The 72,089-nt window shown below is 44.4% G+C and overlaps 1 protein-coding gene across 10 annotated transcripts; it reads right to left on the minus strand.

Annotated features, from left to right (window-relative positions):
* Positions 1-10,085: 10,085 nt before the first annotated feature.
* On the minus strand, positions 10,086-52,699 carry RGS8 (regulator of G protein signaling 8). 10 transcript variants are annotated; one of them, XM_074029401.1, is made up of 9 exons: positions 52,466-52,699; positions 45,760-45,882; positions 40,920-41,033; positions 39,759-39,832; positions 37,718-37,846; positions 34,973-35,074; positions 34,057-34,121; positions 16,399-16,565; positions 10,086-15,167 (listed from the first exon to the last, which is right to left on the minus strand). In XM_074029401.1, exons 5-9 carry the CDS (start codon positions 37,741-37,743, stop codon positions 14,985-14,987), a joined length of 543 nt encoding a protein of 180 aa, XP_073885502.1. In that variant the 5' UTR covers positions 37,744-37,846; positions 39,759-39,832; positions 40,920-41,033; positions 45,760-45,882; positions 52,466-52,699; the 3' UTR covers positions 10,086-14,984. The 10 variants fall into 10 exon arrangements, with proteins under 10 accessions (XP_073885502.1, XP_015302106.1, XP_005540232.1 ...); XM_015446620.4 differs by lacking the exon at positions 45,760-45,882; XM_005540175.5 differs by lacking the exon at positions 37,718-37,846.
* Positions 52,700-72,089: the final 19,390 nt, after the last annotated feature.

Here is a 72,089-nt window from a genome sequence, read left to right on the forward strand (position 1 = left end):
CAAGATTTTACAAGATTTTGCAGCTCCAAGTTCAAGTCCAAGGTACTTTCCATTAAGCCCACAGGTGTCATTTCAGGTGCCACCTCAGGCCACCTTTTCCAGTATCCTCCTAGAATATTACAGATCACAGAGTCTCTCTCCCCTCTGAACACCAAGAGCATGGCCATGTGTCCTTTCCATCTGTGAGTGAGCCTCACAAAGGACTGGAGCCATCTAGGCTCAAGAGTTGTATCTTCTTCTTTCATCCACTGATGGAATACAGGGCACACAGGAAAACAAGAGTGTATTGGGGGCACTGAATAGTCTCAAAGCCTTCTCATATATCCTGTTCCCACAACTCTTAACATAGGACAGAGAAGATTTATTTGCTCTGGGGTGGAGCAGGAGGGTAGAGGAAGGGAGGGAAGAAATGGAAGGAAATTAGTGGGCGATTTAGGATTCAGCCCTAAAGGATCAAAGCACTAAGAATCCTGAGTTATAAGAAGCATGATAAGGTCCCTGCTTGGCTAGGAGAGTAGAGAGATTAACTTTATTTTTGAACACCTACTGGATGACAGCCAGTGCATTAGTAGGTCATGATGTACATTATCTCATTTAATGCGATCTCACAATCCCTGCAATCATATTTGTTAATAGACTTTAGTGCACAAAATTGAATTAATCTTTATAATCCTTGGTTCATTTCATGCTGTACTTATTGGTGCATGCTTGGATCTTAAATATTTATTTGTTCTCTCTTTCAATAATTTATTTTAGTGATTTGGTGAATAGCTTTGAACCTATACCCAACCCAGGAATTACGCTGATGGTAACTTACATGTATTCATCTGCTTCTTTCCCTCCCTTCCCTTACCCAAGCCAACCCCATCCCCAATCACTTCCTTGCTCTCTTTTAGATTTATTCCATGTATATGGAAACCTTAAAATATATTGCTTATTTTGATTATATTTAAATTGTAATAAAATAACTTGCCTTTTTCCAATATTATTTTGCTAAGGTTCATCTATATGGTTACTATAGTGTCCCTAGAGTTCATTCATTTTCACAGCTTAATGATATTCCACTGTGCACATGTACCACACTTTATCCTTCTCATTCTTCTCATGAGAGCTCTTTGTGTGGTCTCCAGTCTTTTGCTATTGCTAACAGTGCTGCTAAGAGCATTCTTGTACATGTTTTCTAGTGTTCACATAAAAAAGGTTTCTGAGATTTACATATTTAGGAGTGGAGTTGCTGGGTCCATTTTACAGATGAGGAAACTGAGGCTAAGAGAAGTTAATGAGACTGTTCAAAATAATACGGCTAGTAAATAACCAGAATCAGGATTTGAATCCAGGGTTGCTCTGAAGAACAGAAGTTGAGGAAAACATTGGAGATGGGGGATATAGGGGGAAATCAGAGTGATGATTTACAAACTATACAAGCTTGAGACAAGATTTTCTATTTACTGAAGGTTCTGGGCACTTGTATACCTGTTTTCATGTGCCTCTGCCTATGCTGGGAAGCCCCAGAGGTTAGGAAACCTCTGGCCTTGGTTCTGAACAAGAACCCTTTAATCTCCAGGACTGAGGGCTTTGTTACAGAAGTGGCAAATCTTTCCGGGCTTCAGGATGAGCCTGTTCCCAAGACACTTACTCCCTCTCATCAAATAAGGTATTCCCAGGCTCTGCCCCAGCCGGGCCCACCCTCCCCCACAGTACACTAACACAAAGCCTGAGGCTCCCTTGTTGGAGACCTCTGGCCCTCTAGCCTGGGCTGTCCCCAACCCCAACCCATACATCCACTAACCAGGGTGAGGCCACCCACAGAGCCATTTAATTATCCCTGAGTGCAAGGCCATGCCGCAGGCGCATGAAACAGGAAGGAAAAACAAGACCTGCAGCTGCACTATGATGTCAGTGATGGGGCTGATGGGGCAGATGGGCATTCAAATAAAAATTAAAATTACCAGGCAAATATGCCCTTGGCACACCAGCTGTCCGCTGCCCTCAGGCTTACAGGGTTCACCGATCTGTGTCTATTTACGTCATGGCAGGGCCTATAAAACCCCTCTTTGGAGTCCCTTCAGGCTCAGGGACAGGAGTATCACTCTTTCCCAAGGCCACAGATCTTCCCTCAGCCTGGCCTTCTTCTTCTGGTGGAATTTACTGAAGATTTTAAGGGAGATAAGGAGAGAGTGTGGATCATAGCTGGAAAAATGACCTAATATTGAAGCCCTACATGTAGAGGGTCAGGATATCATCTTCGCACAGAAGGACAGCCCCGTGTTACCTTGATGCATCGCAGAGCATGTAGGTGTTAATCATGCATCCTGTAAGTGTCCTGGCCAGGAGGTATCAGATTTGAGTCTTGTCCTCTGAGAGTTTATAGTCTGGGTAAAAAGGGAGAGAATAAACATTAGAGAGGCAGTGTGGCAACTGTTGGCTCTGATCAGGCCTGCAGGGTAGGCTACATGTGTCCTTGTGGAGGAGAAAGAAGAGTAGGTTGAAACCCCGGAATTCCTCCAAAGTGGCCTGGCCTCACTAACCTCTGCCCAGCCTCCCGCTAGCTGGCCTAGCTCTGCAACAGTTGCTGCCTCTGGTGCAAGGAAGTGGGAGCAGGTCTAGGTGTTACTGAGACAAAAAGGTCAACAAGCAAGGACAGCTAAGGGGTCCCTATGCATGGAACCTCAGCATGCTGAGGGTTCCCTGTGTATGGGACCTTAGGTGGGGCGGGCACCCGGGCCACCTTGGGAAACTAATGGCCCAGGCTAGCAAAAACACACCATGCTCTCTCAACACTGTACCTCCAGCCCTGTATTCTAGGGATCAGGCTCCTATACTCCTGCTCAGAAAAGGGCTTAGCCTGGGCTGGTGAGCAGGTGGCCAGCAGCTGCTCCCTCGACAGAGCAACTTTGTCTCCATGACTGCAGAGCAGGCCCAGAGGCTGCCCCTCTGCATGAGGATGTGTCCTCCAGGCTGAAACAAGTCTCTCCACAGAGTCACCTGCAAAGGGCCATTGGCCAGCAGGATGAGCGAGGGTGCCATAGCTCCCCTCCTCTTCTGCAAGTCACTTTATCACAGCAGCTGCAGCCCCGGAGTCCAGAATGCAAGCCTATTTTCCCTCTGGTCTTGGATCAATCCTCACTGGGCCTGACTCATTTCAACCAGGCCATGGCCAAAATGAGGGCCAAGACTACTTATGAGCACTTGCTCTATATTCATCCCATGTTGCAGGGAGACGGGAGAGGAAGCTTGCCCTGACCCAGCATGCCACTGTCTCCTAGGCTGCTGTGATTTGGATGTGATTATGATACACATGGTCCCACAACCCCTTCCCAGCTCCTCACCCTCTCCTCACCATTTCCTGGGAGATGCTGCCGATCTAGGCTCTGAGGAGTTGCACGTTTCAATCAACCTTGTTTATTGGTAAAAACTGACCTAATAAAGCACCTACTGGAAAATCCTGACCATTTCATTTTTAGAACATATGATTAAAACCATTTCCCTTAATATCCAGCAAATCGGCTGGGCATGTTGGCTCACTCCTGTAATCCCAGCACTTTGGAAGGCCGAGGCAGGTGGATCACAAGGTCAGGAGTTTGAGATGTGGTGGCGCATGCCTGTAATCCCAGCTACTCAGGAGGCTGAGGCAGGAGAATTGCTTGAACCCAAGAGGCGGAGGTTGCAGTGAGCCGAGATCGTGCCACTGCACTCTAGCCTGGGTGACAAAGCAAGACTTTGTCTCAAAAAAATAAAAAAATAAATAAATAAATACAAAACCCCCCCAACAAACCTACACACAGCTATTCTGTTATCAAGGTGGGTTCCATTTTAACCTATTCCAGAGCCGCTTACAAACTCTGCACCTTGAATGAGAACATCCACATCAGTTATGTTTCCCGTGTTTCCCAAAAGTCAAGGCAAAAGTACAATTCCGGTCCTCCCAGGATAAATGAAATATAACAGCATGTCGAAAGTACGTGATCAGTTGATTTGGCTCAGGGATTTTATGGGTTTTTTTTTAATTCTGCCAACTCAAATATCCAGTTAATCTGCTTGCATTTTGGGGGTTGCAGGGAAAAGCCTGTGTGAGCAGTCCATCATCCCTGTTATATTTAGCTCATAGGGCACCTAAGGAGGGCTGCTAATACCCTAGTTGGGGCAGAGCACAATTCTGAATGAAAGGCATTTTGTTTTGTTTCTATCTGACAGAGGGCCTCCTTTTCTGCAAGTACACTTATATTCAACCCAACTCCATTGACTGTCTGCTGCTAACTGCTCTACAACATGCTCTGTCCCCTAGACAAGATCTAGAGACCAGCTGGGTGTGGTGGCTCACACCTGTAATCCCAGCACTTTGGAAGGGAGAGGCAGGCGGATCACGAGGTCAAGAGATTGAGACCATCCTGGCCAACATGGTGAAACCCTGTCTCTACTAAAAATACAAAAATTAGCTGGGCGTGGTGGTGCGAATCTGTAGTCCCAGCTCCTCAGGGGGGCAGAGGCAGGAGAATAGCTTGAACCTGGGAGGCAGAGGTTGCAGTGAGCCGAGATCGTGCTGCTGTACTCCAGCCTGGCGACAGAGCGAGACTCCGTCTCCTAAAAAATAAATAAATAAAATAAAGATTTACAGACCCAGTGCCAAGATGTCTACAAGCCAGGATATCTCCAATACTCACAGCTTCTAATTTTTGAGCACCTACTCAATACCAGGTCCTGCTCCAGATGCTTTGCACATCATCTCTTATCCTTGCAGCAACCTGCCTGGAAATGTGGGTTTTGTGATCCCCCTTTTTCTAGTAAGAAAACTGAGATGATGAGCGGCCAAGTACCATCCCCAGCATCTCACACACACCGAGTAAGCAACAGCATCAGGATTCGAACTCAGGCCTGTCTGCATCCAAATCTCACCTCTATTCCTACATCACATGAATCTGGGGAGAGCCCCCTGCCACTCATGGTGCCTGTGAGCTGGTATTAGTGTGAGAGGAGATGGGGGCTACTTCTCTCTCCTTGAGAAGGGCATGCCTGCAGCCTGCACCCCACTGGTGTGCTCTCCTTTTTGCAGATTCAGGGGATGGAGCAACACTTGTCTTCGGAGTTGTGGGCATGGCCAGGACTCTGCCTCCCCAGGAAGAATGACATGCTCCGAGGATGTGGGACAAACTCGCATGGCTGCGCCTGTACCCACTGCCTGGAAACGGACATCTTGGGCGGATAATTGGCTAGTCCAATTTCCAGCGGGCTTTGCAGCATGTTTGGAAGAAATGGAAGGAAGTTAGCCACCAGCATTTCCCACCAGGCCTCCAGCTTCTCTGGGAGCTCACATTTCTGAGCGAGCAAAAGACAGAGAGAACTGACCCTCCCATTTCTCCTTCTACCTTCATCTCTAGCCGACCAGCATTGGTGTGGACTCATCCATGACATCCTATGAGCAGTTTATCTCCAGCATCCCTGACAACACCCCGCCACCCCCATTTCCTTGCCCCCTGGCACCTAGGCACCTGCCCCACTCCCACCCCTTCCCCATATTTATATCTAGTCTGCAGCACAGTAGAGGTTCAGAGCACCAGCTCTGGACTTCTATATCGAGGGTTTTAAATCCCAATTCTGCCACGTACACACTGTACAGACTTGGGTAGATCACTGAAGTACTTCTCTGTGCTTCGGTTTCCTCACCTGTATGTGGGGATTAATAATAGTGTCTATCTGTGATGGGCTTAACTGAGTCCCCCAAATTCCTATGATGAAGCCTAACCCTAGCACCTCAAAATATGACTCTATTTGGGGAGAGGGCTTGTACAAGGTGATTAAGTTAAATGAGGCCATTAGGATGGGACTTTAATATGACTGGTGTTCTTACAAGAAGCGGAAGGGACACCAAGGGTTAGGGTACAGAGGAAAGACTGCGAGGACACAGCAAGAAGGCAGCCATCTACAAGCCAAAAGGAGAGACCTTGAAAGAAACCAACCCTGTCAGCACCTTAATCTTGCACTTCTGGCTTCCAGAACTGTGAGACAATAAAACTCTTGTTTAAGCCACTCTGTGTGTGATACTTTGTTTTGGTAGCCCGAGCAAACCCTTACATTGCCTCATATAATTGTTGCAGGAGCTGGGGTTGGTGGCTCATCCCTGTAATTCCAGCTACTCAGGTGGCTGAGGTGGAAGGAGTGCTTGAGCCCAGTTCAAGACCAGCCTGGGCAACATAGGGAGAAACTGTCTCTACAAAACAATTTTTTAAATTAGCTGGGTGTAGTGATGCACACCTGCAATCCCAGCTACTTAGGAGGCAGAGGTGGAAGGATTATTGAGCTCAGGGGTTTGAGGCTGCAGTGAGCTATGATAGCACCACTGTACTCCAGCCTAGGTGATAGATGAGACCCGTCTCTGAAATAATAATAATAGTAATAATAAACTGTTGCAGGGATCCAACTAGATGAACCATCTAAATTGCTGGTAAAGTACCTGGCCCCTAAGTGTCTCCTATTAGTATAGCAGCTTCTCATTATACAGCCATTTACTTTCTATACCACTCATTTGGTAAGTGCCAAAGCTTATAAAGCATTAAGTCTTTCTAAGAATCAAGTAACTTCTGGCCGGGCGCGGTGGCTCAAGCCTGTAATCCCAGCACTTTGGGAGGCCGAGACGGGTGGATCACGAGGTCAGGAGATCGAGACCATCCTGGCTAACACGGTGAAACCCCGTCTCTACTAAAAAATACAAAAAACTAGCCGGGCGAGGTGGCGGGCGCCTGTAGTCCCAGCTACTCGGGAGGCTGAGGCAGGAGAATGGCGTAAACCCGGGAGGCAGAGCTTGCAGTGAGCTGAGATCCGGCCACTGCACTCCAGCCTGGGTGACAGAGCGAGACCCTGTCTCAAAAAAAAAAAAAAAAAAAAAAAGAATCAAGTAACTTCTATGAGGGTCCAGGTTTTAGATTTCTTGCCTCCACCCCCAATCTACCCAAGTGACTATAAGAGGTGGGGCTGGGCGCGGTGGTTCACGACTGCAATCCCAGCTCTTTGGGAGGCCGAGGTGGGCGGATCACAAGGTCAGGAGATTGAGACTATTCTGGCTAACACGGTGAAACCCCATCTCTACTAAAAATACAAAAAATTAGCCAGGCGTGGTGGTGGGCACCTGTAGTCCCAGCCACTCGAGAGGCTGAGGCAGGAGAATGGCGTGAACCTGGAAGGCAGAGCTTGCAGTGAGCTGAGATGGCGCCACTGCACTCCAGTCTGGGGGACAGAGCGAGACTCCATCTCAAAAAAAAAAAAAAGGTGCTCAAAAAATATTTGTAGATGTAATGTTCTTCCAATAAATATTTAGGAACTAAGGCAGTAAACAAAAGAGACCCAGGGAGTCTGGGTCTGGAATTACAGTCTCTCTACCTTCAGGGATTTTAGAATTTAGTAGGGAAGGGATGTGATGTTGATTCTGTAATATCATTTGCTTTGAGTGTTTTTCTTTTGCGTTTATCTGAGAAGCAAATGAGCTATGAATGAGGTGCTGGCTTGACTCCCTAGTGATTCCAATATGAGAGAACGATGCCACTTAGCACACACTGTGTGCCTACTAGGTGCCTTGTTCTTCCTTGCTTAATGTTCATAATGACCCCAACCAGTTGACTCTGTTATTATTTTAGTTTTACAGATAGGAAAACTGAGGCACAGGGAAGTAAATTCCCTCGGATCACACAATGTGTAAGAGTTAAAGCTGAGATTCAACCCAATTTGGCATCACAGCCCAAATTATCAGGAACAGTGTGCTCACATAACCCTAGTCAAAGGCTCTCAGGCTTATGGTTTTTCTGTTTCCATGGCTGGGCATCCAGCCAGTGACCTGGGGTGTGGACTGGGATGTCCCTCTGTTCTGTGGAATGAGGCAAGAACAGGGGAGGCATGTCCCCACCCTTTCCCTCCAGCTTTATTCTCCTTTCTGGATAGGGGACCAGGATAGACTCTAAAATGGACTGAATATTTGTGCCCAGACCCCAAAACTTATATACTGAAACCATGAACCCAATGGGATGGTATTTAAAAGTGGAGCCTCTGGGAGGTGATTAGGCCATGAGGGTGGAACCCTTGTGAATGGGATTAGTGACTTTTATAAGAAACCAGAGAGCTAGGTAGCATTCTTTCCACCATGTGGGGATACAACAAGAAATCGACAGTCCACAACCCGGAAGAGAGCCCTCCCCAGAGCACAACCATGCTGGCACTCTGATCTCAGACTTCTGGGCTCCAGAACTGTGAGGAACAATGTCTGCTGTTTATAAACCACCAGTCTATGGCACTTTGTTATAGCAGTCCAAACAGACTAAGACAGGCCCAGACTAAGAAGCACATCCTCCAGAGGGAGTTATCTCAGTGACCTCTTCTGTCTCTCTCTCTCCATGGCTTTGTTTGTAGATCCTAGGATCAGAAGGGACTTGGCTTGTGTTTCTCTACATGTGCTGCATGTTAGCGAGATGCCAGGCATAGTGCTAAGTGTTTTACATGTGTAAGACCCTCTGTCAAGGTCTAGGAGAGTGATCTCAGATACCAAAGTAGGTTCCAGACCAAGCCTACACTGCAGGGAGGGAGTGGAGAGCCAGTGAGTGGCACTGAGAACCTGTCCCTCAGCAAAAGATCAGGGGCTGGAGAGAACTTGTGAAGGTTTTCGGAGAAAGCTGTTTGTGTGCTGTGAGTCCCAGCCCCCTGGAAGGACGGGCAGGGTGCCTACTTCTCACCTCATTCCAAGGGAGTGTGGGCTCTGTGGGTCCTTGGAGCCTGACATGTGCCCCCCTGATGCTTGAGGACCCAGGAGACTGGTGTCTATTCCAGCCTGGAAAATAAAAAATGTGAGCAGTGGGCTGGCTGGTGGCTCAGGCTGCAGAGCAAGAAGAGCAGCTGCTTTCTTCTAATTCTAGGGAAAAATAAGATCCAAGTGGTGCCAATGGGCCCGCTATGGGCCTCTGGAGAGGAGACTACCATGAGTTCAACCTAGGACCTGTCCAAGTGGGCAAGTGGACAGCAGCAGAGAGAAGCTGGGGCACTGTCAGGAAGGACCAGTCCACCTGCCAGAGGAAATCATTCACCCTCACCAGGAGACTTGCAGGGAACAGATTCCCAAGACACAGGGTCTCCAATGAACCAGAAAGGACTCCCCTTTCCCCTCCATAGAGTCCTCCAAGGCTGGAGAGCCCACAGCCTATCTCAGATGGCATCTACATCAGGCCTGACCCCCCGCCCACACCCCTCATCCCTGGCCTCTTATCTTTCCCCTTCCACTCTCTCCTGCAGGGGTCAGGAGCCCCAGGTGGGAAGAGGGGTAGAAGGAGTAGAAGAGCAAAGCCAGAAAGACAGAAACCAGCCACACCCCGTCCCCAGTGGTGGACTCCTGTCTGCAGCAGCCCAACCTGCCACTACTCCTTGCCCAATTGGAATTGAGGGTGATCATTTGCTTTACAAAAGGACTTTTCTTTTAACCCAAAGGATTCACCTTTGAAGAAGCATCAGCTTTCCTTTAAAGACAGACCTTTTCCAGAACATTTTCAATTATTTGGATGGTTAAGGTTTTGCATATCTCTGTCTTATCACCCCACTTGAAGAATGAGCTTTTGTGAGCAGATACAGTGCCTTATTCTCCTTCCTCCCCTCCACAGGACCTGATCACCAGAGGCACTTAAAGATCTGATGACTAATACACACTTTTCGGGGACACGTTGATTGTATAAAGTGAGGTACAGCCCTAAGCAAGATCAACCGACTGCATTTCCAGATTGCTCCAGCTGAACAAATACACAAACCATCCTCACCCTTTTTTTGCTCTCTGCATTTTCAAGCAGTAGGTGGTAGTAATAAAAACACCACCTTGAATTGGGACAGCACTTTACAGTTTCAAAGCAACTTTCATAACCCAAAGTCACTCTCCACCCCACGCTCATCCCCAAGCCAGGCCCATCCATTTCCACCCACACCCCTGCTTCTCCTGATGGCCAGCCCCGTGCCAGCTGCTGCCAGATGGGGCCACGTGCCCTCCCTCCAGCAAGTCCATGTGTGATGTGGAGAGTTTCCTCATAAAGAGTCAGCTGGGCAGAAATGTGGGCAGAGACCAGAGGGCAGCTTGTTCAGGTTCTGTTTATTATGTTCTCACAGCCTTGTTTATAGTAAAGGTGAAAGACATGATTCCACTTTACATGGTAATGAAACAACTCAATGAGGACACCATCAGCCAAGCGGTTTATATGGCAGATGAGCTGCTACAAATCTGTTGTGTGCTCGCCGCGTGACTCAGCTAATGCTACCGGGGTTGGAGCGCACACCCAGCCCAGCCACCTTTTCCATACCTGGCAGAGGGAAGGGAGCGGAAGGACCAAAAGGGAGTAAGAACCAGGAAAGGAACAGTTTATTAAAAGGACCCAGAGCCCAACCTAGGAAGGCCAGTGGCCCCATCCTGAGATCTCCCGTCTTGGTCCACAGCATCTTGTGGAGTCCTGAGAGGCCGCGGGAACAGGAAGGCATCTCTGCTCTTGGCTTCTTCCTCCACCATCTCATGCCGAGTGGCACGTTGGAACAGGCTCTCAGTGCCAGGGAGGCTTTGCCACCTCTCTTGCTTCTAACCCAGAGGGATGCAGATTTAAAGAGGCCTGACACTTGGCAGGGTGGCCTGGGGTGGAAAACCGTGATGCCTCTGCCTTCCGTGGAACTGGGCACAGACAGGGTCAGGAGAACTCTGGACACTCTTGTTGCTGGGAGACCATCCTGCCTCTGCATTTTCTACTCATCCCTTCTCCTCTGGTCCATGGAGAAGCAGACACCATGTTAGCGGCTGGTCTCTCCCACCCGCTCCTTCCTCTTCAGTCTTCCCCATTCTACCCTCCCCAGCTTTCAGCACAGTTAAGTTCACAGCTTGCCCTCACAGCAGAGCCAGCTGAGCTGCCCAGCTCAAGCGCCCAGGGCCTGCACCCAGAGGCTGGGCCCACAGCCTGCGCAGAACGCTCTTTCACAGCTTTGGTTTATTCAGAGCAGCAGTTCTGGGGAGAGCACCGGCGATTAAAATCAACTAGGACCTTCCCAGCTGCCCACCCAACCTGGGACCAAAGAGGGAATGGTGAGGGCTTGAAAAGGCCTCACAGATCTTGATATCCTCAGGATGTGACACTCTCCATTGATAAATTTGGAAGTTGTGTTACTACTATTATTATTACCACGACGCTCTTCACTCACCACGTGAGTGGGGGTTCCAACTACCTTGTCGTGTGGCCTTGGGTACAGAGACACACCCTAATGCAAAAATGGCCAAACACAAGGGCGCAGGAAAACAGACAGGGGAAACAGCCTAGGAGACAAGCTTGGAGGAGACAGGACTCGGAAAGCACGGCAGAGCGTCTTTCAATCAAGGATCCCTTCAGCTACCACCTTCGGCATGGCCGCTGCCCAGCAATGCACGCAGCTTGGGCCAAATCACCTTTATCTCAAAAGAGCAAGTCAGACCCTGAGGGCATCAAGGCAGCATCCCAAGTCAGGTTCCAGGACTGGCCAGGTTCCTCAGTATCTACGTGCTTGCATCTGGAAATGCGCCAGCCCCCTTGGTCCACACAGCTGTGTTCCCCCCTTTCCCCTCCCCCACACCGCGTTCCTCCTCACTCCTTAGACCAATGCTTCCTAAGTTCAGCTGCACATTGGAGTCACCTGTGGAGCTTTAAAGTGACTGATGCCTGGGTCTCTACCAAAAGCTTCTGATTTGGCTGTTCTGGGGTGGGACCTGGACATCTGGGTTTTAAAAACTCCCTAGGTGATTCTAAGGAGCAGCCAAGGTCATGAGCCACTGTCTAAGACCATCCTTTTTCCAAATCCACAGGCCACTAGCCACCTAGGAACTTATTAAATATATTGATTTCTGGGCCCCATCTCAGGTCTATCAGATCAGCATCTCTGGGTATGCACCTGGGAATTAGCACTTGTCACAGGCTTTCCAGGTGATTCCTGTGCGTGCTCAAGTTTAATGAGAAGGACTGCCTCAGAGGATTCTTCCTCACCCCAGAGGTGCCCAAGGCCATGAATGGTTGATACTGACAGTATTCTATTTAGTTTGCCAAGGGCAATGATGAATCTCACACCAGCCCCCAAACAAGTTAGCCCTCCAGTGGGGCAAGGTCACTCAGGGATGGAGAGCAATTCTGGAAGTCACAGCTCTGCCTGGACTCCTGCCCTGGCTTGCCTGGAGCCTGCACAGGCCCAGGACCCAGCAAGCCTTGAGTCCAGAGAGCAAGTCCACAGCACAGGCCCGGCTTGAGGAGCAAAGGAAGACAGGAAATAAATGGAAGTGATACCCAAGGACATGAGCTTGTGGAAGAGGCAATGGGAGGGAGGGCAGGACTGGGAAACATGGAAGCTCAGGGATGAGGTATGCTTGGATATTGCTCTAGATGTTGTAAACATTTCTCTTTGTTTTATCACAGACCAAAATCTGGGTTGGCACAACCAGAGTGCCTAAAACTAGGCATCAGAGTCAAGAGCTCTGCGCCTCTTGTGGGAAGCAGGGCATACAGGGTATGAGGAAAGCTCCACCCCATGGGAAGATCATGTCTGCCATGTACTAGTCTAATGCTCACAATTGTCACACACACACAAACACACAGAGACGCTCCACAGGAGTACCATAAATTTAGCTATCACGTTCCTCTATACACGGACACACACCCACATACCCTTGCTTAGCTGCAAAATTCAGGATCCCCAAGCTGGGGTCTTTCACACCTCCCCATTGTGGGAGGAAGTCACCAGGGCGCCGTGATACCATCACCTGCAGCCTTTGTTTCCTCAATAGTTGGCAAGAACTCTAGGTCCCTCTATGAGGCCATAGCACGACACTCTCGTTCAGGCTTTTCTCCTTGGGATAGTGGAAGTGGTGAAAAAGGCCCCTTTTAGAATGTTTCACATTTCTATAACTCTGTGCAATTCCAATTTATATGCACCTCATATTTGACAGTAGAGTTGGCAGCAGATGCACATTTCATATGTAAACAATGTTTAAAATACCCTGTTAGAGAATTTAATCATTAAATTAATTCTGGCAGCTTTATCTAAAAAAGAATGATTTGTTTTTTTAACCACGGTTGGGAGGATACTACCTGATCTAACTAGGATCACCCATTTGAGGCTTTGGAGTTCTCGAACACGAAATTCCACAGGTCTCTTCGGTGTGAGACCGAAGAGGGCTAGGAGACGTGTGTTCTTCTCTCCCCCTGAGGTTCACACAGTCACACCCACCCTCACTCACAGATAACAATGTGCCGTGGCAGTGCAGTGGGCCCTAGCACTAGTGGGACTCAAGGGCCTTCTTGGCCTGGTCTAGCTATAGCTAAAAAAGGAAGAGATTCTCAAAGTTAACGGAGAGGAACACAAGCACTGGAACACCACCAGCATAACCTTAAAAGGCCCCTCACCCCTTAAAACGAGAATGGTTCAGCTCAGTTTGCAATCGCCTGCACAGAGCTTATGCTTAATCATGTGCTGTTCCACTTAGTCAAGCTGAAAGTTTTGTAGATCTGCAGTGAATCCAAATCCATTGGTCGTGAATTATTCCAACAGTAACTCCACTCTGTTAGCCTCTCCACCTGGAAACCAGCCTCTTGCATGCCCCACTTTCACTTTCTGGTCTCTCTGCTAAAGGTTCATCTCCTTGGCACTACTCTTGTGCCAAAGTCAGCTTTTTCCTGGGTAGCTAGAGTAGGTTCCAGGCTGCTCACTCATCCTCCAAGGAAGAGTTGCCTGACACACTTCCAAGAGCAGCTGTAGGATACCATGAAAGCATTTTAGGAAGGTTCTCCACATCCAGATGCTCACAGTGATCTTCTCAGCCACACCTCCTATTTCATGCTCAATTCCAAAAGATCAAAGATCAAGAAAGAAGCTGCTTCATGGTATCCAAGAGAGAGATCTTTCTAAGTAAGCATGTTCCCAGGAAGTATGCTGGAAAGAGTTTCAGCCTAAATTCCCGTTCTCCCCCATCATAATTACATGACCGGCATGGAAGGGGGGAGGTGGAGATACAGGGAAAGTACTAGGCACCGTGGGAGCACTCCATGCTACAGGAATTCACCTCCCTTTGCCAAGTTGTCATCCTAAGAGATCAGTGATGTATGATGCTGCAGAGAGGTGAGGGCAGAGAAGACACAGAGCAACAGACAGGTTATATGGTACCCCTTTGAATAGAAGTCTACTGGTGCTACATTCCCTCGTCTCCTGACTTCTGGAAAAGTTCTTCGTAGAATTGAGGAAGATTTGTAAGCTGTATCTTTCTTCATGGCAATTCCACTTCAGAAGTCATGAAGGACATGTCCCAAGACTCTTTCTGGAAATGTAAGGGTAGGGTAGTCTTGTGAATTTCCTAGGCCAAGATGGAAAGTAATCACAGTTTTTCACACTGGTCCAATGGAAATGGAAGAAACAAACAACTCCATGGATTTCACTCCTTCTCCAAGAGGTCACCTGTCAATGACAGCACTAGAAACTTGGAATTCCACAGAAACCTCTCTCCTAAGCTGTGAGGTCCCAGTGAGCAGAGCTGGCCACTACAAATCACAGAGTGGAGCCCAAGTCTTTCAGCTACTCCTCCCAGGGATTTACAACAAGTGGAGTCAGGAATCCTAACTGAGGAGGGTGTGGAGGTGGTGGGAATTGCATTTGCATTATTTACAGATTAGCCTAGCACAGCAAATCTGCCCTCTCAGCAGAGGTGACCCAAGGCATTATGAAGGGCAAGTTGCTGACCCAGAAAAGGGTGACAGCGGCAAGGCGCTACCACTAACCAAAACACAAACATGGGTAAATGGAATAGAGTCCAAGCTCCAGCAGCTGGGTCATACTTTGGAATGGCCCTTCATTCCCTCCTCACCCCCAGCCTCTCACCCCCAATGCCACCACTTTTGAACACCTATGACATTTCACATTAGAATATGATCTTGGCAGCAAGAGGAGGGGAAAGCCGGTGATTTCCGGGAGTCCACTTCTGAGGTCTAACTGAGCCTCCTCTGGCTTTGGGACAGCAGATCTAAGTACATTTTGGACCTCAGGAACCTGGGGTAAGAGTCTTTCTCCATGAGGCTGTGTACTTTTCCTTGGGCTTGGTCAAAGCAAGTCAGGGACGGCTCCTGCATGTTCTTCCTCGTGGCTTCTCGGGTCTGGAAGTCAATGTTTACCTAGAGATACAAACAGAGAGCAAGGTCACAGGCCCTCAACGGCCAAGGTTTCTGGCAGCTGGCCCTAACTATGCAATAATTATTAATGACAGCATCTACATGTTTAAGGCGATTTTGGCTTTTCAAATTGCTTCCATGGAGGTCATCCCTTTTGATCACAGCAAGAATCCTGCGGGGTCTGCAAACCAGATATTCTCAGTCCCAATTTATAGACAACAGTACTGAAAATAAGAGACTACAAAGCTTGTTTAAAGTAGTATGGAAAGTTAGCAACAGAGCCAAGGCAAAATCCCAAATTACTTGAATCCCTAATCCAGGGACCTTCACCCTGGCAGGCAAAGGGATAGATCCAAGCCAGTTGTTAATGCAAGTCCCCTGAAGTAAGCTTTTTCTCCTGTCTTTTCTTGTCTACTAAGGAAACAAATGCCTTGTGGAGGGAGGCCCTGGTTAGAATGTACATCTCTGTTCCAACCAGCATTATAAAGGGCCTGTAGCATCCTAGACAACTGGTAAAGACTTCTTGTATCCCAAGTCAAAGCATAGTTGAAGGAATCTAAAAATGCACTGCACCTAAACTGGTAGCAGACATTTTTCTTCATGTAAACCCTCCTCTCCCAAGTAAAATTCTGTATTATAACTCAGAACAGCAATAAAATAGAAATTCATCCTATTACTATAAATCATTATAATTAAATAATATAAATAATTATAATTACTCATTAATGAGCAGTGGCAAATACTGAACAGGTGCTTCATCTCTCATCCTCTGAAAGGTAGGTACCCTTTTACATTGGGGAAATTGAGACCCAGAGAGGTTTAGTAACTTGACCAAGAGCTCCTAGCTAGTAAGTGGTGGAGCTAAAATTGAAACAAGATTTCAAAGCAGATCCACATTTCATTAAGCTATGCTGCCTTCCACCAGGAAAACGAACATAGACTCGGTAGCATTTATTCTTGCAGAATCTCTGTAGCAGCACAGTTCCTGCTAGCGCATGCTTAACTGACAGACAACTAAAACACTCCTAATGGAGCTCCTCTGATGGAAGCCCTGGGTTTCTGTTTCTTAAAAATGATCCTTTTTTTTTTTTTTTTTTCCATCAAGGGCCACCAGAGCGATGAGGTTCAGTTTTGTATAAGAAAGTCCTCATCAAGCCTGGCTCAGATCCTCTCTGAGAGAGAAATGCAGGCCAGAAGCCATGGACAGACAGGATGGTCGCTGCTGCCAACACACCTCCCGTGGAGCCTGCACATCCACAAACTCCTCAAAGATCCTATGGGCCTTAGAGACCAGTTTTGCTGTTGACCTGGTCTTCTTGAACTCCTCACAGGCCAACCAGAACTCCAGGTTCTCCTCACTGAACTCCGTCTTCAAGAAGGCACGGAATGCAGCCACCCCATCTGTGGATGTGGGAGGAAGAAAAGAAGAGAGATAGGAAGCAGCTTAAGTTTAAGAACTGTAGAAGAAAGAAAGGAAGTAATAGTGTGAAGGTTCCCCTAATTGTCCAAGCTCACTGCTCCTCCACACCCTCTTGAAGACCCCATTCTCATCTGGGTGCAGTGGTTCACGTCTGTAATCCCAGCGCTTTGGGAGGCCGAGACAGGTGGATCACCTGAGGTCAGGAGTTCGAGACCAGCCTGGCCAACATGGCGAAACCCCATCTCTACTAAAAATACAAAAAAAATTAGCTGGGCATGGTGGCACATTTCTGTAATTCCAGGTACTTGGCAGAGAGGCAGGAGAATCACTTAAACTTGGGAGGCAGAGGTTGCAGTGAGCTGAGATCGTGCCACTGTACTCCAGCCTGGGCGACAGAGTGAGACTCCATCTCAAAAAAAAAAAAAAAAGACTTCATTATCCTAGACACACGAGTGTCCTCAGAGGCAAGTCATGCTTCTTATTCAAGTCATGGGGCCAGGCACGGTGTCTCACACCTGTAATCCCAGCACCTGGGAAGGCAAAAGCAGGTGGACCATCTGAGGTCAGGAGTTCGAGACCAGCCTGGCCAACATGATACAACCTCATCTCTACTAAATACAAAATATTAGTTGGGTGTGGTGGTGCATGCTTGTAATTCCAGCTACTTGGGAGGCTGAGGTGGGAGAATCGCTTGAACCCAGGAGTCAGAGGTTGCAGTGAGCCGAGATCACACTATTACACTCCAGCCTGGGCGACAAGAGCAAAAATATGTCTCATTAAAAATAATAATAATAAAAATAAAATAAAATAAAGAGTCATAATGATATTACAAAGCCACATTTAGGAAGGTGTAGTAATATGTTTGGGGCACAGGTGTCTGTTCCCTAGGTCTATTGGTAGCTATGTTGCTATTTAATAATTAGGTCAAATTATTTGTTCTCTAACCTAATCCAAGTCAACCATCCTGAGGAAACACAAAACTTGTTACAAGATGAGCTAGAGGGAATGTGAATGTCTCATTCTTTGCTACTACCAAAAAAATCTGAAAGTAAACTACCTACTGAAATGTAGTCAGCAGTGTCATTCTGTTACCTAGATGGGGTTGCAAGCCTCTTTTTAAAAAAACATTTGAGGTGCTGTATTTTGACGTTTTTCTTCCATATATACTTTATTTTAAAAGACATTGCCTATCAAATTATGTTTTAGTTAAGATTGATCATAATTTTTCTGCCAAGTGATTTAACAAATTAATATACCTTTTCATTTTTGTTAATCAATATCATACATATTGTCAAGCAGTGCTTCCAACCAACACAAGATGAGCAGGGTTACCATGTCGAGTTAGAAAGGGAAATCACATTTATTGATAGCTTATGCATCCAGTTAATGTTTTTATTTAAAAATATTTTTTATAAGTTATTTCAACCTCAACACACTCCCCACTAATCAAATAACAGCTATAGTTTTCTATAAACTGTCCTCAGGCGAAGGGCACATACAACCTAGAATAAAGAAGTGTTCTGCTGGTTATAAAAGATGCTGGCAATAATCTTTTATTTCTTTTCTAAAATTTCCTAGAAGAACAAAATGTTAACAACTCTTAATCCTAGATGACAGGATGACCTGGGCCTCTGACGTCCACCACTATCCACCAGGACTGTGCACTGGCCAGGGTCATTCGATGGATTGCTGGTGCTAGGCTGTTGATACATTCAAATGCTTACTTTTACTTTCTTGAAATGTTTTCATTTCTCTGAATAAAAAAGTCATTGTATATCTTTGTCTTTCAAAATAGATATTTTAATGTCTATACTAGAACAGTATCATAAAAGCCAAGACCTTTACTTGCAAGAGCCAGGAACTTAAGAGAAAGGTTTTTGGGTGGCTCCCAACACTGAGCTTTAAGTCACAAGGAGATTTAAGTTTGGAAGCCTGAGCTTAAACTCATTTTGAAAAGTAGGAATGGTCGGGCACAGTTGCTCACACCTGTAGTCTCAACATTTGGGAGGCTGAGGTGAACAGCCTGCTTGAGCCCAGGAGTTTGAGACCAGCCTGGGCAACATGGCAAAACCCTCTCTCTCCAAAAATACAAAAATTAGCCAGGTGTGGTGGCGTGTGCCCAGCTATTCGGGAAGTTGAGGTGGGAGGATCACCTGAACCCCAGAGGTTGAGATTTTAGCGAGCTGTGATCACACCACTGCACTCCAGCCCAGGTGACAGAGTGATACCCTATCTTTAAAAAAAGAAAAAGAAAAGAAAGATGACCATGTAATTTACTATCCAAACCAGGTCATTTTGAGAGTGAAGCCTGCATTACTGTTAATTACATGCAGACAATAGTTATAAACCATGACCACCACAGGCAAAACCCGAACACATGATCACCTTAACTCTAAACCATAAAGTATAGAGAAAGTAGAATATAATGTAAAGTTACTTCCTGTCAGGCAGGTGGAAAATAAAATTGTTCCGTACTGAAAAAGAAGAGGAGAGTAACGTAGTTTAGACTCATATGAGAGGTCTGCTCAGGGCACCTCCTGCTCCCATTACTACACTGGATTCAAAACTCTGGAAGAAGGGATTAGAAACCTGAGATAAACTGAAAATCAAAATGAAACAATGACACAGCAATGTTTAGGCAGAGATGGACTGAGAATCATTCATTCAATTCAGTAATGTCTTTTAAAGCATCTACTAATGTAACAAAGCACAGATGCTTCTCAACTTATGATGGGGGTATGTCCTGAAAAATCCATCACAGATTGAAAATACCAAGAGTCAAAAATGCACTTAATAAACCTAACCTACTGAACATCACAGCTCAGCTGAGCCTACCCTAAATGTGCTCAGAACACTTTTGGTACAGTATTTAGTAAATTACATGAGCTATTCAGCACTTTATTATAAAACAGACATTGTGTTAGATTATTTGGCCCAGCATTGCAAGAGAGTATCACATCACATATTGCTAGCCTGGGAAAAGATCCAAATGCAAAATTTGAAGTATGGTTTCCACTGAATATGTATCACTTTCACACCATCATAAAGCTGAAAAATCGTAAGTCGAACCATAGTAAGTCGGGGACCATTGGTACTGTAAGAGAACAAAATCTTAAAATCCTTGCCCATGAAATCTCTCAAGGAAACTCTCTTTGTCACCCCTCCCTCACTCTGTCCCCTCCATGGAGAAGATCCAGAAGTCTCCACAGGCTCTAGAGGCAACTTGGATTAAAGAACCAGCCTTCCTGCCAGGAGATCCCCACTGCTTGCAGGAGGGGCCCCTGAGGCAGAGGCTATTGGCAGAGGTCGAAGGGAAAAATAGCTGGAGCTGTAGAAGCCTCAGTGCTCTTGGAGGAGGTTTTCTCCTTGCAGAAGACCCAGTGCCCTTGAGAACTCAGTGAAGGGCTGGTTTAGCAAGGGGGGACTCTGAGCAGTGACCAGTCCACGATTTCACTATCAATGGACACAGTGAGGACCCGAGGGACCGTAGGCCAGAGGTTCCCTCTCCGCCTCCATCTTAACACACTTTCCACTGTATTCAGTGAATGAGGAGGGGAATGAGGGAGCCCTAAAAGACTGTGTGTTTATCTAAAAGAGTAACTGGAAAGTGACTTGGAAAAGCAACTCAGAAGAGCCTGTGGTTGGTTTTAAACCAGAAGAGACTACATTCTTCGAATGGGAGAGTTTAAGGTTGTTTGTGTCAGATTTTAATTTCTAACCGAACAGAAACAGGTGCTTATGAGCAAGGTGAATGTAGTTATAGACAAGGAAAGAATATTACCTTTCTGCCTTCTTTCATGGTACTGGTAAAGATAGCCTTGCTAAGGAAACTGTCTGGCCCTGTGCTAGATGAGGTACAGGCATCACCTCCTTAAATCCAGGTTTCAACTCTGTTGGGTCTTTGTGTGGATGAGTAGAGATAACTTCTGCAAAGTGCTCTCAGGGGGCTTGCTTTACATCTCATCTTACAGATGAGGAAACCGATGCTAAGAAAAGGGACTTGCCCAGTTTTAACAGGTAACAATATGTAGCATTGAAAACTTCATATAAGGTACACTCACTTTCAATCCAACATAGCAATAATGAATGAATCTTCATTCATTCATTCACTTGTTATGTGACTCAGGCTACGCTATGCGCTAAAAGCAGATATAATCGTGGCTTCACAGAATTTGCCATCAAGGGCAAGCTTGAGCCAAGAAAACATAATTATGATGATTATGCTGTAGTGTGATAAGTTACAGGATAGAGAAAGCAGAGGGGTCATGAAGGACCCAGAAGGGGTGCCTTTGCCAGCCCTGAGGAGCGAAGAGAAGACCTGTGGGAGGAAGAGGCTTCTAAGCTGACATGGGAAGTAGAGGGAAGCTAAGCAAGGCAAGGAAGGAGAGGAAGGAGAAGAGAATTTCAGCGAGAGGGAACCACAGGAATGAAGGCCTAGAATTAAGAAAGTTTACTTGGGTAACTGGAAGTAGTTCACTAAGACTAGCATTTAATAATAATACAGCTGAAAATGACCAGGCCTGCTTATAGGATAGCATACACCAAGAGGCCTGTGAAAGAGCCAGAGAAACAGAAGAATTTTGCAGGACTACAAAAGGCCAGGAAGAGAACATTTCAAGAAGGAAGTGGTCACTGTGTCTAGTGCTGTCCAGAGGTCAAGCTAGATACAGTCTGAGAAACAGTCACTAGATTCAGCAAGCGTTGGCAGGAAGAGTTTTCATGGTGTAATGGGGCACTAGCTGTCCCATGGTATGTACGGTGGTGAATGAGACTGAAGGAAGTGGAAACAGTCATTCAGATGACGCTTGCAACAAATTTTGTAGATAAAAAGGTAGAGAAATAAGACAGCATAGCTGGAAGGAAACATGAGGTCAGGAAAGAGATTTTTGTTTTTTTTTAAGATAGACTTGGGTAGGGCCGGGCGCAGCGGCTCACACCTGTAATCCCAGCACTTTGGGAGGCTGAGGAGAGTGGATCACGAGGTCAGGAGTTTGAGACCAGCCTGACCAACATGGTGAAACCCCATCTCTACTAAAAATACAAAAATTAGCTGGGTGCAGTGGCATGTGCCTATAATCCCAGCTACTCAGGAGGCTGAAACAGGAAAACCACTTGAACCTGGGAGGTGGAGGTTGCAGTGAGCCAAGATCGCACCACTGCACTCCAGCCTGGGCAACAGAGTGAGAATCTGTCTCAAGCAAACAAACAAAAAAGATAGACTTGGGTATGTGTAAATGTTGATCTGATCAGAAAAGACCAGTTGAGCAGCAGGAATTGAAGTTCGAGAAAAGAATCTAATTGACAAAATGTTGCACCCAGGAAGGTAGAAGAAATATGATGAGGAGCAAAAAGAAGGACTATGTGTGAAAGCAGGGAAGTTTCTCATTTCAGGCAGGAACCTGAAAGTCTGTCTGACGTTAGCTGGAGAAGATGGTAGGGCCTAGGAGAGGTAGGTGTTGTTTTTACTTATTTAGTTAGGATTTGGGGCAAGGAATTTTACTTATTTACTATACACCATGCTCTTTGCTCAGGACTTTACAAAACATTAGCCCAATTTATTTTCACAACGCTGATCCACAGATAATATCACTCCACTTTCCGCAGGAAGAAATTAAAGCTTAGAGAAGTGGAATACATGGCCCAATTACACAACCAGCAAGAGCAAGGCCAAGATTCCCAGCCAGGTCCGTGTGACTCCAAAGCAAGATCTCTCCTGATATGTGTGCAGACAGAAAGGAAAGGGCATTGAAAATGGGAGATTAAAAGAAGCAAAAGAATAGTATTTGCTGAAGAGAAATTTTAGAGGAGAGGGACCAAGAAAAAGTGAAAGAACTTCTTTTCCTTAAGGACAAAGGCAAAGAAAAAAAGAGAGAGGTAGAGGAAGATAGAGAAAAACAGCCAGAAAAGGGACATATTTGAGATATGTCAAGTGGGATAGCCTTAATCTTTGTTATTAATTTGGGATAAGGTCACTGTGAATGTGGGCTGCACCCATGTGCTAGGTTTTGGGGCTATGGCACAAACAAATGAGATAAAGTCACCACCTCATTGAATTTAGAGGCGAGTCTAGTGTAACCAACATTAAGTGATAATTTAAAATAATCAATTGAGTAATTATAAATGCAGAGTGGACTATAGTGGGGAAGTCTAAGAGAGTGGGAAGGGTTTGGAACAGCAACCTTGGAAAAGTAAATAAGAATGTGATTAAAAAAAAAAAAACAGTCAAACAATTGTAAAGGCTTAGACTTAGATTCCTGGAGGAGTTACAGTGCATCAAAAAGGGAGCAAGAACTTTTAATTTGATGGTGCATCAATCATTCAAAGAGAGGACCCATCAGTTCCAGGCTGGCAGATGGTCCTTGAAGCTGGAGAATAGCAAGGATTTAGCAAGTGGCAATTGGGACATAGAGGAAGGGGAGAATGATAAGAAGAAAGTTAAAAAAAAAAGTTGAACCCAGAGAAAGAATTTTAAAGTAACATCAGCAAGCATTGATAGCACACTTACTTTGGGCCCGGCACCACACCTAGTGGTTTATGAATCTTACAGTACTGGCTTCTCATAGCACATCTATAGCTTAGGTCCTGATATTTTCACCACTTTTTAGGAGAAAAGAACAAAGCTTAGAGAAGCTAAATAACTTCCCCAAGGTCACACAGTCAGTAAGTGGCAAGGATGCTAAACTGCAAAGCCAGCATTCTCATGCATGTAGAAGGTCTAGCCTCTAGCTCTGTGTGACAATAGCCTGAGGGATGCCTGTGCCAGTGACCACTGAAGTGGAGGGAGAGGATCCCCACTGTAGGGCAAGACAAAGAGGTCACAAGTGACACCATAGATGGTGACATTTCCAGGTGGGGTGGAGAGAAACTGAGAAAAGTCACGGTGGAAGGCGGAGGGGTATCTGAGCATATGTCAACATAGAAACAGGGTGTACATGGGCAGGAGAGTTCAGCCAAGTTACACCGTAAGCAGTTAAGGCTGACTCAGCGGGGGATGGAGATTTGGAGTTGGAGATGTGTGGTGAACTCATAGCCAGCTCTCATTACCTGGCAGCCTGCTGAGGCAGAAGCACCACGGGTCTCAGCTGGCAGCACCAGTTCTGACCAAAATCAACCCCATCATTAACTGTGTGACTTTGGACAACACACTCAACTTCACTAGGCCCCAGTATCCTCATCTGTAAACTGAAGGGGTTGAATATGATGAGCTTTCCCAGGTAGAGTTAGCACTCCGTTCCATGTCCTCATGGCAACTTAGATTAGCCTGTATCAGACATAGCTCTTAGCGGATTGATTTTCACAGTTCCACGATTCCATCCTTCTCCTCGTCAATGTCAATGTCAATGTCATCACTGAGTTCTGTGCTGCCCAGTTTATATACATTAACTCAATCCTTACATCATGGCTCCTAAGCAGACAGAGGCTCTGGAGTCATACAGCCTGGGTTTGAATTCTGCATGACCTTGGAAAAGTGCCTTAACATCTCCAAGCCCTTGTGTTCTCATCTCTAAACTGGGAATAATGAACAATGTCAGAATCTACTGAATTGGGCTGTTATAAGGATTAAATGAGGCAAGCCATGTAAAAGTGCCTAGTAGTTCATTATAAGCAGTCAATAAGTGTTAGCTCTTAGCAAAGTGTGTTTTATAAATAAGGAAAGTGAGACATGGAGAGTTAGTCTGTAGTCACTTGACCAGTAAAAGGTGAGAAGTGGATTTGCACACACATGTGCGTGACTTCATAGCCACCCTCCTCTCTCCTCTGGTGATGGCTGGCAGGCCTCCAAAGGAGAGATAGACAGTAAGCCCAAATCAGGCAAACACATCACACACATACCATGGCCCAGCAAGTGTACCATTTGGCTCACAGACCTAGAGATTCTCCAGCAAAAGGACACCTGCTGTCACGTTTTCTGTGGCGAGAACTGAGGCCATTACGTGCCACCAATAACTTGGAACCTGCCTAAAGTCTCTTCTCTCCCACAGCACTGATGGCCCAGTGGAGTGGCTTTTTCATGTAAAAAGAGCTGAAGTGTGAACAGAAAGGCATTGTTTCCAACCATGTCCAGGGGATGCTGTAATGAAGAACAGCTGAGTGGCCTTGCAAAGATGCTATGTTCTCTCAGGCAGCCTCAGCCCAAAATGTGGTGGCCTGCATTTTCAGGGCAGGCTCAGAAAAAGTGAGAGGAAAACCGAAAGAAACTTGAAAGTTGCCTGGAATTTCAAGGGAAGTGCTTGAGAGATGGGAAAGGAAGGGAGAATGGCCCTGCCCTCATGGGCCCTTCCTGGGAGGGTCTGGACCTGAGATGCAACAGAGAACAGATTGTGGAAAGACGCCCCAATAGACACAGATCACAAAGGCTTGTGCAGACTGCACCTGCCCTCACCCCTCCTCCTCTGCTCACCCACTTTGTATGCCCACCCCTCTCGGCCCCAATCTCCCCCAACCCTTTTTATATTCCCAGAGCCTGCACTGAACAAAGAGATACTTTAGTCTGAACAATGGAAGGGAGAAGGTGGTAGAGGGCACTGCTGCAGGAGCCCCTCCTCTTGCCTGGAGCAGATGGTAGCAGCGGGCTTCTGTAGACAGACCACTTGTTTCCCCACCCACCCACCTGGCCCACCTTTCCTGCTTATGTGACCAAGCAAACAAATCCAAGCACAACTGTAAAATCCTAGCCTATTGCATAGAATAGAGCCAGCTCCACACTGTTTCTCCCCTTCCATCTACCTCCCACCTCCTCCCAGCAAGCTTTTCATCTGCTCCTTTCCCTGACTCCTCAGCATCTTTCCCTGCCCCCTCTCCCTGTTCTCCTGTTCTCTTTCCTTTTTGTCCTCTTCCTCCATCTTTCCCCTTTCCCTCCACCAGGACCCTCCTACTTGTCCATGAACTGCAGTTGGTTCCAAACACAGGATGCTGGTTTATTTCTGAAAGGCTCATTTGTGTCTCCCAGCATCTCTCAGGGTGACATGCTTTGCATTAGCTGTGTTTCCTCTGCCGGGGCCCCATGTACCCCAGACCCTGCTCCCTCTCCAAGCCCAGGCAACTGGAGTGCCCCCCCCCAGTTTCCCCCAACAGACCTCAGATAGTTGGAAAGAGTGACTACCCTTTGACCCCTGAATTCTGGGATTCTGTCCTGGCTCTAATCCATACCAGCTAAGTGTGAGCTTGGGCAAGAGACTTAACCTCTCTGTGCCTCAGTTCTCTCACTTGTAAGATGCAGGTCCTAACAGCATCTGCTCCATAGGGTTATGGGATGCGGTAAGTTCATACGTGTAAACAACATGCAGGCCTGACACATAGACAGTGATTGCTCAATCCAGGTTAGTGACTATTATTCCTGTACTTCAGTGGCTTAAGGAGTCATCATACAGAACATAATATATCCAATACAAAACAATCCTGAGTAACTGAAAGGCAAGGAGGTGGCGAACAGTTTGGGAAAATGGGAAGAGAAATGACAGAAGGACCTGCTGTTTTGTCATTTCATTTTTATTTCACTTTGGTTTTCTTTGTATGACCCTTCAAGAAGTCAAGGGTGCTAAGAAAATTGTAATTTTTTGAGATTGATACACATCTAATGACAGAAAGGGAAAGACCTGTGTCTAGAATTCTTGGAACAGTGAGCAGAATATTGGCATCCACCTGAGCATCCACAGAACCTCCAAGAACACGCCGCGGCTGTACATGCTGCCTGCGGCTGACTTTCTCCCTCTAGTTATTTGATGGAGGATGCTTACATAAGAAAGGAATCTGGGTCACTATGAATGAGCAGTGCAGCTGGTACAGCAGGGAGTGGAGCGTAGGTGACAGTTCAAGGCCCAGGAGCCCTGATGTAGCTGGCATCAGGGTGGGCTTGAACCTAGCTCAGTTCCCAGGCTTGGAAAAATACAAGAGCACAACAACAATTTATTTTAAGTTCTCTATTTATGAAAAATGCTGTCCCAAAAACCAGAGTCCTCTTGTATCCCCGAACAACTGGAGAAAATAAGCTGGTGAATGTGTTCCAAGACCAGATAGAGGAGAAGAATGGAAATTACATTCCTAAACTCCAGGATACATATACTAATAGTGATGCCAAAACTTCTTTGATCCAGAAACAAATCACTGCTTTGAAATTCGTGATGAGAATAGCATCAGGGTCAGAGCTTTTCTTTTGCAAAATCTGTGAAATAAATGCTTTTAAACAAATAACTGGAGGTGGCCACAGTGGTTTGTACCTGTAATTCCAAATATTCAGGAGGCCAAGGCAGGAGGATCTCTTGAGCCCAGGAGTTCAGGGCTGCAGTGAGCTATGATCATGCTACTGCACTGCACTCTAACCTGGGCAACAGAGCAAGACCCTGTCTCTAAAAAATTCTAAAAATAACTGGGGCTAAGTAAGATTTATGTAGAGAAATTAAGTAGAGAACAAACTATTTCCAGTTGTGACATTTTATTGGCAACCATTTGATATGCTAATTATACTTCAGTAGTGTGATTAACGTAATATTCTTCAATGATCTCTACTTCATTAGTATATACATAGCAAGGTGATATATTATAGTTGTATTAGGACTTGAAGATTCTTAAAGTCTTTGCACCAGAAAGGACATGAGAGAGCCTATGATCAAACCCTACACCAGACATAAAAATGGTGAGCTCTGAGATTGCGTGACTTCTTATTCCTAGGATGTGATAGCAGAAGAGTAAGGAGAGCCTGGGTTTACAACTCCTATTCCAACGTTCTTTCCTATTTTATCAAGGAGAAGCTGAATTAAGTAAACAGAAAATCAAGGTGGAGCCTGTATCTGCAACTATTATAAGAAATCAGCAAGAAATTTCCATTAAGGGGTAGACAAAAGAAGTGTGCCCCTAACAGGATGAAGGTTTAGCATTCACAAAGGAATCCTTTAATACAGGAGAAGTATTATAAAACCTCATGTAGCCGGGCACAGTGGCTCATGCTTATAATCTCGGCACTTTGGGAGGCAGAGGCGGGCAAATCGCGAGGTCAGGAGTTGAGCCTGACCAACATGGTGAAACCCCGTCTCTACTAAAAATGCAAAAATTAGCCAGGTGTGGTGGTGGGTGCCTGTAATCCCAGCTACTCAGGAGGCTGAAGCCGGAGAATCGCTTGAACCTGTGAGGTGGAGGTTGCAGTGAGCCAAGATCATGCCACTGCACTCCAGCTTGGGCGACAGAGTGAGACTCCATATCCCATCCCCCAAAAAACCCCCATGAACACCAGTCCATAGTCTAAAAGATTTTGAAAATCAAGTATCCAGAAATATTGGTCTAGTTAGTTTGGTATAGAAATATTGCAGGGACTTACACACACACAAAAGGGAATATATCAAATTTACCTTCTGGGCTTTTAAAAACTACATCCTCAATGGAATTCCCGCACATGCATGGGGAGGTTTGAAGAGGGGCTGCCAAAAGCTCATGAGGCAAAGGGGACGAGTATTATGGGATTCAAAGAAGCCCTACTGGCAATTCTAATTCTACCTCCAATCCACAAACTCAAGCTGCCCGTGGGATCAAGAAGCTGACACCATCTCTGGCACGTAAGAGGCATGAAATGCATGTTTTCTCAATGAATTTAATATTATGTTAGAGCAAAAATAATTAGAATAGCTATTTTTTATTGACTGCCTCTATGGAGAAGTCATCATGCTTAACATTTCAGAACCATGATCACACTGAACTCTCACAACTGTACAAGGAAAGTCTCATCATTCCCCTTCTACAGATGAGGTAAGTGAGGTTCACAGAGGTTAAGTAATCTGAATATGGTCACATCGCTGGTAAGTGACAGAATGGGTTAGAAGCCTGTCCGGTTGCTTTCATTCAGACTTTTCTCAACAGACTTTTAATAGTCGCCTAATATATTCCAGGCATTCCTTCAATAAAGACCAAATGCACCCACATTTCTGGGTCCAAGTGCTAACTACAACAATGTGAAGATGATGGCAAGGAAGCAAAGACGTTTATTTTCCACCCATCTCTACTTCGCACATCTTTTTCTAGCTCTTATCCTCAATCTATCCAAAAAGCACACCTGCCATATTTGTTTGTTTACTGTGGAACCCTCCTCCCTACATATGTGGAAACTGGGATACACAATGCACCGCTAGGGACGCGCTGCCTGAGCACTTTGGAAAGCTTCCATACGAGATACAGTCTTTAGTGTGTTTCTTGGAAAGCACAGGCCACCTGCCCTGCCAGGATGCTCCAGATTCCTGGTTTTACTTATGTGCCTTTGAGAACAGGGCTTCTCAAGCTGAGATGTGCATAAACCTTCCTGGAGGGCTTAGGGGAAAAAGATCCCCAGGCCCCAGCCCCAGGGATCCCGATTCAGTAGGTCTGAGAGGATCCCCAAATTTTTATTTCTCACAAGCTCCCAGCAGATGTTGGTGCCGCCTCCCTTGGATACCACTTGGAGTAACACTGTTCTAGAACGTTTTGGCTTGGAGAGGGATGTGGGGAGGGCTGTGCAGTGAACGGAAGCCTGACTGTTCAACTGTACATTCTAGAGCTACAGGCCATTTAGACGAATAATTTAAGAAATTTCATGAATTTATCATTTTAATGTTTGTTTATTTGATTGTTTGGGGTCTTCTGCTTGGTTGCTGTGTGACCAGCTCCAGTCATTATATTTTTACATCTCAACCATTATCTCAAAAGGGGCTAGTTTTTAAAAACTAAAACTTTCTCTGTGGGTCTCCTGTTCTCAGAGGTGGATAACAGCTCTGCAAATGCAGAAGAGCTTTTAACTGTACTATCCATTAACCCAGCATTCGCTGAGCCTGGTGGGATGGGTCAGGGAGAGCCTCTATGCTCTGTTGAAACAGTGAAAAAAGGCTAAATACCAAGTAAATGACTGGGGTGAGGTGCTCATTCACTCAGGTGTGTGGTCACACATAAGAAGTGAGAGGGAAGGGGAGGGAACCCTGCCTTCACCTTCACCTTAAAACTGGAATAAGCCTAACTTTTTATGTCCAAAAAGTATCAAAGGACAGAGAGATGCAAGAAGGAAGGGAGAAAGAAGGGAAGGAAGGCAGGGAGGAAGGGAGGAAGGAAAGAAAGAGAGAGAGTGAAGGCAAGGAAGGGAGCACCAACTCAGAGTTCAGGACTTAATGTCCCACTAAAAGCTGAACAAATAAAAAACATTTGCATGAACCTCATGAGGAATAAAGAAGAATACACAGCAATTTGTGCCTGTTTCCCAGCGATCTGTCAGAAAAGATCTTCCACAAACGAGGCATCTTTTCTCTCTTGGGTATGAGCTGCAGAGCAGAAAGTCTCCTGAGTGTATACACATTCTCTCTCTCTCCCTGTCTCTCTCTCTCTCTCTCACACACACACACACACACACACACACTCTTGGGGCCAGACTACATGCACAACTCATAGACATGGAGACTAATTGTTACTGGTGGACAGGAAAAAGATGCCAAATTAATGCACATTAGAAATCCTTCCCTACTTAATGAAGCCATCAGCAATTTCAATTTCATTGTTCGTTTGTTAGTGTTTGTCTGTTTTTAAGAGCACTTAGCTAGTGGTTACTTCCCGGACCTCCATGGGTACTTCTTCCACTTTGTATGGTGTTTGTAAGCAAATATAATTGGAAATAAAATGGCTCCAAACATTTGCCCTCCAGATTTTTTTAAATTCTAAGGTTTAAAAAATAGCAAAGTTGCTTTCTTTTGCTTGAGATTTCAGCCTATGAGGTGCTCAGTCAAGGAGAGGAGCAGCGTTTTAACACAGGCACCATAGCCCCTCTTCTGGTGCTGGAGCCATTTCAGCTCTGAAGCAGTATTTTACATAACCCTGCAGGCAGCGCTGAGTCAAACTACCTGCCAAAGGTGATTGGTTATTGCCCAGCCTCTCTGTTTGCTACAGAGAGCATCCTGGATCCAGCTTCTGACACCTCCTCCTACTCCAGATCCTTCATTATGTAGATGAGGAAACAGAATTTCTAAGAGACTGAGAGACTCCATCCCGATCATCCAGATATCCAGTAACAGCTGGGTCAAAATCGAGAACACAGATCTGACTACCAGACAATGCTCTTCACTTAATTGTCCAAAAGCATGTTCCCCAATTAAGCGGAAACCATGCTGTAAACCAAAAGCAGCCTCTACCCCCAGATCAGTTAGGTCTTCTAATATTGACAAGACGGAATTGAAGAGGAGCACTGATGTCAGGATTCTATTTGGCATCTTGAGGCCACCCAGCGTGCAGTCAGCACACTGCATTGTTTCCTATGTTATTGGTATGCACGCCTGTTCGCTCAGAGGCTGTGTTCTTCACCAGAGATGGACCGTGCCTTGTTCATTATTGTGCTTCCCCTCCTCCAGCTGCTTACCATAGATTTTGCACATAATGAGCACTCGGTACATCTTTTTAAACATAAATGAGTGCCTAAAACACCCAACAGAACAGAGATGGCAAAGATGTTCTATAGATTGAGAATGAGGGGGTAAAATAATCATCTGTATTTTCTGAAATAGAAACCTTAAGGGGGACAGCTGCCTACAAGTATAGAATTGCCAGGGAGTGGGTTCTAGACTCATGTACTTTTTTTTTTGGAGCCCAGTCATTCAGGGATTCTTCACTCTTCACTTCTTAGGACATGTTACTGTCTTAATTGCAAGCTCCACAAACCTCTGATCAACAGTCTCTCCTAAGAGACCTGCACACGTGCAATCCCTTTGGAAAAGCTCAATCAGCCCTAATTGAGTCACAATACCAACCCAAATTAATTAGACTTTCAGAAAGTTGTCAACATCCTTCAAGATAACTTGGGCTGACTACTCCATAGCCTTCACAGGGGAGTACATGCTCAAATTCTAAAAGCTTGAAATTCTACCAGTGACTCCTGAATAAAGACCCCTTTCTTTTCAAAGACATTCACTCCCCTGGCTTTTTACTTCTATACTAAACAGAAATATAAACAGAACATCAGACTCCGAGAAGGATCACAAAACTTCAAAGCTCAAAAAGCATATTTCTGCAGTAGTTTTACAAAGAAGCAATCTGGTGTCAGCTTGTTGCTTTGTTTTTTAAGAAACAGGGTCTCACTCTGTCACCCAGGCTGGAGTACAGTGGTGTGATCATAGATCACTGCAGCCTCGACCTCCTGGGCTTTAGCAATCCTCCTGCCTCAGCCTCCCGAGTAGCTAGGACTGCAGGCATTCACCATCACACTCCACTAATTTTTTATTTTAGTAGAGACAGGGTCACTATGTTTCCCAAGCTGGCCCTGAACTCCTAAGCTCAAGTGATCCTGCCACCTCAGCCTCCTAGGTAGCTGGGACTATAGGCACCTGCCACCACATCCAGATCATTTGTTATGATTATTACTTTTTTAGAGATGGGGTGTTGCCATGTTGCCCAGGCTGGCCTTGAACCCCTGGCTTCAAGTGATCCTCCTACTTCAGCCTCTAAAATGTTGGAATTGTAGGTCTGAGCAACTGTACCTGTCAGCTTGTAACTCCTTATCAGAGTCCCCATCTCAGAAAAGTGTCATTGCATTCCTGAAAACCAAAAGCATCCCTGACAGAAGCAGAACCAAGTGTCTTCAGATTTAAAAGTCATCAAATCAGACAAATAAAATTAAACTTCTTACATTTCTAGGTCTTGCTACTGCAGCAATCTAAATATACCCTAAGCTTCCTATCACTAATTTCAACACCATAAACTCTGACCATAATGGCTTAATATTAATAACTGGCAGCAAAATTTGTAATCTTATTATCAAGGCACATTGATTTTGCATTTGATAAATAAAAGTATCATTTAAAAAAACCCCACCATATCCTTACAAAAGATTCTTAAGTAGAGAATCTTTAAGTAGAGAACCCAAAATCAACTAAAGGTGTCCTCTTATTAAATTTCTCATATTCAGTGACAGGTAGCAAGCATCTCCATCCCCATTTTAGAATGAGGAAACAGCCTCAGGGACTTGAACTAAGTGAGTCAGTTGTGAGGCTAAAATAGAAACCAAACTTCAGGATGACCTTGAATGAAATCCAGCCAGAAAAGAAGGCGAAAATTGGTAGTGACACTTGTTTAGCCTAATGTGACTCCAGAAAAAAAGTCAGAATAGCCTCATAAAAAAAAATAGCATTACTGCAAATCCTAAATATTATTATACATTTGCCATTACCTTGGCAAATTCATCACATAAGCTTGCTGTTTGGGGTGTAGCCATATGTTACATATGCTATATCTATGCTGTCTTATTTTCCTTCCTAAGTGCAATCCACAGAATACTAAAGTGACTATTTGTCTCACAAAACTGCTTGCTACAATATGTACTTATTCTTAGATTTTGCATTTCATTTTAAAATCTATTCAAACGTATTTATTAATCAGTGTATCCAGATCAGCAGCATGGTTGGAGGGAACTGCTCATCAAATTGAAAGCAAAATCACTTCTAAAGACATCTGAAGACTGAGAGTTTCTGTCAAGACCACCCAACTACTTAGTAACAACGCTGAGTCAAAATCAAGAATGCAGGTCTGACCCCCACCCAGTGCCTTTCACTTAATTGTACCAAACCATTTTCTCCAAGTAAGTGGAAACACTACTCCAAACTAAAAGCAGCCCTCTGTTCCCAGATCACTTAGGGCTTCTAGTGTCACTGCGACATATTTAAGAGGAACAGGAAATGTCTGTTTGAAGCCTTCTTTCTCTTCGCAAAACCCCTCCCTCTTCCTCACCCCTCCTCTGCCATCTCCAGGTATTAAATGCCACTAGTTTCAAAGGCCATTGAATGTGAACTTGCACATAATGAGAAAAAGCAAGAGATGAAAAGTTTGGCTGACATCATATTGCCCTCTCCACACTACAATATGAACAACTATTTCTGCCTTCATGGGAAACAAAAGGCATTACAGACGAGGAAGGGAAAAATGGAGGAGGAAGTATAGCAGAAATTGTATTCCAGTAAAATGTATACTCAGTAAGAAATTGAGGGGTAAAATGCAGCTGGGATAGCAAACCCTCAAAACAAAAAGCAGCAATAAAACTCAAAAACTGTCAACTCAAGTGAATAATAAAATGCACAAAATATTCATTTGACTGATGCATAGCCCAAGACTCTCCCATAATTTGGGGGGAGGCCATTCAATTCTACAAATGAGATCTGGCTGGAACCTAGCTTCTCTCATTCCCAAATGAGCCCATCATTCCAAACCTCTAAGCTAAACTCTCTCTTGCTAAAACTGCTGAGAATACAAAGGCTTCTTGGGATCATACTTTGAATCCAGAAAACAGAAAAGAAGGCCCTCATCTCACTGCATTTACATCATTCATTTTCTTTTCTATATGCTCCTCTAGGCAGGAGGCTCTGTGACAGACAGCATGGCCCACAGAGGTCTGGAACACCTAGCACATACCTGGATCATCACAGGCCTTTGGTACACCTCTCACTAAATGGATGATTTGCCATGTCATGATATGACCTGAATTCTACTTACACTTATGAGAGAGAAGCACATCAAAGGAATCTGCCCACCTCGTAGCTTCTTCTGTGGATAATCTCCTAGAAAAAAAGAAACATCTGTCTTGAATGTTTCTGAAATAACCTCCTTGCCCTCAACAACCACTAAGATTTTCTCAAAAAAACAAATTGGAAAAATGTGGGGAGTGGATGGGGGGTGGCGGGTAGCAAATGAAATGAAGACTATACCTGGATTCCTGCAATTCTGTCGCTGTAAATTTGTACATTCTTAAGTAACTGATGAAAAAAAAAAAACCTCAAGACTGGAATCCAGTGAATTTTGCCTGTTGACTTTTAGTCTAAAGAACAAAGCTAAGTAAGTCCATGATTTAAAGGTGTTGAGGTAACAATGGAAAGAAACTGGTCTTAGAGTCAGAAAAGTTAGACTCAGCTCCCGACTCCATTCTTACTGTCACCTAAATGTCTGCACTCCTGAAATGGGGATAATGATGCCCATTACCTAGTTGTGTGAGGGTTACACAAGGTAACATCCATGACATTTAATACAGCACCAGCACAGAAGAGGTGCTGAATTCAGGTTACTTGAATCTAAGCATATTTTTAGAGTAAGTTTGAACATTTATTTCCAAATTGAGAGCTCAGATTGACAACTAAGTAGAACCCAGAAGTATCCTTTGCCACCCACAATTTTAAGAGTGATGGATGATACGGCTTTCCTAGGAAAAAAAAAGAGGATTCCCATTCTGAGATCACTAAGCTATACATTTTGAAAAGGAAAATAAACAATCCTTTCACTCATATCCAGTGATATAAAAGGAGCTGCCAAGAGACAGGATTTTTCCTGTGGCTCCTCTGGTCAGCAACTCACTAAAGAAGTGAGCTATATTACTCGCTGTATTACCCAGGGAATGGCACGTGGCCGTACTACTCACTTGAGAGCGCGGTTGGGTTTGTCTGGAAGAATAGCTGTGAAATCACTACACGAGTCTGACTTGTGAGACAGGCATCCCAGTCGAGTCCTCATCCCTTTGTTCCTGCAACAAGCACAGGGGCAGAAGGACGGGGAAACTCTCATGATCACAGCTGTCAGCTCTATACAGGGCCCCTGGAGCTGCTGCTACGGGAGCTAGCACTGCCCCCACCCTTCCCCAGGTGGTCTCTGAAGACTTCATGAACAGGAAGAGAACACCTAGAGAATCAATAACTACCTGAACAGTCATAGGTACCCTACGTGGCCCCCTAGAGGCTTAATGCTTTTTAAAGCTGACACGGCAAGTTGATGGTAAGTCAATGAAGGTCATTAGCTTGGAAGAATTTCTAAATTAGGATTCTCTGTAGGGAAAGAAAATACAGTGATAACAAAATAACAATCCACATTTTGCTTTTCCACAAGGAGGGCAAAGTAACAGCAGCAGCAGCAGCAGCTCCTGATTGCAAAGACCCAGAAGGAGTACCCACACCGGGAGCAGAGGAATGTTTGCAAGGTGCAGGGTGCATATCAGAGTCTTAAGCACAAAGTAGGGGGCCTCAAGGCAGGTCAGTTCCAACTCAAGTTCTCCCCACTCATCCCACAAATCTAGCTATAGTCAACCCATAGGATTGATGCTTGCAGGGGGAGAAGAGTAATTGGTACAATCAGCAATTAAGAACCAATGTCCCCTTTGTCAGTTCTTATGCTTGCCTAACTAAGCTCATGTATTCCTATTTACATTTAGGCTTATCTCAATAAGCATAATTAAATTTTTAACATGTATGTTTACATTTCTCATATGTTTTATTTCCCAAAGGACCCATATAATGACATCGGGCACTCAAATAGTTATCTCTTATAACAGATCCAGTGAGAAGTTACTCTAATGTCTCTTTCTGACTCCCAACATTAGCCTCCGTTTACCAGTTTACTTTTTTTATATGTTTAATTTTTTTTTTAGAGACAAGGTTGTGCTATATTACCCAGGCTGGTCTCAAGCTCCTGACCTCAAGTGATCTTCCTGCCTCAGCCTCCTGAGTAGCCCAAGCCACCATGCCCAACTAGCCTCTGTTAACCTTTAATCAGAGGTTGACAAACTGTAGCCCTGAAAAGATGCCTGTCTATGTAAATAAAACTTTATTGGAACATGACAACACCATTTGTTTACAAATTGTCTAAAGCTGCTTTCAACTACAAGGGCAGAGCTGAGTTATTGCAACACAGACCATACGGCCCACAAACCTGAAAATATTTACTCTCTAGCCCTTGACAGAATAAGTTTGCTGACCCCTGACCTTTAACTATGACAACTCCTTGTGTTGAGGGCAAAGATAAGTGGGATGGGTTTAGTATAATCAAATCAGGACTTAAGAGTGACTTAGAAAAAGGAACTGCCGCTTGCACGTTCGCAACAATTTGCCACAGAAATAGTCCTAGAAGATGCCATTCTGCATGTTGAAAAGGAGTCATTCTGGCCTAGCTTTCTTTCCTCTTTTTCCTAGGGGTGGGAAGAGACCTTAGAGGTCATCCAATTCAATCTCTTGTACTTCAAATGGATTTTCATCCCTGGTAATTGTCTTCGTTCACAGAAATTTTATCCAAGAAATGTCTGCTGGGATGGTATTATATTTGGCAGGGATGGACAGCATTTGTATTCCACAGCACGTCTCTGAAGAGCCTCCTAGGGCTGGAACATCCAAGTTCCCAGAAATATCCTCTCTCCTGCAAAAAATTGGGCCTGCACGTCCCCTGCTCCCACCTTGAATCTCAGCCAGGCTGCGTTGTAAAGCCATCCATTTCATGGCATTTCCAAACATTGGCTACTGCTATTCTCTCTCCTGCAACAGCGGGCATCTTATGTGTCCACTCGTGCTTGCAAATTGCAGGGTGTCTGACAGCACGCCATGCGAGCAGCTGATTAAGGGCCCTCGAGTCATCACATTCCATGAATTCAAGTAAAGGTCCTGCTCAGGCTGCCCCATAGGCCAAAGCCCAACTTTCAGTGAGTTGGTTCATTCCTCGTGCCTCAGGATCATCAATCATAAAACACTCAGGTCACTGCCCTCAAAGAGCAATCAAGAGGACTTTTGAAAAATGGCAAATCCACGCAAGCCATTTAACAAGGTTTAGCAGGGGCCAGTGTAAAGGATGCTACTTGTTACCAAGACAACTGTGATTCTCCCAAATAGTTTGCAAAAATCTTCAACAAAATATTCTTTGGGACAAAATGGTTTTATTTTTCATCTTTCCAGCTCAGACCTCAATTATAATCTTCTTAGCTAGGTCTGAAATAATAAGGTTAGAAGTAGAAGTCAAAGGTTAAGGATACTTTTTAAAAAATAACGAGGCTTTCCCTTGTCTGTCTCTTTTCTACAGCCCCTATCCAAGTAACTCACAGAGATCCCTAAATGGTTCCATACAAGCTCATGCACAGTCCCTCATCCCACCCCATAAGTCACTGCCAAGCTGTCTCACCAGTCAATGGGAGGGCTTCAGCTAAGGCAGTTCCTGCTTGCAAGGCCACAACATTGCAAGAGGCATACAGACAAGAACCGTGCAATTCACACAGGAGGCCTATGGGGACAGATGCAATTAGACCACGCATGGGCTAAGGAGGCTTGGGCCAGGCTCAAATAGCAGAGGGGGTGACAAGGTGGAGAAAAGAGGAAAGGGTCAGGGGCAAGAAAACAGGCCATTGATTCATTACCTGCGTGGCATCAGTAAGGCCGCCATACAGGCATCCGCTTACGGTTAACCCTTGGGCTGGTTTGCAGGGACGTCAGGGCAGCAAATAAGACTGCGGGGCTCAGGAATTTACCCTTGCACGTCCTCTCACCTAAAATCAAAGAATCTGCTGTAAGAGGGGCCACCCTCTCTCATCTGACTGCGCTACATTTCCTCTCAGACAGGTTTCCGCCAGCGGAACACCTCCCCACACACATCCCCCCAGGCCCCACAAATGTCCACTTGTCCTTAGCGGGGGCGACAAACCAAGGATGGACAAGAACAAATTGTTGGTGGCTTCATGTTGTTGATTATTGGTTAGGAGTTCCTGATTCCCCAACCACTGGCCATCAAAAATAAAGTGGGACGTGTGCCTCAGGGGAGGCGTGGGCCTCGCAAACCAAAAACTACTGTTCTCTTTCTCTTACTAAAGTGGGGCCCAAGTGACCAGCCAGCAGGGTTGGAGGAGGGGGTCAGTACTTGCTCCAAAATAATCTGATTGGATGCTGCTCTGATTCTCGCCTCCCTCCAAGGGCACCTGTCCCAGGTGGGAGTGCGTGGAGACTCGGGAAAGTGGGAGTGGGAGGGAGGTTGGAGGAACTCCAAAAGAGGCTTGTCAGGCACCGTCGCCACACAGGCTTGCTCCTCTGCAGGGATCACAGGTGCAGGCTGAAGAAATGAATATGCAAGTCACCCTTTCTCGCCCATATGGAGCCTACATGACCTTCCTCAGTCTGGGGACTGGCCTATTCTTGACACAAAGCAGGAAGGACATGAGTGTGGGGAGACAGGGGTCATTGAGGTTGAAAGCTGATTGACTCACAGTCTTCCTCTCCTGAGGGTCCCATTCTCAGTGCTTCAAACCCTTTGTTCCTGCAGAAGACCTCTGATAGGAAGAAACACGTGAGGAGAGCAGCCTATCCATAAAGGGCTCCCCTGGGGAACTCTGACACCAAACATAGAACCCATTTTAAAAGAAACCTAATTTAGATAGATAAGACTCCTATGTCAGCTACACCATTTAAATTATTTTTATATTACCGTGACTATTTCACAAGCACTTTTAAAAAATAGCTTCTTTAATAATACTACAATTAATAAAATTAAAAGATTGCTTTGTGAAAACTAGAAAAAATAATTAGTTAGACTGTGTATGAGGGCCCATCGTCATGGATTGTGTTCCCTGGCTGCAGGGACATTTCCTTAATCTTTCTCCTAACCAGGCTTACACCTAGACCCCAGGAGTCATGAAGTCAAAGCTTTTGCAGCTGTGACGGTCCCTAGAAGTCATGTTTGGGGCACCTAGGCCTCTTGCTGTGGGATATGGCCTCAGGGGAAGGGGAAATCCATGCAGGGACCTTTATTATCCTAGAGCCAAGTGGAACCAGAGACGACTACCCACCTACATTGCAGGCAAGGTCATTTGGGGCAGGGGTTCACCCAGCCTTCTGTCCCCACCTTGTCTCTCTTCCCATCCCACTGCCAGCCCACACTAGCTTGCCCATGCTGTTCAGATGCCTGTCTCTCTCCTTCAAATCCTTCAAATCCAGCACTGCCCGAATTGCTGCTCAGACCCTCCACTACCCATTTGATGCGCTCAGCCACAGATGCCAGTAAATAAGAATCAGCAGGACACTCTGACCCAGCTGCCTTGCCCATCCCAGCACCTCAGGGCTTTTATCCCATTTGGCCCTGGACTTCTGAGAGTTAGAAGTTACCCAAAGCCCAGGAAGTTCAATGGTGTGATTGCCCGCACAGTGCATGTGCCCTCATAGATGGGCATCAAGTCACAGGTGCGTCTGGGGCAGACAGGACGAGACATAATGGGAAGAGGGGATACTCAAGAAAAAACAAAGGTTAAAAGCAAAGAGCAAAGATTTATAAAGAGGGGGAGAGAAACTAGAGCCTCTGCGGGAAGAAAGCAATCAATATGCATGAAGAGGCAAGTTAATTAAATATGGATAATGCAATCGGTGCACACAGACATCCCGGAGAAGAAAGAGAAAAGCAAAGGCAATACTCACTGTCTTTGGCCAGTCCTCATGGCCTGAGGGTCTTTGCCAACTGGGTGGTCAGAGAGGCTGCGGGTTAAGGCGCTCTGGGGAAAAAGTAGATCTTTCTTTTAGCAGTCAAATCCTCGGCGAGTGAAGGGCATGTGTGCATGAACACATAGGCGCGCACACACACATATACACACACAGGCATGCACAACACACCTCCCACCACTTGAGCCAGGCAGCAAGCGGCCCCGCTGAAAGCTCTTCTCTCTGCTTGTCACATCCAGTAAATACTGAAGCAGCCTACACCCAGCGGGCGGTGGCTCAGCTCCCGGGCACGGTCTGCACGCCCATCCTCATTGGCAGGATGCAGAAGGTGCCCCTGAGCCGAGCTCAGCCTCACTAACCTGAAGCTCCTCTGGTTGCAGCTCAGGGAGAAGTCCCCACAGCCCACAGCTGCCTCCCTCTGCACCCAGAGGCTGTGCGGGGGGCAGCAAAGAATAGGTATTAACTCTTTCCAGTCACCAGTGAGCTGAAAATCAAGTGTCCAGGGGGCCCTCTTCTAATGAGCCCTGCTGCTGGCTGAAGGTTGGCTGCTGCACTGGCAGTGGAGAGCGTAAAGATCTTGCCCCAGACAGCTGCTGACAGCAGGAGCCACTCCAAATCAAATCTCCTAATGAGTCAGGAGGAGGGGGGCTGTCTTGCTGGGTGTGATGTGATGTGATAAATGCAGAGAGCAAGAAAGCTACAGGGCAGGTCACACATCTAAATTCCACCCCCTTTCTCCAAATTTCTATTGTGCTGCACTACCAAGCCAAACCACACAGCCCTGAAATCGCCCTCTCTGCCACATCTCAGCTGTGCCCCTTACTCTACAGAGGCATTTCTCCCCCAGCTCATCTCCACTCCCACCCTAACCAGCACCAACCACACCACTCCCCACTTCTTAATGAGAAATTTCCACCTCCTCTGCCTTCCCAAACATGCATATTTCCAACTCTATGCTCCTGCCTCTCACCTGGTTTTTCCTACAGTAGAAACTCACCTCTCTCCCTCATCCATCACCTAGCAACTTCCCCCTACTTGCATTTGTTATGGAGTGAGACTTTTTCCTTTGTTCTGCCCGATCTGCACATGATCCCTATTTTTCTGTCTTTTCCATTTTTTTTTTCTTCCAAACCTCCTTACCCACATGGGTCTTCACACTGCCTTCTTCAGTTCCAGAAGGAGGACTCTCTTCCTGCTTGCCCTAGTGTAGTGGGTCTCCAAGCATGGTCCCTGGACCAGCAGCGTCAGCATCACCTGAGAAGTATCAGAAATGCAAATGTTCAGGCCCCACCCCTAGACCTACAGAATCAGAAACTCTGGGGACAGTAATCAGCCTTCCAGGTGACTCTGATGCATGCTAAAGTTTGCAAACCGCTGCCCTGGGAGAAAGCTTGTCTTCTCATTATGCTCTAGGTCCCTAAGGCTGAGTCTATACTCCCTTTCAGGAACTAGCTCTAAAGACACATAGCCTTAGCTGCAAACCATTTCTGAAACCCAGAAGGCAGCAGAAATCTCAACAGAAAGTGATGGCTTTATAATAATGGAAATGAATTCCATTTTTCATCCTTTTTAAATGTATAAAGCATTTTCATGTATTGTCACTCAACAATCCTATGCCATCGTCACAGAGGGTAGTATTATTATTCCCATGTTACAGATGAAAAAACCGAGGCCAGAAAAGGTGATGTACCTTTATCAAAGTGACGCAACGTGCCAGAGGAGGCACAAGAACCAGAAATTAAGCTTTATGCCTCTAACAGCAGAGCTCTTTCTACTATATCATACCAGGACCCAGTCTTTCTGGGCAGATCTATTGGTGCATAACCTGAATTCTCTCAGTGAAATGATTCTGCCGCAACTACTCACTGCCTGATGATAAGATGAAATAAACATTCTGATGCTGCCTCCACAGTGACTCATTGTCTCTTTCTGATATCGTCCACAGTGCCCCTCTATTAAAGAAAGGGAACTTTGTGTTATAAAATGAGAGGCAAAAGAAAAGTTTCTCATTTCTTATTACCCCTTTCTTGAACCCTGTTGCTAATTGGGGTTTAGAACTTCAGCAGAAAGAGAACCCTTCATTTCTGGACATTTTCTTGGTACACTGCACCATAAGAAACTGGTACACAGATAAACTGATGAATAAAAGCCCATTGATAAGCACTCCCCTAATTCAAGATATGTTTCTAGAATAAGGTGAATCCATATAGCTAATGTTTAATGAGCAGTTAGTATGTGCCAGACACTATGCCAAACATTGCTTTGAGTTATTGATTTAATTTTCAGAACAAATTTACAAAGCCAACACCTTTATCACCCCTCTTTTACAGATGGAGAAACAGAGACATGTCATTTAAAAGTGGCAGAGCTAGTATCTAGCACCAAACCTGATGCTTCCAGCCTCTGCTCTGCTCCTCACTTTAACACAAACGTAGTGCCATCATAGGACACTTCCTACCAGCACTAAAACAGTAGAACAAAGGTCTCCTCCAAATCTCTTACTGCCCAGGCCACTATCCAGGGGGTAAAGGCCCCGAGGAAAGAGAGCAGGGCTGCAAATGGGCCTGAGTCACAAGTGGAAGCTAATCAATATTAACCAGGCATCAGAATCTTCAATTAGCCTTTGGAGAAATAATATAGTCATAGGAAGTCAATAAGTCCAATGTTTAAAAAGAGCTATAGTAAACAAGAAAAATGTAAAAGAAGTAACAGGAATATAAAGAGCAGAAGGAAAAAAAGTGTGTGGACATGAATAATACAAGGAAACAGAACATTAAAACTAGTCCAAACTTTCTTTTTTTTTCTAACCAAAACACTCCTAAATGCCAAGGAGTAATCACAGAGGACCACAGTTTGAGAAGCACAGAACTAGCGCAGGCCCCTCTCCCAAGAGGACACCAGCATAATCTTCCAAAGAGGCCAGTGCATAATTTCAAGGAGAATTAAGCTGAACCTAAAGTTAAGCATTCTAGCATTGTCTTCTTTCCTGAAATAAATAAACAGAAAAGGCAAGCAGGGTTAAGTGCTCGTGAGAAAGGAATTCATCACCTTGGACTCTGTAGTCCCCAGGCTTAGAGCTCTGCCCCAGGAATGTAGAGCTCTGGGTTCTTTTCCGGCTACTGCTCCTGACTTGCTAGGTGGAGTTGGCACAGGACATCTCAACTGGCCACAGCTCACGTCTCTTACAGGAACACAGTGATTGCAAGCCCCGCTCCTGCCTCTGGGCTGTCCTGCCCCCCTCTGCACTTCCCAGTCTATACTCACTTGCCTTGGGAAGCCCTGCCCTCTCCAGGCACCCACCACTCCTCTCCAGAATCAGTGCTTCAATCTTGCCTCTTCAGCTCTAGGCTGCTTTTCCAGAGGTTTGCTGGACAGCTCCTCACATCTCAGACCCTGCATGCTATACTGGCTCTAAATAGACCCTGCATGCCGTACTGTCTCTAAACAACTACCTTCCCACATCCTCCTTTCCTGCTGGGCTCCCTGTGTTTGCTTGTGGCATTACTCTGCCCAAGTCCCACAAGGGACCCTAACCGTAACCCTAACCCCAACAAGTACAGACATTTCTGGCTTCTTTTTCTCCATTCCCCTTCCTAAATTGGTTTTTAAATCTTGTCATATTTTTGAAATATTTCTCAACTTCATTCCCTCCCATCCATTGATGTTGACATATGAGAGGTTATTCAACCCCCAGCACCTGCACAACCCCTGCCCTCTCTTAAATAACTGATCTCCCTGCTGTTGTTTCTTTCTCTGTCTGCCTACAAACCTTGCCCACTACACTACTGCTGGAGTACCACTGAACAGATACCATAAAGTGGATCATCTGTGCAATCATCTTTGATGGGCCCCAAATCTAATATCCAAATGACTCCTTGTCCTGCCTGACAATGAGTTTGTCCCGTTTGCCTATCCCAGTTTTCTATCCCACACATACGCATGATTCCTCTGCTGTCCCTTCTGCCCAGAATGTCCCCACCCTTGATCTGCCTGTTAACTCTCAGCTTCTTCCCTAAACCTATTACCTCAAGCAAAAATTCTCCTTTCCAAACCTTTTTCAGAATTCTCCCAATCAGAAGGAACTCCCTCCATCCCAATAGCACCACCTTGCTGTAAGGCTCTCTGACAGCCCACATCACAGGCATAGTTTATTCTTGAGATTTATGTTTTATGATCTTCTCAATTGACTGTGTGCTCCAAAAAGACTCTTTTACTTACTGCCCTTACTATTAATTCTCATTGCCTTGCAGAGAGCAGGTGTTGAGTAAATGTCGGCTAAATTTGATTTCGAGTTCATGAAAAAAATCTGAAAAATCACAAGGATTCTTTATGGCAGAAACACGTTAGACTTCTGCAGCCTTCTGGTCAAGACTGAAGTCAACAGAATGCTAATAACACTCAGGGTCAGCTGCACAGGTACGTAAGGTATTTGCAAACTAACACAATAGCCGGGTCAGAGCAGGGTGGAATTCATCAAGAGCAGAAGGAGCACCTGGCATTGTCACACAGGCCATGAGAATGTAATTAAATTGAAGATAAAGGGAGCTTAAATCTGCAATATAATATTTTAAAAAGCCACGAGAGTGGAAGAGGAGGTTTATTGCCAAATGCCCCTGTGTGTTTATCTAACCAACATACCACCTAGGATAATACCACATTTAAAGCTTTTAATAAAACAGTCATTTGGATATTAGATTTGAATTCTGGTCAGCATGCTAAAGCTCTTCCGTAAATCTTTTAAAAGCAATTTCCACCTCGTAGCTTCCTAGTAACAGTAGAAACATGAATCAACATATGCTGCATTGATTTAGGGTTTCCATGGATACCGGAAGGACACAGGGAAGGGCAGGACAGAAGGAGGCCACTTGGCCCAAAATTCTACTTTAAAAAATGCATCTCGATCTCATTCCTCTGAGCATTAGCAGCCTCATTTCCTGTTCATCAGTTCAAGCATCCACATATTTAATTTGTAATAATGCTGCTCAGCTCCTCATAAGGAACATCAGAGGGGACATGGAGAAAAGTCAGCAGTTAAAGCTGTGTGCCCATGAGGTTTGCAAAGAAAACCAAGAAGTACAGGATTTGGAATCAGAAGAAAGGGCCTTTGGTACTAACTCTGCTATTAACTAGCTCCATGACACTCACTACTTCTACTAGCTCTGTGATCACCAACTAACATCACCAAGACATTTCAACTTCAATTTCCTCATCTGTAAAACACAAATTAACACACCTGCCCAGTCTATTTTTCAGGGTGATTATATGCAAAGAAATGAGAAAGTGTGTGGGGGAAATGCTCCGTAAATTCCAGTACATCACACCCTATTATTATATTTGAAGATGATTTTGGTTTCCCTTTAAATGGGATTTTGCCAGTGAGCAAGGAGATGAAAAAAAAAAAAAAAAAAAAAAAAAAAGATTCCTGATTTACTGCAGAGTAGACTGACTGGAAAAGAAAGTGTGGTGGATTTGACAGCCCTGAGCTTCAACCTCAACTCCATAATTTTCCAGATTAAGGGCAGATCCAGAATTGTGGGCAAACTACTCGCCCTCTCTGAGTATCATTTTTATCGTGGGTAAAATGAAGATAACAACAATAGCAATGTCATAGTCTTGTTATAAGGATTGAATTAAATAATGTAATGGAGTCTTCACCACAGTTCTTGACAAATGTCAAATAGCTGTTGTGTGTGAGCCACTTTTATCATTATTCGTAGTCTTTTCAACTATATTTTATCATCTGTAAAATGGGAATTAAATTTCCTGGTACTTCTTCATTTTACGTAGAGGATTACTTAGATGTCTGTTCAGCTATTTAATAAGCTGTTTGGGGAAAGGTGCTATATAAATAGAATGTCATTATTTAAAGATTCATTTTTTGCCACCTGCTCACCAAGGTGAGACAAAAATGTATAAGATAGCACATCTGTAATGGTTCTCGAGCTGCTCAGTGGCTGGGGGTTACGTAAGTCTCTGTTACCTTTCTCATTTCCTTTTGTTCCTCTTGAGCATTCATTGTCTCCTCACTGCTCACTGCAGGGTTTTCCTCTTGCCAGCCTCTTTTCTTTATTCACTATCTTTATACTCCCCCTTCTAAGTGTGTCTAGAAAGAAATTTCAAAGTTAAATTTTGGAGGCTTTGGTATTTAACCCTGCAATTCTTCCTTATATCTCCTAAAATGAAATGGTATAGCAACAGCAAGGAAAATGACACAAAATCAGGAGACGTTAGAGGATTACACAGTGCTCCCTCGCAGACAATGGCCATCGGGGTTAAAAATAAAGCTTAAGAAACACCTCAGCCAAATATAATACATGGACTTTGTGTTGAACCCTGATTCAAATGTAAAATTTTAAAAATAATTCAGTGCAGTTGAGAAAATCTAAACACTGATTGGATATTTAATGGTATTAAGATATTATTGTTAATTTTTAGTGCAATTTTGATATTGAGGTTTTTTTAAGAGACCTTATCTTTTAGAGGTATACTCTGAAATATTATAGTTGAAATGATATGCTATCAGTGAACTACTTCAACATCATCTTGGGTGGGAGGCTACCCAACCCAGGGACTCACTGTTCTGTTCTCCTGACTTGTGTATATTTGAAATTGTGCCTAGAATGTGTAGCTTCGGTAAAATAAGCCAGTAAAGTGCAACAATACTGAAATACAGAAGGAGGAGACTATTTGAATGGAACTTGATTTTCTGTACATTTTCCACTGTAAGTTTTTCTCACCTTGAATAAATCCATTTTAAGAAAAATCTATTATTTTATGCCTAAGGAGCAGGCGCTAAAATTCACAGAGGTTTAGAGTGGGTATAGCTCCTAGACATCACCTACAGAAACTAAACTTTGAAGACTTTGTCCAATGTCGCATTTCTTAGAGGCATGGCCAGGACTCCGACTCAGAGTTCCTGGGTGGAATCCAGCCACATCCTTTATTCCCACTGCTGAGCTGCCTATCTACACATGCAGAATCCAGGGCCATATGTTAACACTGGACAAGGAGACAAATGATGGCCTGTTTGCTCACCTCCCCAGCCTTTCTCTGTTCCTACTATGATAGCAACCTTAAACACTGAACTCAGGTTTTACAAATGACCTTTATAGTGAACAACTAGTTTCTGTGAGGGCAGCTGAAGGGCAAGAAGGTAGAGTGGAGAGAGAGAGCTCATGCAACACACACAACTTTTCACACCCTCACGACCTGATCTCCTTGTCCCATCAAGATAATCAAGGCCTCGGGTATGAAATACCTGGACCTCGTTTTGCTTCCTAACCCTTACTAATCTATCCATGTTACACACACTCTGACCCACTTCCAGCTGCTCTCAAATATGTCTATTTAAGGAGAATCCTTCCTCCTGTGGCCTTCTGCTTATCCTTTCCCATGGACCCTGCTTTATGAACTCTCTATCTTTATTTTCTCTTTCTCACATGTTATTCTGCACTTAACAATAACAATGTTCATCTCTTCTATTAAAAAAAAATTCCCTTTGGGAAACACGTTGGACGTTTCTCCTTTTATCAGCAAAACTGCTTGAAAGAGTCTCCTCTGCTTCCTCACTTCCTATCCCTCCTAGCTCCTTTTGCCATTTGGCTTCCATTCCCACCATTGCCCTAAAACACAGCTTCCATACTGTGAGGTCCAGTGGAAATGTTCCAGTACTTGTCTTTATGAACCTCTTTGCTGCCTTTGCCATGGTGGCCATTCATTTTTTGTACCCTCTCCTTTGACTTCCCAACATTACACTCCCCTGGCTGCCCGTCCCCTTGGTCTCCTTTGCTGGCTTCTCCTACTCCTCCTCTGTCCACTCCATAAACACCGTTATTTTCCTTCCTCTCTAATCTTAGCTTCCTGCTCCTCTCACTTTGCCTGCTACTTGGGCAATCTCATCCTTGCCCATAGTCCTAACTACATTGGGTATATTGACCATTTCTAAATATTTTTCTCCAACTCTAGCCCCTCTCCCAACATGTAGACACCAATAGCTCCCAGTCATGTAGACTCAGATAGCCCTTGGGTTGCTGAACGTACCCCTCAGATATCCTACAGGCCCAACAACTGCAAGTATATCTAAATAATGGACACATCATATTTCCATCTTTTCTTGGCCCATTTTATCTGCCACCCTCACCACGCCCACCTCCCACCCCACCCGCACCCCCTACACACACATACAAACCTTGGCTTCCTCTGGAATTGCTGATCTCAGTTTCTGGCACCACCATCTACTGAGTAACTCAAGCCAGAAATAGGAAAGTAATTACAGGCAACTCCCTTTCTCTCATCTCCTGTCGACAACCAATTACCAAATCATACTGATTAAATCTTTCATAGTTTTCAAATCTGTCTCCTTCCCTCCATCCCCGCTACCACTGCTCTGGCTCATGTCCTCATGGTCCTGGTTCGTGTCCTCACAGTCTCTGGTCTCCATGAGACAGCCTATTTTCTTAAATTCAGCTCCAATCTGCAGCCATAATCACCTGGTTAGTCACAAACATGACTGCATTTCCTTCTCCTCAAAATCTTTAAGCCCTTCTACTCTAGGGGTAAAGTTCCAGCTTAAGAAGGATCCTGACACACAAACTCCCCAAGGTCTGGCTACCTTGAGAGTCACCTACCACTCGCCTGGCTTGTCCTTCAGGCCCCAACAACTCTACACTTTCCGCAATCATGAGCACACATCACAGGGTTCCATGGCTTTGGTCCTCCTTTGTTTCATTTCCTCTGCCCAGAATGTCCTTGATCTGAGTGAGTCCTGCTCATCCTTAAGCTGCACTTCAGGATGACTCCTCCAAAAGCCTCACCTGAACACCTAAGTTCAGGAAGTGCCCTCTGTGCTCCTATGGCTTCCAGGCACACTTCTCTATGTCAGCACCTGGCATAGCTAGGTACCTGCAACTGTCTTCCCCTAACCAGACCCTAAGTTCATCAAGGGCAGGGAGCATGGGTTCATTCATTCATTCACTCATTTAGTCATCTGACTAACATTTAAGTGTCTCCTATGTGCCAAGCAAGGTCCCAGGCATGGGTACATTATATTCCCTATGTACATTGCCTAGGTAAAAAATGTATTTTTCATCTCTACACCTCCAAAATGTAGCACAGTCCCTGGCAACAGGAAAAGGCTCAGTTAATGTATGTTGAGCTGACATAAGCCCCCCAGCAGGTAGGTGAGGAAACTATGTTTGGTGTAGGATGCTGGCCAACAGAGACAGTGTGGAGTCACAGTGTGGCACAGGCTCCAGGGTCAGCAACAAGGGTTCAAGCTCCAACTCTGCCCTGTATGGCAGGTTCTCTTTGGCTTAGGACCTTGCCTTCTCATCTCTGAAATCAGAATTACTAAGGCAATGCCCACTTCCTGTGTTACTGCAAGAATTCAGTGAAATATATAAGTAAACATTGGATGTAAATCACTTAGGCTTACAAAAACATTAAGTCACAGGGAGAACATCAGAGTTAGAGAAGGCAGAAGCCCCACACCCAGTGGGGAGAGGTGTGGAAGCTGCATGGACGGGACAGCAGGGCCAAAGGTGGAGAAGCAGAGGGATGTAGTTTTCAAAGCCATGGAGCTGAGAGGCAAGCATGAAGCCCTGCCACAGCTGAAATGTGGCTTTCCCTCCTATCTCTCAGTGCCAGGGTGCTGGTTATCAATCTCTTCCCCTTCTCAGATAGTAACAAAAGCTTTACCGTTTGCCATCAGAGTCTACAGCTGTGGGCAGAGAGCAGCTTCAGCACTCTCCCCCTCCTCTGAATATAAAATAAGCTCTTTCTAATCCTCCATTTTTAATGACTTCAGGCAATGGCTTTCATGTCCTCCCTCCCAGCTCCATTCTAGCCAGACACCTAGAATCACACAGCAAGGAGAATCCACAGCCATCAGACCCAGGAGTGGGGTTCAGCCACAGCAACAGCAGCAGGGAATAGTGGAGTGGAGCCTGGGACTCTGGGAACAGTTCTCCCACTGGTATCTGCTCCGAAATTCAGAGAACTGAGAACTGAGAGCACTCAGTGAGATGCCTTGCTTGCGGGCATGTGCTGGTGCACGTTAATGTCTGTGCTGGGGGCGGGAGGAGGGACGAGGGCTGTGTGGGTGGGTGCACTGTGATGCACAGAGATGCTGAGCAAATTCCCCCTGACACTTTTCCTTGAGAGACAAGGCCCTGGGAGGAATCTACCTTAAGTCACTTAGCTTTTCCAAGACCCTCTTCCTTCTAGAACCTTTTACAGATGAATTCAAAAGCCTTTGGGAAATTCCATACAGAGAACATTGACAAATTCCATGCAGAGAACACTGGCAAAGGTTCTGATGATGATGCTGATGTTTCTTGGACAGTAAAAAATACCTCCAGGCACAGAGGGGAAGCAAGGAAGCATTTCTGACATCTCTAGAAATGTAGTGTTTGGACAAAGAAGAAACCAGAAAGCACAGACAGCCTGGAATAGAATGGACAGGAAAATTTTTCTAAGCCATAAAGTCATTATATGTAACAAAACTTACATTTGTATAGCACAGTCACAAGTTGGTGTTGTGCTATACAAATGTGAGTTTTGTTACTTATAATCACAAGTCACAAGTTGGAGTTGGGATTGAGAAAGGAAGATGGAGAACAAAAAGGACATTTGAGGCTTAGCACCTGCTAACTAGGAAGAACAGGCAAATTTCTGCACCCTTGCTCCTGGCAAGAGTGGCGGGTTTAAAGGTTCTGAAGAATCTGTTAGAGAGTAAATGGGGATGATGATACAAGGACAGGTGCTTTCACTTCTTTGGCTAAACTTCATCGAGTTTTTTTTTTACCCCCCTTGAGCCTCAATTTGTTCTAGGAAGTTGGGAGAATTAAACAGCATCATGTAGGGCAAGCACCTAGTAAAGTTGTTCAGCACATCTTGACCACTGCGAGCTATCATTCCTTTCAGCTGATCCTCACAAGCTCCTTTGAAAGTGAGCCAGGCACTTGTTATCGCTCTCATTTTACAGATGAAGCTGCTCAGTGGCCCTAAGTGGAGGGCCTAGGGTAATTCACTTAATGGTCCTAGGAAGACTTAAACCCAGGACCTCCAGTATTTTTTCCACCCCAACTCTGCCTATTCAGCTCATGCTGCTGCTGACCCATGGCTGAGATCCACACTTGGAGGGGTTTTCTTAACAGAAAGATGAGGGTTTGGCTCAGCTGTCTATCCACGCTCTTGCCCTGTCCTCTAAGAGCCCCTAGCAGTAGTGGCATGGCTGTTGTGACTTAGGAACCGCGTTCTCCAGGTCAGAGTTCACTGACCCATGGGAGAAAGACCTTCACCTAACTGGCATGTTTCATTCACCTGGACAAAGAATAAAAGCAAGTTTTCAGATCCCCTTGTGTGTTAGAAACTATGTGGAAAAAATTTTTAAACAAAGAAGAAGCTAAAAGGAGGTGATACCCAAGGGAGGCTTACCTTAGCCTGGCCATGGTGAGATGTGAGCCACACTACACGCTCTACTCCCCACTCACTCATCAACTTTCCAATCTAACACACACTTCTTTCAGGAAACCTGCTCTAAGAATGGGGGGAGAGCAAACAGTTAATAAAGACTAGTTTACAGGAGTGACCGCTCACCGGACTCTCATTCTCAAAATAATAATAGCCATCATCAGCGTAATACCATGTTGCATGTTCAGAGCTTTTAACTGTAAACAAGCACTACTATGATCTCATGAATACAGTTATCTCACTCCCACTTGCCAGCACCTCCTCCATTTTCCAGGAAAACTCTAAAGTTCTTCAACTCTATAGGAACATATAATCCAGAATTAACCCAGACTTCAGGATGGGGTAAGCTTGCCTTCATTATTTCATTAGATTGTAAGCACCCCAAGGTCAGGACCTACAAACACTTGCAAGCCAGGTTCTCAGTATGTAGTTCAACAATAGGTTGATATTGAGTCACCACTCTATCACAGAAAGAGAAGAGGAACCCTCCTCCCAGTGATCAAAAAAAAAAAAAAGTCACTAACTAGACAGTGCTGAGAAGGACCCATTTATCTGATGCCATGGACTCTTCAGTCCCTGTAGCAGGTAACTGTGCCCTCAACTCACTGCTTAGAAATTGGTGACCTCCAATTTTAATCTCCCTCCAACTCATTGTGATTGTGAGTTCTTCTGCATCGGAATGTGTCACCAACACTAGTCACCAGCAACACGAAAGACCTGCACATGTACTGGAAACAAAACAGATTCTGCGTGCAGCCAGACTGCTGTGCAAGCAACCCATTTAAGACAACAGCAGAAAAAGACATGAATGAAACTAAAAATAAAGAGACAGTGTTATCGTCCAGATATCAACCTACAATATTTTCAGAGCCCCCTAAGGGAGCTGAGAGAAGAAACAGGATCACCTTTGAACAGAAAGTAGGTTTTAGGGGACCTGAGGAGTTGGGGTTGAGGAAGGAGGATGGAGAACAAAAAGGACATTTGAGGCTTAGCACCTGCTAACTGGGAAGAACACATATTTCTACACCCTTGCTCCTGGCAGGGGTGGCGGGCTTAATAGCTCTGAGGAGTCAGAGAGTAAATGGGGACAACGACAGGAGGCCAGAACCTTTTCTGCCCTGCAATGTCCTGCACCTCTCAGCAAGACTTATAGCCCGGGCTGACCTGCCCAGGGACCCACTCAGGCCCTGCTGGAAGCAGCTGCTCTCTCTTACCTGCCTGGCGGTGGGCAGCGCAGCTGGGAAGGTGTGGCTGGTGCGGTCCCCAGCTGGGCATGGTTCGGTGAGACCCTGAGTGACAGTCAGCCACCTCCTCCTGGCACCTGGGAGAGGGTGGCAGAGGGCGGCCCACTTCACCCAGCACCCCTAGAATAGCGGCTGCAACATGCTGCTCCTGCCGGCTCCGCTCCTCTCCAGGCTCTGCATCTCATGAAAAGGGAAAGAGCGAGTGAGCGGCAGGGGAGGGGGTGGGGAAGTAGAGGGAGGGGAGAGGGGCACTCTGACAGATGATGCGCACTGCCACGCAGAGTCGGGGGAGGACCACAGACTCCAGCAGGATGGCACTGCCTGTGTGGCTCTCCCGCTCCCAGCTCACTCACGGGCAGCTGCCTCCGAGGGGCTGGTGGCTCTCCAGAATTCAGGGAGAGGCAGAGCTCAGAGGGGATGGCAGAGGGGGAGGTGAAGGAGGGAGAAGATCACCTGGGACACAAGGAAGTGAAGCAGGGTAACTGGCTTGTGGGAGAAAAGATAACCTGCTTTTGCTCAAAAACATTCCAGGGTGAAAGTGGTTGCTTTATGAGAGATGGTGAAGGGGGAAAGATAAAGCCCCATATTCCTGGTCTGGCTTCAAGGTTGTTGCTCTCCTTTCATAACCAACAAGGCCACTTTTGATTAGGATTTCATCAATGGCTAAGGCAATTTATATCACGCACAGCTCCAACTTTCTCAAAGAGGCAAAAAAAAAAAGAGACATGAAAAAGTGTAATGCATGAAATGTTCTGTGTCATTTGTCACCTTCTGCTGCAAACAAGCCTGACTGTCCCCTCGACCACCTGCCCATCCTGTGGCCAGGGGGTCATGGTGTCAAGAACAGGAGCAAGAGGGAACATCGTGGAGAAATGGAGAGAATGTGATGCTTCTATCTGTAAAGGTCCATTTGGAGAGTCAGGACAAAACCTCCAGGACAGCTTGGGCCAGAGCCCAGAGCAGCTTTGGAATGGAGAGGTGACCCTTCCCATGGATCCCACGGTCTCCTGGACCTGCCATGCATATGAGACAGGTTCACTGCACAGGCCCGGGGCTTACAGTCACCAGCTCTATTTACAACCACAGCCAGAGAAAGAGGATGACAGGGAAGTAAATCAACAAACCATGGAAGACAGAGAAGACCAAAGGAAGCTGCAGCTGGGGAACTCTCCACAAGCACAGCTAATGAGGGGAAGAGTGATCCCAAGCAAGGGTCTTCTCTGGAGGGAGGGAACAGGAGGCAGAGGGAGCACAGAACAAGACTGCCACAGGTCTCCAGGGAACCATCCTTCCCTGCTGCACTCTGGGTGTTCTCAGTCAAGCCTAACTCCAGAGGTCCTAACAAGTGCTGACCCACGAGATGACCCCTCAGGGGACAGGTCATCGTTTCACTGTTGCACCATTTCAACAAAATCAGACCGATTCAGCAGACAACTCTTGGGAACCTAGTATGTGCTGTGGGGGATGCCGTGACGACTAAGACCTCCTTGTCATGTCTTAGGTGACCTAGTGGAGGACAGAGAGATTTAAATAGCTGACTCCAATGCATGGAGAAGTGAGTTAAGTACTCACAGAGCTCTGCGGAAATGCTGGGGGAGCACAGAGGAAGAGGGATTAAGTCCAACTGGGAAGTCGGGGAAATCCCCTCAGAGGAGGCATCCTCTGGACACAACCTGCACCCTGATAGTTACATGTGGATTTCGACAAGCAGGGTTGACTGAGCTAGAGAATGCAAGGCTAAGGAACAGCCTGGGCAATGGCATGGAGTCTAGAGGTACCTGGTATGTTTGGGAAACAGTGAGTGTTCTTTCTAGGGAGGCAGGAGAAAAAAGTAGAGTGTGATAGGATGCCATAGTGGTGAATGCAATGTAAAGGGTCCATTGGGACCAGAGGGTAAAAACTTTAAACAAAGAAGTGTTGATCAAATGTATTTTTTGTATAATCAGATCTGTGTTTTGAGAAGATTCTAAGTGGAGAAGGATTGTAGGCAAGTGAAGCCCATCAAAACTTATTATAAATTCCTAGGTGAAAGAAGATGAGAGCCAAAAAAAAGACAATGGGCTTGAGAGGAAAGGACAAGATACAGAGATTTGGGGAGACTGAATTAGCATGACGTGATCCTCTGTGAAGGATAGGGTGAGCTCAGAATGGAGGGCTTGCGGATGGGAAGGAGTTGAGAATGATTCTACAATCCCATTTGAGAACTAGTTTTTAAGGCTGAGGGACCTAAGAGGAAGAGCAGACTTTGACCTGTAAATGAAAACTTACTGTGTGTTTGGCTGAGCTCTGCAGATAGGCCAGGGCAGAAGATGAAGAGGAGATGGAAATACAGCATTGGATCTTAGCAGAGAGGTAGGAGTTGGAAGCTCTCCACCTGAAGAAAACAGATGAGGGGAGTAAATGGAATCACCCAAGGACAGCAAGAGAAGAGGGGCCGAGGGCAGGACTTTGAGAAGTGACTACATTTACACGAGGAGCAGAGAAAGAGGAGCCGACCAAAGATACTGAGAAAAATCATCGGAGAGAAAGAGAGTAGGAGGACCAGAGGAATGAAGTGTCACAGGAGCCGGGAAAGATGAGCTTTTGAGAAGAGTCAAATACTGCAGAGAAGTTAATGTGGGTGAGAACTGAGATGAAAATGGCAAAATGAATTTTAGTCATAGGTGACCACTGGGAATGTGGCTTAGTGCAGTGGGCCTCAGACTTTAAGGAGCATGAGAATCCTCTAGCACACTTATTAAAATACAGATTTCTAGCTCCCACTCCCAGAGTTTCCAGTACAACAGGTCTAGGGTGGGGTCTAGGAATTTGCATTTATTTTTTCCTATTTTTTCCCCAAAAAGATGGGGTCTCACTATGTTGCCCAGGCTGGACATAAACTCCTAGCCCCTCAAGGGATCCTTGGGCCTCAACCTCTGAAGAAGGTGGGACTACAGGCATGAGGGCTCCAGGAATTTGGATTTCTAACAACTTTCCAAAGATGCTAATGTTGCTGGTCTGGGTACTACACTTGACAACTATTGGCTTAGAGTATTGCTTCTCAGATTTTCAAATTATGGCACACACAGAAAATAATTTTTGTATGGAACACCAGAGTAAATGGAACACAGGGCTCTGCCAGACTGCCCAAGGGCTGAGGGAAGAAATATCTCAGCACATGGCAGTGTACACTAAGCAGACAGGTTGGGGAGGTTTGGCTGAGAAGGATAAAAGGGGAAAAGGTCAAATACCAAAATATGAGTGGATCACTAGGCTGTCAAAGCAACAGAAATGGATTTTGCTTTCAAGAACAGGGACTCTCTTTCATCTTTGTACCTCCAGCACCAAGTAACTATCGAGCACATATGAGGACTCTATATTTGTTAGAATAAATTGAATTAAGAAGTTTGGCTGAGAAGGAAAAAAGGAGAAGTTGTTGCCTGCAGAAAATACAGAACCAACTGAACCAATACAGAAAATACAGAAATAAAGAAGAAAGAAACCCAGGTTTAAGAAGGCAGAAACATTTCTTTACCCATCCCTGGCCAAGGAACTCCACCATTTCCTTAGTGAAGAGGGATTGGAAGGCATCTCAGACTACACGTATTTATGGTACATTTACACTGACTTGTGATAAACTGCATAGCCTTTAAACTGCATATGTCCCATTGTCTGGTAGAGGTAAGGCTTTAGAAACCTTCTGCCACTGTGCAAATCTCTTTATTCATTCACTTGCCAGTATTTAGTTAGAGTGTTTATTCTTAGGATAAGAAGATCTGAATATTCAGAGGAAGAGATTAAAGAGATTAAATGTATAAGAAATTTATACCACCTAACACCTTGTCTTGATTTTTATCTTTTATTGAAATGAATTCTCCCAATAAATTGTAAGCTCTCTGAGAGCAGAGGCTATAACTAATTCATCTTTTTTAGCCAGTGCCTGTGCAGTACCTATTACTTAGTAGATAGTACACACACACACTTTCTCTCTTTCTCTCTCTCATCTTCGTTTTTAAGAAAGAAGGAACAAATGAAAGGGAGAAGAAAGATGAGGAGGAAGAAAGAGAGAGAAAAGAAGAAAAAGAGGCAAAGTGTTACATGTAATGGTCCCAGAAAATGTCCACACCCTAATCCTTGGAACCTGTGACTATGTTGTCTTACTTGGCAAAGGGACTTTGCAGATATGGTTAAGGTTAAAGACTTTGAGATGAAAATATTATCCTGGGTTATCTAGGCAGACTCAATCAAATCATATGAGTCCTTAAACATGGAAGAGGAAGACAGAAGAGTGAGTCAGAGATAAAGCCAAAGAAGGAGAGATTCAAAGTAGGAGAGGGATTCAACCCATGTTTGCTAGCTTTGAAATGGAGGAAGAAGGCCAGCAGCCCAGGAATACAGTTGCCACTAGAAGCTAGAGACCACCCCAGCTGGAGTTCATCAAGGACACAGGATATCAGTTCTGTAATCACAAAGGATTGAATGCAGGGAAACAGAACCTCCCCTCTAGCCTCCAGAAGGGAATGCAGACCCAGTAACACTGATTTTAGCGCAATGAGCCCCCTATGTGAATTTCAACCTACAGAACTGTAAGATAATAAATCTGTGCTGTTTAAGTCACTGTGTCCGTGGTAATTTGTTGTGTAGTAACCGAAAATTAACACAGAGGGGCTGTTCTTGGTTGTAGTAAAGACATGTCTTGCATTTCAACAGAAGCCAAAAGCAAAAAACAATATAGAGATATAGAAGACTGTTGAAAAACCAAAATCAGAAATTAGATGGCCTTTGCCTTTTAGTGAAATGTGAGATCTAAATCTCTCCCTAACAGCATCTCTCTCTCTCTCTCCCCCTCCGTCACTCTCTCTCCTGTGCGTGCGTGCGCGAGCATGCACACACACACACACACACAGACACACACACACACACACACACCCTATAAGTGAATATCTGAGCTCAATCTTAAATAATTCATCAGGATCCCTTTCCTTCCCTGGCATATCTTACTTCCAGCAAAAATAGCTTTATCCCTCTGATTGATTAGCTACTGTTGAGGAAGTCTTTCTTTGCTCTTCCATACAGTATGATCTGTCACAGGGAACACAACAAATGCCTAAGGTATAGGAGGAGAAAAGTAGAGACGGGCCACCTCCCCTGGCAAGAGAAGAGAGCCTCTGGAGATGAGAATGCAGAGCCCACTAACAGAAGGAAAGAAAGTAAACAGACAGCAGAAATACAATCAAAATCACCCAGTCCTTGGATAAGAAGGAGTCAGAAGATTCCAGGTAGACAGAAAATAGGATGGATGGATGGATGGATGGATGGATGGATGGATGGATGGATGGATATGTATATGGATATAGATACAGTTAATAGTCAAAGGAACAAAGAAAGCTGCTGGACTCCACCATATGGAACAATTTATATAGAGAGCCATGAAAGTTCAACTCTCCCTAGACTTGGGCGCAGATGGGCACAGGCCAGCCTGTGAGCACATGCACATACACACTGACACTCATCACTCACAGAGTTTAAACCTTGTGATATCTCAAGGTCACTTCTAGGGAATAGAATTTAAAATATCTATCTGGAGATCCTGTGCTTGGCCTGATCATCCTGTCTGAATAATCCTTGAACTCCGTTCATTTTTCTTATTCCATTTCCATAGGCAGAAAGTGGGCTCTAGGGTCAGAGAGGTACTCTGAGGACAAATCCCAGCTCAGCCACTTACCAGTTCTGTGACCTTGAGTAAGTCACTTAACTTCTCTATGCCACAGGGTCTTTTCCTAGAAGAGGGATACTCATCGTACCTGTCTCATAGGGTTGTAAAGAGAATTAGTAAGTTTATGTGTGAAAAGCCTTAACAACTAATGGATAGCCCCTCTGCTCCTTCATAATTCATGCCCCCCTGACATCTCATAATATCCTGTACTTCTCTGGTACAACAATAGCACACTACTTTTTAATTACTCGTTTTCTTGTCTGTGTCACCTGGCTAAACCATAAGCTCTATGAAGGCAGGGACAGAATCTGTCTTGTTTCACTCTGCTATACTCACCTTATCCCAGGTACTCAAATATCAATGATGGAGTTGTACCTCTCACCCTAGGTTATTAAATTATTAGCACATAGACATGGATGTTTAAAATATTTATCAGTACTCAGCTCTGTCCCTTTGGGCGAGTCATTTAAATTCTTTAGGTCCCCATTTTCTTTTCTTTTAAATGACAGGGCTACACTAGGTCATCTGTAAATTAATTTCCAACTCTACAATTCTATAATTCTGTACTTCATTTATACTTCTTGTCTCATCTGAAATAAATTGCTAAGCAGTTTGAACAAAAAAACACCTCATGATTTGATAAAACCATTACTAGGGTATTATCAACAGCTGTGGCAGATTGTTGAAGTGATGGCCCTTCATTTGTTCACAGCTCTCTCTATCCATGACCTCTCTATCCATTCCATGGTACTCTCTCCCACCCTGATTCTAGGTTTATCTACGTAACTTGCTTTGGCCTACAGGACAATAGCAAACAGGATGCAAGTAGACTTGAAAAGCACTTACGAATGGGGACTTGCTTTCTCTTGCCACTCGTGGAATACTATAGTTTCCTCATGAGGAACCCTGCACTAACTTACTGCATGAATGAAAACATTTGATCCAGTCCCCTCTTTTGTACCAACCCACAGCCAGTCTGCTGCCAGACATATGAATGAGGTCATATTAGATTAATCTAGCCACCAGCCAATCCACCAGCTGACTGTTGATATAAGAGTGAGCCCAGCCAAGATTAGCTAAACCAGCTCCAAACTAGAAGAATTGCCCAACTGACTCACAGAATTATGACCTAATAAATGGTTGTTGTTTTAAACCACTAAGTTTTAGGATGTTTTGTTACACTGCAAAAGCTCACTGATACATCATGGAGTAGCCCAAATTTTAGCTCTCTTCCTTGAACACCAACTATTTTTAATTTACCCCTCCCAACTTCATTTCTAGCATCAAAAAGCAAAACCGGCAAAGGCAACTAAATGAAATCTGGACTCTATTAGAAAGTTTACTTCTGAGAATCTGAATCCAGCAGCATGTCAAAAAAGCTAATCCACCATGATTAAATAGGCTTTATTCTTGGGATGCAAGTTTGGTGTAACATATGCGAGTCAATAAATATGATCCATCACATAACGAGGACTAAAAACAAAAACCACATGATCATCTCAACAGATGCAGAAAAGGCTTTCAATAAAATTCAACATCCCTTCATATTAAAAAAAAAAAAAAAAAAAAAAAAAAAAAACCTCAACAAACCAGGCATCATAAGCACATACCTCAAAATAATAAGAGCTATCTATATCAAACCCACAGCCAACATCATACTGGATGGGCAAAAGTTGGAAGCATTCCCCTTGAAAGCTGGAACAAGACAATGATGCCCACTCTCACCACTCCTATCCAACATAGTACTGGAAGTCCTAGCCAGAGCAATCAGGGCAAGAGAAAGAAATAAAAGGCATCCAAATAGGAATAGAGGATATCTCTCTTCACAGACAATAGAATACTATAGCTAGAAAATTCCAGTCTCTGCCCAAAGGCTCCTAAATCAATAAACAACTTCAGCAAAGTTTCAGGATACAAAACCAATATATGAAAATTAGTAGTTAGCATTTCTTTTTTTTTCTTTTACTTTTTTGTTTGTTTGTTGGTTTGTTTTTTTGAGATGGAATCTTACTCTGTCGCCCAGGCTGGAGTGCAGTGGCACAATCTCAACTCACTGCAACCTCCGTCTCCTGGGTTCAAGCGATTCTCCTGCCTCAGCCTCCTGAGTAGCTGGGATTACAGGCACATGCCACCATGCCAGCTAATTTTTGTATTTTTAGAAGAGATGGGCTTTCATCATGTTGGTCAGGCTGGTCTAGAATCCCTGACCTCATGCCCACCTCAGCCTCCCAAAGTGCTGGGATTACAGGCATGAGTCATCACACCCAGCAATTAGTAGCATTTCCATACACCAATAATGTCCAAGCTGAGAACCAAATCAACAATGCAATCCCATTTACAATAGCCCCAAAAAGAATAAAATATCTAGGAATATAACTAACCAGGGAGGTGAAAGATTTCTACAATAGGAATTACAAAACACTGCTGAAAGAAATCATAGATGACACAAACAAATGGAAAAACATTCCATGCTCACGGATAGGAAGAATCAATATTGTTCAAATAGCCATACTGCTGAAAGCTATTTACAGATTCAGCGCTATACCTGTCAAACTACCAATTATATTTTTCACAGAACTAAAAAACATTCTAAAATTTATTTGGAACCAAAAGAAAACCAAATAGTCAAAACAATTTGACTGGAAAAAAAAAAAAAAAAAGCTGGAGGTATCACACTACCCAACTTCAAACTATACAAGGCCACAGTAAATAAAACAGCATGGTCCTGGTACAAAAATAGGCACATAGACCAACAGAACAGATTAGAGAACCCAGAAATAAAGCTGCACACCCACAACCTTCTGATCTTTGACAAAGCCCACAAAAACAAGCAATGGGAAAAGGATTCCCTATTCAGTAAATTCTGCTGGAATAATTGACTAGCTATATACAGAAGATTGAAACCAGACCCCTTCCTTACACCGTATACACAAATCAACCAACATGGATTAAAGACTTACATATAAAACCTAAAACTATAAACACCCTTGAAGAAAATCTAGGAAATATCATTCTTGGCATTGGCCAAGGCAAATACTTTATGGGGAAGACTCCAAAAGCAATTACAACAAAAACAAAAATAGATAAGTGGGGCCTAATTAAAGAGCTTCTACACAGCAAAAGCAACTATCAACAGGATAAACAGACAACCTAAAGAAGGGGAGAAAATATTTGCAAACTATGCATCCAACAAAGGTTTAATATCCAGAACCTATAAGGAACATAAACAAATTTACAAGAAAAAACAATCCTATTAAAAAATGGGCAAAGGACATAAACAGACACTTTTCAAAAGAAGACATATACATGGCTGACAAGCATACGAGAAAATGCTCAACATCACTAATCATTAGAGAAATACAAGCCAAAACCACAATGAGATACCATCTCCAGTCGGCTATTACTAAGAAATCAAAAAAAAAAAAAAAAAAATAGATGTTAGCAACATTGTGGAGAAAAGGGAACACTTACACACAATTGGTGGGAATGTAAATTAGTTCAGCCACTGTGGAAAGCCATCTGGAGATTTCTCAAAGAACTTAAGACAGAATTACCATTTGACCCGGCATTTTCATTGTTTGGTATATACTCAAATGAATATAAATCATTCTACCATAAAGATACATGCACATGTGTGTTTATTGCAGCACTATTCACAATAGCAAAGACATGGAATTAACCTAGGCATCCATCAATTGGTGGACTGGATAAAGAAAATGTGGTACATATACACCATGGAATATCACACAGCTATTAAAAAATGAGATCATGGCCTCTGCAGCAACATGGGTGGTGCTGGAGGTCATTATCCTAAGCAAATTAATGCAGGAACAAAAAAAGCAAGTGCCACATGTTCTCAATTATAAGTAGGTGCTAAATATTGAGTACACATGGACATAAAGAGAATAACAAAGACACAGGGCCGTATTTGAGAGTGGAGGGTAGGAGGAGAGTGAGGATAGTATCCAGTACCCTACTGGGTACTGTGCTTATTACATGGGTGACAAAATTATCTGTACACCAAACCCCCATGACACACAGTTTACCTATATAATAAACCTTCACATGTACCTCTGAACCTAAAATAAAAGGTGGAAACAAAAAAAAAAAAAAGAAAGTTTACTTGTATTTGTTTCTTCTGAAATCTTGGTCAACCTTTCTTTACCTCAGGATGGTTAATTTTTTTGAATATGTTTATTAAATTACACCTATCATGACATCTCCCACTTACCTAATACAGCTTTGCGAGCTAACTCTATGCCAGCTATTTTGCCCAAATGTCTAATCTTCCCAAAGGAAGACAGTAGTCTTGGAGAGAAGGAGCTGTGCTCTTTGTCCTTCACGGTGCCCACTGTGGCCTTTCTGTGATTTCCAGACTTGTAAAGCTTAGCCTAGTCAATTTTTTAAAAATTCCCATGCAGCATCCACAGGATCATCAACTGTTTATTTTTCAAAGTAAGAACATTAAAAAGTGGTTATCTGCGGCTGGGCATGGTGGCTCACGTCTGTAATCCCAGCACTTTGGGAGGCCAAGGTGGGCGGATCACTTGAGGTCAGGAGTTCGGGACCAGCCTGGCCAACAGGTGAAACCCCATCTCTACTAAAAATGCAAAAAATTAGCCGGGTGTGGTGGCACACACTTGTTATCCCATCTACTTGGGAGGAGGCATCAGAATCACTTGAACCTATGAGACAGAGGTTGCACTGAACCAAGATTAAGCCACTGCACTCCAGCCTGGGTTTTGGAGAAAGACTCCTACTCAAAAAAAAAAAAAAAAAAAAAAAAAAAAAAAAAAAAAAAGTTATCTACTATTGCCATCACTTTATAAAATCAAGAAAATCTTAATGTCAGAAAAGTATGAAACACATAATTGCAGAATGATGGATAAGACTTTCCACAAAAGCACAACTGGTGAACTTGCACCCACATATAGGTACACAGAAATTGATATGAAGAAACATACACACTACACTACATTGGGGGTTTTTTTTGTCTCATTTTTCTGTGTTCAGTGATGACTTTTTCTTTGACTACTACCTATAGATAGACTGTATTTGGGAATCACTGGCCTACCTCATTGCATACATGAAACAATAACTGAGAATACCAAAACACCACAATCAGAAAAGGCATTTGGCAGGAACAGCTAAGAAATATCTTAGCATTCATAACTGCTGCTAAAGCGGTTAGTCTTTTTTCATATTGACTCTGGAAACCTACACTGGAACAGGCTTTGGCCCCTCCTACCACTGTAGCAGATCCGAGTAAGACAAGTTTTCAGCACCACAAGAAATGGACATGTAATAAATAGCCACAACTAACATTTTCCAGAACACTTTGAAGAAAAACAAACCTTCCTCCATTTTAGCACACTCAGAGCTACTGGAGCTCAGGAATCCTATTGAAGGGGACTCTGCAGGCCAAATCTGAATTTTGAGCCACTGTAAAACTACCGCAATCACTTAAAAAAAAATTAAGAGATAGGGCCTTACTATGTTGCCTAGGCTGGATTCAAATCCCCAGGCTCAAGCAAATCTCTCACCTGAGCCTTCTGACTAGCTGGGACTGCAGGCACATGCTGATGCACCTGGCTCTACAATTGCTCTTAGCCATTTAAGAAAGCATTTTCTCTAACCCAGGCTAATACCCGATATGAACAGCAAGGGATACAAAAGTGGTCGATAGACAATGCAGAAGCAAGATAAAACAGAACAGCCATTTCCTAGGGCATACCAACTGCATCATTTACTCAGTCTTTAGAGAGGAGAGATTGGAGGTCAATACACTACAGCTTAATGTACATGTGCATACGCTTAAGATAAATATTGGGTTATATACATTCTGTATCTGGTAGATGTGGAATTTCAAAACTTCCACAGAATCGTGCACCTACACCTGCCCATTTACAAGCTCCTGCACCCATATATAGTGCTCAATATAAATTTTGTTTAAAGGATGAATGAATAACTAAATCTTCTGCTGGGAAGAGGATTTATTAATTTAATTAACATTTATTTTGTACCTTTTATAGGCCAGACATTGTGCTAAGGATACATTTACTAGGGCTACTCCCATAAAAGAAACAATCTTGGTTTCTTCTCTAGTTCTCATTCTCCCTACCCTGCCTCTGTTCCTCCGTAAGAACCTATCCAATTTGGGAATTCACCAACTACTCAACTTTTAGACATCCCAAAGCCATTCTCAACAATAGCCCTCCAAGCGTGTCTTTTGTTTCTGAACTGCTATTGCTCCAAACCTAGTCTGTGTCTAGCTTTATTTTTTATTTTTTATTTTATTTTATTTTATTTTTGAGATGGAGTCTGGCTCAATAAGTGCTGGGAGACTTATTGTATGTCTGACTCTGTCACTCAGGCTGGAATGTAGTGTCGTGATCTTGGCTCACTGCAACCTCTGCCTCCTGGGTTCAAGTGATTCTCATGTCCCAGCCTCCTGAGTAGCTGGAATTACAGACGTGCACCACCACACCTGGCTAATTTTCGTATTTTTAGTAGAGATGGGATTTCACCATGTTGGCCAGGCTGGTCTCGAACTCCTGACCTCAAGTGACCTATCCTGCCCTAGCCTCTCAAAGTGCTGAGATTACAGGCATGAGCCACCATGTCCAGCCTCTGTCTAACTTTAAAACTTGGATCTGGTGCCCTGATTTCAATTCTGTCTTTGTGCCTTGTAGCTATTGCTGTGTAACTACTCAAAAGCTGTTTGGCTTCAAATAATCACCATTTGTTATTGATCATGAATCTCTGAGTCATTTCGCTGATTCAGCTTATCTGGGGCAGGCTTGGTTGATCTTCGCTGGGCTGGTTTATGAACCTGAAGGGAGTTGGTGGATCAGCTGAGACTGGTTGCCCTAGAATGCTCTCACTCATATGCCTGACATTTGGCTGTCTGCTGGCTAGGGTGCTAGGGGTGGCTGGGCCACATGTTTCTCATCATCTGTCTGGCTAAGCAAGCTTTTCCATTTGTATGGCAGAAGTAGGAGTCCCAAGAGAAACAGCAAAAGTGCAAAGACATTTTCAAGCCCAGGTTTGGATCTACTGCAATCTCATTCTGCCACATTTTACTGGCCAACCCAAGTCATAAAGCCAGCGCAGACTCAAGAGGCAAAGAAACTCCACATCTTGATGAGAAAAGCTGCAGTCATGTTATAAAGGCATGGATATGGGGAGAGGTAGAGAATTGGGGCCATTTCAATGCCGAATCTAACACAATCTTGGTAGTTGAATTTATTTCTGGAGTTTAAACTCTTGACTCTTCCTGTTGATATCAGACCTGGCTCGTGTCTCTGACTTTTCCAACCCTGCTACCTCAGGTAAGAATTTCCACTCACTTTTCACCCCTTAGGGGGCACCCTCTGAAGCCAGCCCCCTGCTAACAAGAAGGAAACTCAGACCCCATCCATGAATCAGTTCCGTTATTCTTAAGTAATCTTGTCTTGAAAAAAAGAACCCCTTCAGCTATTGTTAAAAATAGATATCTGAACCAGGCTGAACTCCGGCTGACAACTGTAATCAAAATTCTGATACCCAGAGAGGGCAGACCACAGAAGAAGAACCCTTACAAGATGCTACCTTAACAAGGCTGAATCCTTATTGAAAGACAGAAATAAAATACTGTATTTTCTCAATTCTAAAACACTTTTTTTTTCACATTTTCACATTTCTAAAGCTGAGATGTCTTATAATCAGTGTGTATCTATAATGTGATAAAGTTGGTGATTATCCCTCACCCCAACCAATCCTCCTGAAAAAATACACAGCTGAATTAAAAACATAATTCATCTTTCAATTGATAGAATCTTGTAACTGTGGTGGGCCAGCACTCTTCATTGCAAATGCCAATTGAGTGCTTACTAGAATGATTTAAACGAAAGCAGGAGAAAAGTAAGGCCATGAGAACTGGTAGGGCTTCCAAAAGCTTCTGTGTGTTAATGTCTCCAATTCAGGGACTTAGAGGGAATACTAGCAATACCAGGCAGGACAACACAAACAGGTGATTGTCGTCCTCCCTTGACTTTTTCTAGAATGATGATTATTGAAAGGGAACAGATGTGAGTTCCCCTGTTTCTCTCTTCCCCTGCTACCCTCTGGCACAGTGGCTGCTGGCCACTAGAATGGAGAGAAAGGTAAAATCAAGGAGAAGAAAGACGCCAAAGCCACGTAAAATTCACAAACCGGTTGGTGGTCTTTCTGTAAGGAGCTGGTATAATCTGGTCATTGCTTGATTTGTTTCATTGGGTTGGTTTCTTTTATTGTGTCCCTCATAGCAGTTAAGCAGGCAGGCTCTAGAGTCAGACTGCATTAGTTTAAATCCCAGCTATTTTAAAGTGGTGTGACTTTAGGCAACTAATAACCCTGCTATGCCTCAGTTTCTGCATCTATAAAACAGGGGTCAAAAATTACTTGATATTTGTACACTTACAATAATATCTGCCACATAGAAACATGAAATAATTTGTTATTATTGCCTTCTACTTGAAATTCCCTTGGAGAAGAAGAATCTCCTTTCTCTGGAAAGCCAAATATAATTCCTTAAAGTCCTAGAAGCAACCTTTAGTCCCTCCCTGATGCTTATTTTCCCCCTAAGATTAAAGCCACATAGTCCTTTCCCCAAGATGCTTGCTTTTTTGTGGGTGAAAAAAATCAGCAATATTATTATGATGAGAGTGAATTTGCTATTGAACATATTCCCTTTTTGGTGTTCAAAACTCCACCAGTGCTAAGAAAAGGGCAGAGTCGCCTCAGCTAGAGTCAGGTGCTTATCATCATTTTGTTTAACCTTGAAATAATTCTTACTTCGTAAGCACAGAATTCACTGCATAAATTAGGCCAAGGGGAATTAGAACAATGTGTGTGTAACCCTGTGCACACATGTCTCTGTAATGAATGTGGAGTTACATATATTCAGCACGTCTGTGTAAGCGCCCAGAGACTTATTGTATGTCTGAAAAATAGAGCCCAGAGAAGCACAAAGCTATTTATTTGGAAGAAATTAGACTGTTTTTATGATTCTGAAAAGGTTAAGGCAGAAGATAGGTGACTGCGTAGAGGGAGTTATGACTTGCGCATTTTGATTCATCTTTTCTTATTAAAAGCCGCCTCTCCGGCTGCTGCACTTTCATCACCCTGCATGCCTCCATCCCCGGGCCAGAGGGGTTTTCACATCACCACAGAGGCAGGCCTTCCTTCATTTGATTTATTCCATTTGGGATTAAATACATTGAAAGGGGGCCATGGCTGAATGGGTGTTTCTCGCCTGGCTTGCTCGGTATTTAGAAATCAGAGAAGTAGCTTCATGGTGTATGTGGAAGGGGATGGAGTGTAGAGAGGAGGAGGTGGTTTCAGCAGACAGGCAGGTCTTCCCATCTTCCCAGGAGCAAAGATTAGTTCCCAGGGCCCAGGTCTCAGTGGCAGGGGGTCAAGGAAAGCAGGCCCAAGGCCTTTCCTAACTCTTAGCCCCCAGGGATGGGCACATGCCACAGGGAAAGTGAAAAACATTTTACAAAACAGACTAGACACATGCCACATGACTGTGTCCTTAGAAACTTCCACACAGATCCCTTTTGGAGGCTCTTCTCCCTGTGCTGTGGCTCCCCAAAGCCTGCTTCATTGCTGCAGGGACCTTAAGAATCCGAGGGGATTCACAGAGCTCTGGGGATTGCAACGGGATTACCGGGGAGGGATGCAGGGAAAATCCCCGGAGAGGCCTGCAATGTGCTGCAGGCCTGGGGCCTTCCTGGCAGGACGGATATCTCTATTCCTGGAGCCAAAAGTTCTGGGATCTGCAGAAAGGGATCCCTCGGGGACTATAATGAATGCGGTGCTCCAGCAGTGCCAGCTCGGTTCAGCTGCTTGATTAATGACATATGAGGGCTCACGGCAAATTTAACAGGAGGGCACACCCTCACACAGTGCCTGCCCTGGATAAGATCCGGCACCTCACACCCTACAGGAGACTGCAGAGGGGCTCACATGACTCCTTCCCCAGCTCTGCATCCAGAGCGAAGCCCGTGAAGAGCCCGCCTGCGTCTCAGGTTCTGAGTTCGGAGTGCATAACAATGCGCCCCAGAGCCCGCCGAGGGGAGGACTGGCTCCATCTGCTCCTTCCCAATTCTCGGCTGCGGGGAGGGGGAGGGGGATCCCTCAGCGGTTAGGCCGGGTCCTGCTCGGTTATTGGCTGACACATTTTCAAAGCTACTCTCAAAGGCTTTTATGAAAATGCTGTTGCCGGGCAGCAGCTAAAGCCATTTGCCCTAGAAAATGGAAGGAAGCAGGTGTAACTATTCACCCCAACATGACCCCCAAACATTCCCCCCGACACACACGCTAGTCTACAGTGTGTTACTTTGTCCCTGTATATTTCAATAAGCGCACCAATCTGACACCTCAGCATTCCTCCCCGAAAATGTAACCATGAGGATTATTCTGCCTGGTTTCTCTTTCAAGAGAAAGGAGATGCCAATCCAGGGTGGTATTCCAAGAGACACCCCAGGTTCAGCCTCGGGCTGCCTCTGGCGGCAGAAGACACAGGGTGCATCTTCCGTCTTCAAATTCCCATAGCTTTCAGGAGATAGCAGAATTGCTGGAAGTCATGTGGGTCTTAGAAAGACCAAATGCTTTTTGTTAGAGTTCTCATTCTACTAAGTACACAAAACCGAACAGCATTTAAAAATTAATGTAATGTCTAATTTTTGTTAAATGATGAAATTTTATATTTCAAAGTGCTTTGAATTGGAAGCTTTGTATTCAAAAGGACTCTCACAATCATCTAATTTGATCATCATGATAGTCCAGTGGATTACTTACATTGGAGGAAATTGAGACACCAGCAAAACATAGTTATTTAAGGATTTATCATGTGTAACATAGCAGAACTGGGAATCAAGGGCAAGTTTTCCAAATCCCAGTCCAATATTCTAAGCTTCCCCATTGTAATGAATACATATATTATGAATCATTGTAACAAATTCATCATATAAATTTACCCAACATGTTGTCATGGTTTCTTGAGAAGGTGTTAAATGTGTCAGATGTGACATTTAGGCCTTCTTCTTCACCTACTTGTAGCTCCATCCCAAATGAGACAAATAAGTGAAATTAATGGCATGGGGCGGAATAGTGGGGTTTTGAGTTGATGGACAATAGGCAACCATTGCATTTCTTTGAGCAGAATTGTGACATCATAAATCAGCATTTTAGGAAACCTCATTGAGCAGCAAGTGTCAGATTACTTCTGTGACTTCCTAAGTAGATATTACATTTATCCATGACTTCCTAAAGAAATTCTATTCTTCCATATTGTTATCTGATCCCTAAGTGATAATAACAATAGGAATTTCAGGCCAGGTCAAAGGCACAGGTCACTGAGAGATGACTCCGAGGAAAAGGCAGGGCAGAGTTATCAGGTCCCTTGAATCATATCCATGTCTAGCTTTCCTTTGAGACAAATGTAACTTTTTGTCCCTTAAATGCAACTTTTTGTCTCTTAAGGAGTACCATAGAGGAGGTTCTTACAGCACTTACATCAGAGGTAGGCACTACTGGGAGAAGTTAAGATTATAGGATTGGTCTCCACGTTACTCTTTAGATGCAGCCCTGTATCTAGCAGCCTGGAAAACTGAATGCTATTCAGGAAGCAGGACCCCCAGCTAAGTAGGCAGAGGCAAAGGAATCCTCCTTAGTGGCCCAGTTAATCAAGCAGCTGAACCGAGCTGGCACTGCTGGAGCACCGCATTCATTATAGTCCCCGAGGGATCCCTTTCTGCAGATCCCAGAACTTTTGGCTCCAGGAATAGAGATATCCGTCCTGCCAGGAAGGCCCCAGGCCTGCAGCACATTACAGGCTTCTCCGGGGATTTTCCCTGCATCCCTCCCCGGTAATCCCGTTGCAATCCCCAGAGCTCTGTGAATCCCCTCGGATTCTTAAGGTCCCTGCAGCAATGAAGCAGGCTTTGGGGAGCCACAGCACAGGGAGAGCTGAAATTATTGAGCTGCCATCTACCCTCGGATCTTCCCTTCTTCACTGCTGGGGTTCTCTACTTTTAAACTATTCGTTTTATATGAAAAAAATGCTCCTTATCACTAACCGTTAGATAAATGTAAATAAAAACCAAATGAAATATCAGCTCACACCAGTCAGAATGGCTACTATTAAAAAGTTAAAAAACAACAGATGCTGGTGAGGCTGCAGAGGAAAAAGTAACACTTACACACTATTAGTGGGAATGTAAATTAGTTCAGCCACTGTGGAAAGTAGTTTGGAGATTTCTCAAAGAACTTAAAACAGAGCTGCTATCTGACCCAGCAATCCCATTACTGGGTATATACCTAAAGGAAAATAAATCATTCTACTAAAAAGACGTTGTGCTATTCACAGTAGCAAAGACATGGAATCAACCCAGGTGCCCATCAATGTTGGGTTGGATAAAGAAAATGTGGTACATATACACCGTGGAATACTACATAGCCATAAAAAGAACAAAATCATGTCCTTTGCAGCAACATGGATGCAGCTGGAAGCCATAATCCTAAGCGAATTAACCCAGGAACAGGAAACCAAATATCACATAAACATTGGGTACTCACGGAAATAAAGATGGCAAGAATCAGAAAGATGACTAGAGTAGGGAGGAAGTACGGGGGGCAACGGTTGAAAAACTATTGGATACTATGCTCAGTACCTGGGTGATGGGATCAGTCATACCCCAAAACCCAGCATCATGCAATATACCCAGGTAACAAATCTGCACATGTACCCCTGAATCTAAAATAAAACTTGAAATTATAACTTTAAAAAAAAAACTTGTTGTGTCATACACTTGTTGACAAAGGGATCAGTTGGTTAAACAATAAACTAATAAGGCTAAAGATCCAATCCTAAATAAAATATTTATATCATCAGTGATTTCCTAATTAGATATTACATGTATCCATGACTTCCTAAAGAAATTCAATTCTTCAATATTATTATCTAAGCCCTAAGTGATAATAATAATGGGAATTTCAGGCCAGGTCACATGCACAGATCACTGAGAGATTACTCAATATTTTGAAAGAGATAAAAAGTTTTATTCTTTATTTAGACCAAATAGGTGTTCACCTACCATATGTACATTCACAGCCCATCTAACTGCAAATATATGGACAGTAAGTCACCTCTCTAAAGGAGAGTGCAGTGGGTCATTACAATGTATAAGCAATGATAAAGCGGCAGAAAAGGAACACTTGGATTGTTTCCAGTAAGTTCATTCGAACATTCGCCCTCTCATTTATTTACCCAGGAAGTTATCCTTTTTGAGTACCTATTATGTACCATGCACTTTGCAATGCTGGACAAGATAGAGGCCTAGACAGTCCTATCTGAGTAAATAATCCCAAACCAGTGCTTCGACCTAAGTTTTGCAAAGATTCCTTACCCTCTACAAATTCCCTGCCTTCTGAATGGAAAGGGGCATTTTCTCCTGCAACCCAAATTTCTCAGAGAGATGATTATGTGGCAGCAAAAGCTGCAAACCAGAGCCTTCCCTGGAGGCTGGGAAAATTGTGTTATCTCAAGAGGAGATTACACTAATCTGAATAACAAACTGCTCTGACTCACAAATCCTACCTACCAACCCCAAACCCTGAACTAACCTGATGAGATAGCAAATAGAATTGGACCTTGTGAAGGGGTGGCCGAAAGGTATATTTTCATAGACCTCGGCTAAGAAAAATCCTTTTGTTTTTGTGTCTTCAATTCACCACAACTTCAGGAGTTTTGTGACTTTATTTTGTCCTAATCCGTGCTCACAGCATCCTTCCACCTTCTACCTCTATTCTAAAGTGAAAATACAGAACCAATATCAGCTATAACCTGATTATCTGTAAAAATTGGGCCAGCAC

Source organism: Macaca fascicularis, chromosome 1 (genome assembly GCF_037993035.2).
Source record: "Macaca fascicularis isolate 582-1 chromosome 1, T2T-MFA8v1.1".
NCBI lineage: Eukaryota > Metazoa > Chordata > Mammalia > Primates > Cercopithecidae > Macaca > Macaca fascicularis.

Excerpts from the sequence above, each read along its gene's own strand:
- RGS8 (XM_005540176.5), bottom strand. Across the intron at positions 34,122-34,972 it reads AAACCCAACCGCGCTCTCAA|GAGATTATCCACAGAAGAAG; the intron begins GTGAGTAGTACG and ends CTTTTTTTCTAG. Across the intron at positions 16,566-34,056 it reads TGTGCTTCTCTCTCATAAGT|ATGGGGTGGCTGCATTCCGT; the intron begins GTAAGTAGAATT and ends CCACATCCACAG.